Below are 72,089 nucleotides of genomic sequence, written 5' to 3'. Positions count from 1 at the left end.
AAACTTAAATTTAGTAGATGATTCTGACAACGACCTGTATGGCGGAAAGTAGACCATTGAGAGAATAATTTTCAACGGTTCATGATCAACTACACAAATCAAAGGTCAGGATAGGCCCTTTCAGAATTATTACTAGATCACAGCACGTTCAGTATGTCACCCTGAAGATGAACGGTTCCGATTACAAGACCATACCTGCATGTGGGCCCATGTGAGCGACACATGCTGGTGATCCTGAATCGCCATGTAAGCAAAACGAAATCATGCAACTAACTAATCCACTCGGATATGCACATGCAGATGCAGTAGTTATTTGGATGGAATTGGCGGATATATAATAATTACAGAAAAGGGTGAAATGGACCCCACTAGTAGGTTGAGTGGGTCCCACGTCAGCTCACTGGGCCCGACAATGGAGGACGCGGATTAGCTACTGACGGGCTGAGTAGGAGAGTCCCTACTGAAATGACGCCACTAAGTTCTTTGGGCCCCATGGTGATGTATGTTTTGTATCCACGCCGTCCATCCATTTTGGAGAGATCATTTTAGGGAAATAGCCAAAGGATGGGTGTAATCCAAATCTCCAGTGGACCACACCACAGAAAACAGTGGGGAGAGTGACGCCCACCATTAAAAACTTCTAATGCCAATAAAAGTTTTCGATCAAGCTGATACTTGTGTTTTCCCTTCTTTCATGTCTTTTTTAACTTGTGAACAGTTTGGATTTCAAATAAACAACATGGTGGACCTAGGAAGGTTTCAACGGTGGGAATCACTCTCCCCACTGTTTTCTGTGGTGGGATCTACTAAAGCTTTGGATCTATATCATTCTTTGAATCATGCTATAAAATGATATCTCCAAATGAATGGACGGTGTGGATACAACACATATATCATATTGGGGCCCACAGAACTTGGTGACGTCACTTCAGTAGCAAGTCTCGGTACTCAACCCGTCAGTATCTAATCCGCGTCCGACAATGGAGTGGACGGTCTGCGTGAGTTCTGAACCCTGCACCATACTGACACAGTATTCGAGGCCAATTTATTTATTTTTTTTAACTTTAATTTTTCACAAAATGTTTTTAAAAAGGAAAAAAGAAAAAAGTAATCAACTCGGTGAAGAAATAGAAATCAGCTGGATCCAAAAATCAAGTGGGCCACACCACGTGGACTACAGATCTCCCATTCGAGTTTTTTTATGGGGTAGATATTTTGTATATGTACGGTTCAAATAGGGGTTCTTACCTAATTTTCACGTGCCTTTGTGTTTTACGTGTAAAACAATTGTGCTGGACTACTCTGATTCATGTGATGGGATTCGTATACTCAGAATATTTGGCCTTCAATTGCTTGAAAGGCAATGGTTGATTAATTTTCTTCTTTTAAGCATATTTTAGTAGGCCATGAATTGAAAGGCTTGGGTTTTTTTAATGCAGGTTTATGCCAGACAAGCATCCACAATAACCACGGGTTATATCAGGAGGGCAAATGATTTATATGCTATGGTACGTACTAAACTCTCCACCTGTGTTGTGTTATGGTCTTTTCTTTTATTTCTTGTTTAATGAGCACTCAAACCCATGACCTTATGGTTGAAATTACTCATTTTATAATTTACTAGGGAGCCATGGGTTGAAACCCACATGACTTAGAGAGGCTATGCCGACACAACTTTACTTACATCCAAGCATTCAAGTAAAACCCTAAAAAATTCGTAATGCTTTTTTCTACCGGTGAAATAAAAAATAAATTACTGTTTATCTATTTTTATTTTTTTAAAAAGTAGAGTGCAGTATTATTGAGCGGTGGTGGTAAGCGAATGACATCCAACCCATGTAAAAGATGCATCCTACCATGATAATAGATGTCCATCCAACCCATGTAAAAGATGCATCCTACCATGATAATAGATGTCCCAAAGATGGAGATCCAATCATCTTCTAGGCCAAGTGTGAATTTAGAGGTTTTTGGATAGAATATATTGTTTTCTATTGTATGGTCACCCGAGGATCGGATTTACCTAATTTTTGGGATGTCTAATCATCATAGAGTTGAAACGCGGTGCACTTATTGGACAGTTTGGATGTCCTATATGCATTTCATAGGCCCCATGATGATACTCAATTCCAGTTTTGGACGGTGAAGGACATCTTAATTATTTCCTCAAAATTTAAAAAAAAAATAAAAAAAATCAGATTTCTTGAGGATTTTTGCAGGAGAAGTCCTTTTCCCCCCTTTTGGAGAGAAGAGGTCAATAAAAAAGATGTGGACAATGCCCCACTACTTGCCACCAAACGAGGGAACTGTCAATGTAGATCTGTTTGTGTACAACCATGCCATAATCAATGCCACCATAATTGAATGGACCTCTTAAAATCTTCTTCTTTCCTTTGGATACCCCATATGATCCCACCTAAGGGATGCTTCATGGCTATGTACACGTACATTCATGCATGCATTAATTTATAATACCTCACACACATTTATTTGCAAGCTTCCATATAAACATAACAACACATATTTTAATGCAGTCTGCCTCTAGTAGTTGGGATAAGACTTAGATGTTTATGATATTTTAATGCTTTGAAAATTATTAATAGACCCCACTCATGGTCTACAAAATGTAAATACCTCAACTTGATATTGAGTGTAGTGCACTATAACCTAGAGCGTGGTCCATCAATTGTGTATCTAATTGTGTATTTGGGTAGATAGACCATGTGTATGTTCAACGCCCTTTAGATGCTCGTTGCTAAACAAAATAGGAAAATCATTATTAGGCTATGGATGGCCAAATGTGTTGAAGTTTTTCTACAAATGATTTTTATATATATATATATATATATATATATATATATATATATATATATATATATATATATATATATATATATATATATATAATTTTAATAGTGGAATAAATGGATCGTTTATGTATCAATAGTGGAGATTTCAAATTGTAATCTTAAACATATAGTTATATGGGAAGATATTCGAAGCCGCAAAGTCGTGGAGAGGATGTTCGATCTTCTACACCCTATGCTCTTATAAAAACTGACGCAACGGAGGACGTGAGGTCGAGCACCGTCTTCCTCAAGAGGATAACTATTCCGAATTCACGGAATTTCTCTGGACTACTCACAGAGACTTCTCGAATCCACGAGGAAAGAAAGCAGAAAATAGAAATAAATTTTAATAAATTCGAAATTAACTAATGAATGAATAAAAATGAATTCACAACCCTTTAAATAGGGGTATCAACCAATGGGAAAGAAATCAGAATCAAACTACAACTAAAACTCCTAGAATTCGCGACTTACTATAAATAGTAAACTTACTATTTATAGACGGTCGTGATGTTTACTAGTGCGCAAGGTTTTTGGCCAAAAATAGTAAGTATCTTATTTGGCTTCACGAAAACGTTCTCCTAATTATTCTAAGCTCTTTTCACGTTGGGCGCAACGCCTAAAGCCCGACGGATGAAGAGTTATAATCAAATTAAAACTTATTATTTATAGTAAAAATGAAATTAAAACAGGAAAACGACCGTTAATCCAGGGGTTTTTCGCAATTTCGGGCTGCGCAACCCTGCGTGGCTGGGTTGGTTGGCTAAAGTAGCTCGTTCTACCCCAAAATCATATATTTTATATCAGATAACTCATTCCAGATTGCGAGATACGCCCGATCTAAGGTCCGATGGTCCGAATCACTTCTGTCGTCGACCGGGCCTTTTCTGATCCATCTTGGCCATGAAACTGTCCGTGACCCGCTCTACATCAAAAACCTTCAATAGGATTATGATTTTCTATTTGTATTGATGAGGTATTAATTAGACATTATTGTTATTTTTTTTTTTTTTTAAAAGGCAAAAGAAAATTACCTATTACACTTCTATCCTTTAGAGTCTCCATACCGTAGATTTTTATATCTATTTTAATAGCCTTATATAAGAACTAAGTTCCAAGCGTCTTGCTCCTAACTTATATGTATCGTTCATAATTGTATTGTAGGGCCTACCTGATCACTCAATCTAAATAATCTAATGGCCAGATCAAAACTAATGATCATATGTGACCCACCTAATAAGAGTCTTATATTTTGCACTCATCATGGCCCCCTTATACCATCTCTCCTTTCCTGACCGTTTAGATATCCGCTGCACACTTGGAAAAAATGGTATTGTTCAACCACAACATCGATTCTCATGCCTCTTTGTTGGGAGAAGATAATGATGGTTTCAATAAGGTGAGATGCCACATGGCCACTTGGATGAAATCTGCTGGAGTGGGAGACACTAGCTCCCAAGGTTTGTTTTTTTTTTTTCTCCCTTTTCAATGGAATATGGACTATTGTTGTATTTTTCTGACCATTCACCTGTAAGTTACAAATTAAAAGATTAGGATTGTCCCATCAAAAATATTTTGGGTCATTGTCCATCGGCATCAGTTAATAGAAGATGAACCCCACTTGTTGAAACAAATCTAATGTACGAAGTGTTGGATTGAGAATCTTATAATTCCTGGGGGAACACATGCATGTCTGGGGAACACATGCATGTCCCATGGTTGACATGATGATTCGAGAGACATGGCAGCTCCCTGAGAAGTACCATTTATTATCATAAATGCATTTGAATTATATATAATAATAAATAAAAAAAACACATTCCTCCCCTAATAATTTTAGTGAAAATCTGTACTATTCTAAGGTTAGATCATATCAGAATGCACTGTGATAAATTCACATGGCTATGTAACACTTCCAAACAATATTTTGAATTTTGAACACAAGTGATTGTAGACCATACTAATTGGCATGGCGCATCTAATTACCATTCTTGCTGGTATGTGAATTAGTATGGTCATGTGGAAATATTTTTATAGATCATGCCAATTGGACTGTTGGATGGATTTTTGGAGATCGCCCGACTCAAATTGACATAGAGTCAAGGGTCATTGATACCTTTACTGTCCATGATTTGGTTCTTCCGTGTGTAATGTCATTCAACCTTCCATCCAAGATCACAATGTGCCACCCCATTCTGCCCATCCTATGTGGGAAATGATCTCAGCCACAGGAATTTTTAGCTATGGATACAAGCAACACATGTAGAGAAATGTTTATGTAATGTCCGCGTTACCGTAGCTTACATAAGGTCAAGCTCTGTAGAGCCACTCTAATTTGTGTCAGACATCTTTGTCAGCCCCCTAAGTTTTGGGATTGCATGAAATTTTGTGTGATCTCTCATCTATTTGCGACACACACAATGAATGGATAGGATTAACCGAATTTCAGCAAGTCCACAATAAGGTTTTAATGGGTGGGTGTCCACCATCAACTATTTCCCACAATTTGGCCCACCTAAGTAATAGATTTGGTTAGATTTTAGGCTTTGGGTCTGTGAATGTTGGAAAATTGGGGCCACGCTTTGGCGTTGGAAAAATGTGTTATGTTCTTTTGATTTTGTTTGCGTGTGGGGGTGACTTGATCGATGTAAGTTTGGAGTTACCACTAGCCACTTGATCTTAAAATCTCGCAGTCGGTTATAACTTGCAGATTACGTAAAGCTAGAGAATTTGAGGACTCTTTTGCTTTAAGTTAATTCTTGGTCTGCGATCCGGGATTCCGAGTAAAGGACCTCGGTTACAAAGAGTAAAGGTATTATACACCCTCTCTGCTCGTACAAATGTACAGTATCTACTTTGTATTGTAAGTAATCTTAAGGGATAAATGATGTAGTCGGAGTAGAACTAGGCACACTCAGATTTTTGATGTACCAAGATCCGGAATTCCAGCAAGCCACAGAGCATACGTTCGAACAATGTCTAGAAAGGCGGATATAATGATGTTAATGTAATAATAAAGAAAAGCGGACTAGATCACTATGAGTTTCTGATGTGAAAGGATCCGATATACAGCAAGTTATAGAGCATATATTCGATAGTGTTCTAGAATAGCAAGGGGGTTGAGAAGAGAAGATGATATGATGAATGCTTTAATGGAAAATGAGATTGTCACGCTCCGAAATTCGGTGCCCGAGTTGGTCAGGCCCAAACCCGAATTCCAGGACTGTGAGTTGTACTTAAATAAAATATATATCGCACCCCACATTATTTTCATGCATTTTCAAGGCAAACAGAGCTGATAAAAAAGGGTCCAAATAATTATCATTAAATAACATTCACAAATCAATCATTTAATATTTAGTTACATTGATATAAAAAAAAATTTATAACAACATACATTGATCTTGAATTAACTTCTAAATAATTAAGAAAAAAAGGTCTTCAATCTTGCCTAACTGATTCTTCATATACAAACCCTGCAAAATAATCTATACGGGTGTGAGCGCGACAACTCATAGGGTCACATCCTTCCCAAAATTGAAAATTCTACATTAACACAAATAAAACTCAATAATACAAATATGATTAATTACGAGTATTGAATTGTCATTTTACATGACAACGATAACAATTTTTTTCATAACAACAAAATAAGACAATGCAGTCATCTAAAATCTTTTTTGGTTCAATCCAGGGCAGAGCACTGGTGTGTGTTAATCCTTTTAGGGATTGACCCTCGGCAGAGCACCAGTGTTGATCCTTTTAGGGAAGACCCTCGGCAGAGCACTTGGTGAATAAACTTTTAGGGTAAATACTCATGGCAGAGCACCCTTGTGTGTTGATCATTTTAGGGAATCGCCCAGGGCAGAGCACCCGTGCCGATCCTTTCAGGAATGGCTCTAGGTAGAGCACCCGTACCGTACCGATCCTTTCGGGAATGACCCTAGGCAGAGCATCCCATAAAAATAACATAATGGTCCTTTCAGGGTAGAGCACCCATAATATAATTAAAAGCATTTAATAATAATCAAATGAATTTATTCCATATATTAAAAATCAAATAAATGCATTCTACATCACGTAAAACTAAAATCAAATGACTTAAATCAGTAATACGAAATAAATTATTAATGAAACGAAAGTATATAATAATGTAGTCTTTTCAATCAGGAAAATCACCTACCTGGTGTGTTGAGTGGAGGTTGAATGGCATAGTCTGGACGTTGTAGATTGGAGATGGATCCAATGGACAGTCGAGATTTTTCGATTTATAGGTTGGCTCGAAAACAAAAAGAGAAATGAGGAAAAATCAGGGAGGTTTCAATCTGCGTGGATTGCATTGTGAAAGCCTTTCAAATCCCTTACTGCAACAGAAACTAGGTGGGTCCAATGAAATGTTTGTGAGAAATCCATTCCGTCCAGCTACTTTGCTGGGTCGTAATAATACATGATTCTAAAGGTAAGGTAGATTTAGAATTTAGGTGGGCCATAAGACTGGAAACAATGGGGTTGAATGTTTGCCGTTAAAAGCTTCTTGGGTTGATAGTGAGCAGTCTGGATTGTTTGGTGGGTTCCACCGATGAAGAATGGTGGAAGAAGAAAGAGGAGAGTTTGAATGGGAGAGGAAATTGGGGAGAGAGATTAGGTCGTGCGGTGACGTGCACTTGCACGTCACTGCATTATTATTATTTTTCTTTGTTTTTTTTTTGAAACGACAGTGGGCCCTGCAGAGAAGGCAATATAAATCTACTCCGTCCATTATTTTTGCTCGATCATACTAGGGCATGGGCCCAAAAACGAGGTCGATCCGAAGTTCCAGTGGGCCACATTATAAGAAACAGTGGGGAGTGAAATGACAACCATTAAAAGAAATGGGTTATCACATTCTACCCTCCTTAACAAAAATTTCGTCCTCGAAATTTACTATACTAATGCCTAAACAAAAATCGCATGGTGGGTCTGCGAATGATGTAGTTTGCATTGACATTCACGTTAGTTGTGGTGTCTCTTCAGGTGATGGTGTTATGAAATTATTAGTAGAAACATACTCTTTTTTTATAGTGCGACGACATAACCAAGGGCTGACACCAGCGTCATGAAGGTCTTTAATTTTTTTGTCATCATTGATGCGGTGGAGGTAGTTGTTGAGATTGTCGAAGTAGTCTTTGACATGGCTATAATGTGACGGGTACAATGAATGTTGTTGCTAAGATACTTGGTATGGCCATGGAAAAACATGGTGCTACAGTTGAGTCTTTAAGGGTTACAGTTGCGATTACGAATGTTGTGGCTACTAGTGCGAGGATCGGTGATATCCACTTCCTATTCACATGATCTGTTGTGGGATGGTTGGTGTGATCTCGAGATGTCTTGTGGGTGTCCTTATTGTTATGACCTCGGTTATGACCATGGTACTTTTTAAAATATGGTGAAGGTGATCTCGAGATGATGGTTTCGTTGAAAAGTGCAGTGCAGATCTTTGTTGCATGGATGGCAACCCATTCTGTGAGGTGGCCTATAGACTTGCTTAGGTGGTCCCTGATTTTACGGTTGGCAAAGAGGAAGGAGTCATGCATAGACATACAACATGGTCTTCATATCCACAGTTGTAACAGGATTTTAACAGTAGTGATGTAGAAGTGTGATCATGGTCGATATAACCAAAGCAACCTAAAAATAGTTTAGGTCCTAGCTACTCTATTTGCAAGTGATCCACTGTAAAGGCATTGGGTCAGGCGTTCATGATAGAGTGACATGACTCGAGTCATTTACAAGTACAATATTGTAACATCCCGAATTTTTCCCAACTTGGCAATGGACGTCTTTGGACGTAGAACTGCCCTAGGACCTTGTAATTAGGGCGCAATTTAGTTAAGTATTAATAGCTTGGATCACTTTCTATATAAATTACAAAGGCCCAAGTACCATCTCAGGCAAAAATCAAATAGGATCAAATCCTTTAGAAACTAAATGAGAATTAATTTAGCGTTAAACTAGATTCTCTATGCAATGGGCCCTAATCACTTTAAATACAAACTGCAAGACCCAAAACGAGTAGAATCGATACCGCTACAATACCCTAAAACTTAGGATCAATCCCTAATCCCGTTTGCTCTCGGGAGCACACTGAAACTCCGTATCGGACCTGGACTGCACGTCAAAAGTCCGGTTACTGTGAAACCATACAGTTAGGACCGTCTCACTGGACTTGACATTTGCCTCGGAAATCAAGTCCTAATGATACCCAGAAATGCACAACTTGAGTCCGGATTGAAGTGCGTGAGAAATGTGGATATCTTTAGAAATAAAATCCGAATTTAAGTAATCTGAGTCGTGTCGCTTGCGGGCCAAATATAAGAATTCAGACCGTCAGAATCTAACCCAAATACACCCTCGGATCAGGGAAAATGTCCCATACATGGCAATGCACTTGTGGCCCTGATCAAGTGCCCGTGACCGTTGAACTGAAACTGGTCCGCCACGGTCGATCTGTAAACCCGATCGGAGCGAAAACTCAGCCTGACCTAGATCCATGGTCAGGGAGCTTAAGTCCGACCGCACGTGGAAAAGGGGCCACCAGAAGTGCTCCGTTGGGCTGAAACAGACGCCCTTTGGATATAACCTAAGTATACCTTGGCCCTGGGGCCATTTCCATCAAACCTGGGCCTATATAAGGGCCTTAAGCCCTCTCTCTCTCATTCCATACGATTTTGCAACCCTAGGAGAGAGAAGAGAGCAAAGAGAGAAGGAAAGAGAGAGAAAGTGAGAGAGAAAGTGGGAGAGAGTTCCTGGTATCCGAGCCCATCGCTCCACGTGCTGAATCGACCTATCTGTATCGCTATACCGGCGATTCTGATTCTATTTTCGGGTAAGAAATCCTAATCCTAATATGTTTTAGGGATTCAGGTAGAGTAAATGGTGAAATAGCTGACATGTTTCATGCTATAGGTTGCCGTTGTGCCGTAAACAAAGACTTAGTGTTTAAACTGAGTTCGTTATGCGTTTATCAGTGAAAGATGAGGACTATAATCATTTAGGTTATGGTTTTCGAGGCCTTCAATGTCAGTAATGGTTTATGACTGACTTGATTACTGTCACATGTGATTAGATGCGATGTTTCCCGTATATTACACGTATATGTAAACTATGTTGATTTTAATGCCTTGCATGTGTTTGTTGAAATGCTTAAATGAATATGAAATTATGATTTCTACTTGCCATGATTATTGTTTGAGAATACATGCTTGTTGTATGGGTGGCAACTCCTTGGTGGAAGGATTTGCTATAATATACGTTATACCTAATTTATTTCATATATGATGGAATGTGTAGATTAAGTATTTGATGAAATATTTGAATGAGAAATGATCCAATGAATTATATATATTTAGGGCGTTGAGATAGGATTTCCCAACTACCTTACCTAGGTATATAATTTCTTCCATGTAGTCATAATTTCAACTACCTGGTTCATGTATAAAATGCACATGTATAATAACATGTTCTATGTGATTGATAAAATGTCTGAATGAGGTATTGTTCGTTGAACTGTATTTAATAAGGGTATTGAGAAAAAATTCTCAGCTACCTTATCTATATGTATAGTTTCCTATATGTAATGTTCGTTAAATGCTTATATGATTATCACATGTCTCCATATGCTTTATTTGAATATGATTGGGACTACTATGTAGTCCAGACAATCGGTAACAATTCCTATTTGAGTGGCTGCATTAGTCTCGCCATAATTGATGTGTTCGGTGAATCCGAGTCGTGCGATGATCGTCGACAATGGTACCTTGTCGATTAATTCAGCGTATGCTCGTACTAGTCGAGCTCATCAAGTAACTCGATTGACCTGATGTATGTTTACCATGTATGGACGTTACTGTTTGATTCTAAGGTACCAAACTCACCAGTGGAAAACCTTTTTAACCTTGGTACCTCGATCCGCTAAGACTCATGAGCTGGACATGGTGGTATGGGATACTGTGGTCGAGCTGTCGGCCTACGCTGGGGTGACGAGCCTCCCCGTAGTGACCAGTGAGCAACCCAAACTCGTGAGCCGAATACGGTAGTATGAGACACTGTATTCGAGCTGTCGGCCTACCCTTGCGCAGCCTGGCTGTGGTCCCCAGTCGGGTTGGTGATGAGCCTTCGAAAATAGACTGCTAGTTGGTAGGGTGTGGGTGGTAGTGACCTCGAGTGTACTCTGAGACTGCGTTGAGGTGACAAGTCTTTCTGTAGTAACCAGATTACAAACTAGGCCTGCACTGATAAGGTGACGAGCCCTTTGCAGTGACCTAGAACCGCAACATCGTATGAGAATTGTTAGGATTGACGACCCTAGAATGGATCATTGTTTGGGAATTGATATAAGGGAGGTACCTTAGCTTTCCAATCATGCTATATGAAAAGGACTAATAAGAACTTGGTAATCACGTTCATGTACCGCACTGCATGTGCCGTTTGGCGTTAGGCAGAGCACTGAGGAAGTAACTAACATGCGCGACCGTTAGATGAAGATTGCAGAGGGAGTGCAGGCGAGGGCATGCATCATTATTTCATATCATTCTTGCATTAATCATAGTACTTAGGGATGTTTGCTTGTATTACGTTATCACTATTGCTTGACTGAATTGATAATATGTTAACCTTTGCTTTATTATTTTCACTGAGTTGATCACTTACTCTCACGTTACGGGACAGTGTTGTACACACCAACCAGACCATGTTGTAGGTTCAGATGATGGCGTAGCCTACGAGGCGGAGCCAAACTTTAATGATGATGAGGAGGCATTCTCATATATTCAGTATTCTGGCGGGTTTATATAGGCCGCTCGGAACGACGGGATTACAAGAACATAAGATTAGTTGGACATCCACATTTTGTCACTTTGTACCTTTTTTGAAACATATATGTATTTATTCAGCTTAGTGATGCTATCATACTCAGTAGGTTGAGAAACACGTCTATGTACTTTATATAAATCCATCACAGTCTTCCGCTTGCATAATTTAACTGTCTCTGGAGTATGATATACTGTTTTGGTATAATCTCATTCATGTTTAAGGCACTAATACGGACAACATTAAATCATCATTATCTATGTTGCATAAGTGATGCGTTGGAACTCGGGAGTTAAGTCTACGCTCGACCCTCGATTTTCAGGGCGTTACAAATATATGAACGGTTGAAAATGTGTTTCACAAAAGATTTATTCGATTTCTAAGGAAAGATTTGGTGGCTGGAGTTGGTATACGTGATGGTTTAACAGGGACGGTGCGGAGATATATATCAAAGTTGAAGTGCAGAAATTTCTGATGTTGAAGATTTTGTTCCATTTGATGCATTGGATAGTTTCAAACACTAGATTGGTCTTATATATATATATGCTAAGGTATACAAAAAATTTTAAAATACAGACGGCGAAGGTTGTCCAGAATTAAATGATTTATGAACAGTCTGACTACAACCCAAAATTGATCCAATAAAAGTATAAAATTATAATTTCTAATGATTTTTCTATAAAAATAAACTTATCAATATACAATTTAAATTTTGAATCACCTCGATTGGAGTTGTACTTAATTAGTTATAAATTTTCGAAGTCAGCCAATTCTTGTTGTCCATTGCTATCTAGCAAAAAGTAGAGAGCTAAAACTTTATAAAATTCATATATGGTCCAGATTGAGTTCCTTACCTGATGCTAGGTCTAAATAGGGTTAGCTTTCATATTAACACAAATGAAAAGGAATCCTAAGTTTGAATTTTTAATTTTAACTTTTTTAATTTTAATTTTAATTTTTAATTTTTAATTTTTTAATTTTTTTTACAAGAGCAAAGGGGGTCCTAAGTTGGGGTCTATAATTTAATCTATATTCTAAGTCATGAGTTGATTCTAATCTAGGCTTAATCTAATCATTAGTATAACATACATCTAAGGTCCTCGTGAGAATCTAACACCTAGGCTCTGATACCAATCTGTTACGCCCCAAAATTCGGTACCCGAGTTGGTCAGGGCCAAACTCGAATTCCAGGACTGTAAGTTGTACTTAAACAAAACATACATCTCAACCCACATTATTTTCATATATTTTCAAGGCAAACAGAGCTAATAAAAAGGGTCAAAATAATTATCATTAAATAACATCCACAAATCAATCATTTAATATTTAGTTACTTGATATAAAAAAAAAATTAATAACAACATACATTGATCTTTAATTAACTTTTAAATAATTAAGGGAAAAAGGTCTTCAATCTTACCTAACTGATTCTTCATATACAAATCCTGCAAAATAATCTATATGGGTGTGAGTGCGACAGCTCGTAGGGTCACATCCTTCCCAAAATTGAAAATTCTACATTAACACAAATAAAACTCAATAATACAAATATGATTAATTATGAGTATTGAATCGTTATTTTACATGACAACAACAATAATTTTTTTTCATAACAATAAAATAAGACAACGCAGTCATCTAAAATCCTTTTTGGTTCAATCCATGGTAGAGCACCGGTGTATGTTGATCCTTTTAAGGAATGACCCTCAGCAGAGCATCGGTGTTGATCCTTTTAGGGAATGATCCTCGACAGAGCACCTGGTGAATAAACTTTTAGGGTAAATACCCAGGGCAGAGCACCCGTGTGTGTTGATCGTTTTAGTAAATCGCCCAAGGCAGATCACTCGTGGCGATCCTTTCGGGAATCGCCCAAGGCAGAGCACTCGTGGCGATCCTTTCGGGAATGACTCTGGGTAGAGCACTCGTACTATGCCGATCCTTTGGGGAATGACCTTGGGCAGAGCACCCCATATAAATAACATAATGGTCCTTTTAGGGCAGAGCACCCATAATATAATTAAAAGTATTTAATAATAATCAAATGAATTTATTCCACATATTATAAATCAAATAAATGCATTTTACATCACGTAAAACTAAAATCAAATGACTTAAATTAGCAATACAAAATAAATAATTAATGAAACGAAAGTATATAATAATGTAGTCTTTTCAATTAGAAAAATCACCTACCTGGTGTGTTAAGTGGAGGTTGAATGACATAGTCTGAATGTTGCAGATTGGAGATGGATCCAATGGACAGTCGAGATTTCCCGGTTTATAGGTTGACTCGAAAACGGAAAGAGAAAGGAGGAAAAATCGGGGAGGTTTCAATCTGCGTAGATTGCATTATGGAAGCTTTCCAAATCCCTTACTGCAATGGAAGCTAGGTGGATCCAACAAGATGTTCGTGAGAAATCCATTCCGTCCACCTACTTTGCTGGGTCGTAATAATACATAATTTTAAAGGTAAGGTAGATTTAGAATTTAGGTGGGCCATAAGACTAGAAATAGTGGGGTTGAACGTTTGCCGTTAAAATCTTCTTAGGTTGATGGTGAGCGGTCTGGATTGTTTGGTGGGTTCCGCCGATGAAGAATGGTGGAATAAGAAAGAGGAGAGTTTGCATGGGAAAGGAAATTAGGGAGAGAGATTAGGTCATGTGTTAACGTGCACTTGCACGTCACTGCATTGTTTTTTTGGTTTGTTTTTTTTTAAAATGATGGTGGACCCTGCAGAGAAGGCAATATAAATCTACTCCGTCCATTATTTTTTCTCGATCATACTAGGGCATGGGCCCAAAAATGAGGTCAATATGAAGTTCCAGTGGGCCACATCATAAGAAACAGTGGGGAGTGAAATGACAACCATTAAAAGAAATGGGTTGTCACAGAGATGATCTTTAGCTTGCTCTTGAGATGGCTAGAACATGGAATACACCTTCACCAATTCGGGCTAGACTGTGGGATCGAGATGGCTTGGAGGAGGCTAAGGGGTAGATAAAAGATCGGATCTTGGATGCTTGGAGCTCCTTCTCACCCTCACTCTCTTCCTCTCTCTCTCTCTCTCACTCTCTCCCTTAAAAAATTTAGGAATAAGATAGTTGTTTTTTATTGTTGTGTGAGATGAGGGCTATTTATAGCATTTTGTGATAGCATTTTGGTGACTGTTGGGTTTGTGAAGGGTAAAAGCTGACATGGTAACTTAAGATTGGTTGATGAGAGAGAAATGTCATGTGGCATGCTCTTATAAGCTCTTGGGATTAGGTAAAAGGGTAAATAGGGTGGACTTCAAGGGTAATTCCATATGAAAGTTAACTTTGGGACGAAGGACAACTGTGTGCTTAGAGGGGACACCTGTTGGATAAGTAGCGGCGATCCGATTACTGCCAGCGGTAGTCCGACTATCGCCTAGGCTGGGTTTCCTTTGGGCTTTGGCCGGTGGGCTTATTTCGGTGTTTTGGTTCGACCCAAAGTCTATTTTCGAAAGTTTGGCTCGAAATGGTTAGGTGCATTTTTTATAATTGTATTGATTTGCATGTAGGCACTAGCTTGAGTAATGGTCAGGGTTTAGATTAGGGTTTAGGCTAGGGTTAGGGTTAGGCTGAGGTTAGGCTAGGGTTAGGGTTCAGGCTGGGGTTAGGCTAGGGTTAGGGTTTAGGCTGGGGTTAGGTTTTAAGTTGGTTAAGCTATGATTGGGGTCAAGTTTAGGATATGAACAGGGTTTTCGGATTATCTTTGTCTTCTCAAGATGTTAGCCTGGGTAGGGTGTTTACAGATGCCCCTTTTTGGCCGAGGTTGCAAGCAACCGAGTGCCAAAGTGAGTGGACACCTCACCCTTCTAGTTTAGAAAAGGTAGTGGTTCGAATCTATTGCTTCCCATTATATCGTTGTCAGTTAACTGCTTGGAAAAGATATGGCTTGCACATATCATGAGGGTTGAGAAAAATATTATGATTGTCCCTACGCGTTCTGTGGCATTATTGGCTAGGAAATCGGCGCCCACGCTTTGGCGTTGGAAAAATGTGTTATGTTCTTTTGATTTTGTTTATGTGTGGGGGTGACTTAATCAATGTAAGTTTGGAGTCGCCAGTAGCCACTTGATCTCAAAATCCCGCAGTCGGCTAGAACCTGCAGAATATGTAAAGCTATAGAATCCAAGGACTCTCTTGCTTTAAGTTGACTCCTGGTCTGCGATCCGAGATTCCGAGTAAGGGACCTCTGTTACAAAGACGGAAGATGTTAGGCGCCCTCTCTGCCCGTACTAATCTACGGTCTCTACTTTGTGTGGTCAGTCTTCTCAAGGGATAAATGATGTAGTCAAAGTAGGATTAGGCACACTTGGATTCTTGATGTAGTAAGATTCGGGATTCCGGCAAATCAAAGAGCATATGTCCAAAGAGTGTCTAGAAAGGCAGATGTAATGATGCTAATGTAATAATAAATAAAAGCGGACTAGATCACTATGAGTTTCTGATGTGATAGGATCCGATGTACGGCAAGTCATAGAGCATACGTTTGATAGTGTTCTAGAGTAACAAGGGAGTTGAGAAGAGAGAAGATGATATGATGAATGCTTTAATGGAAAATGAGATGTTCTTTGGCTTGCTCTTAAGATGGCTAGAACATGGAATACACCATAACCAATCCGGGTAGCTAAAAGATCGGATCTTGGATGCTTGAAGCTCCTTCTCACCCTCACTCTCTTCCTCTCTCTCTCACTCTCTCCCTTAAAAAATTTAGGAATGAGATAGTTATTGTTTATTATTGTATGAGATGAGGGCTATTTATAGCCTTTTGTGATGGCATTTTTATGATTGTTGGGTTTGTAAAGGGTAAAAGCTGACATGGTAGCTTGAGATTGGTTGAGGAGAGAGAAATGTCATGTGGCATGCTCTTATAAGCTCTTGGGGTTAGGTAAAAGGGTAAATAGGGTGAACTTTAGGCGTAATTTCATATGAAAGTTAACTTTGAGACATGGGACAACTGTGTGCTCAGAGAGGACACCTATCGGATAAGGAGCGGCAATCCAATTACCGCACACCATAGTCCGACTACCGCCTGGGCTAGGTTCCCTCTGGGCTTTGGCCGGTGGGCTTATTTTGGTGTTTTGGCTCAACCCAAAGTCTATTTTTGAAAGTTTGGCTCGAAATGGTTGGTTGCATTTTTGGAAATTGTATTGATTTGCATGTAGGCACTGGCTTGGGTGATGGTCATGGTTTAGATTAGAGTTTAGGCTAGGGTTAGGGTTAGACTGAGGTTAGGCTAGGATTAGGGTTCAGGCTGGGGTTAGACTAGGGTTAGGGTTTAGGCTGGGGTTAGGTTTTAGGTTGGTTAAGCTATGATTGGGGTCAGGTTTAGGATATGATAAGGGTTTTCGGATTGTCTTTGTCTTCTCAAGATGCTAGCATGGGTAGGGTGTCTACAGGGTCTAATAGGTAGGGTCACATTTGATGGAAAGAGTGGATATCCGATACACATCATGGTGATGCCCATAGAGCTTAACCTTGTGTTACAGTCAACCTTAGAAAAACATTCTTATATATGCAAGTACACCCTATGATTGCTATAACGTTTTTAACCGAGCCTATTTCCTTCTAAGAGCTTATTTTAATTTCTGCTTATTCAAGAGATAAGTATGTGTAAGTATGTTTGGTAAATAATATGCTTATCAATCAAAGAGTTAAAAAGTATGTTTCGTTTCAACATCAAATAAGTAATTTTTAAATCTCTTATATTAATATAATTTTTTCTCATTTTCTCTTCAATTTTCTTTTTAAAATTTCTTTTAATTTGTACTTATTTATGTAGGGTCTGTCTTTAATATCAATTGCTCATCATATGAAGCCAACCTTTTATATGGATTATTCAATTTTTAAATATCTTTCATTAATTATTCTCTCTCTCTCTCTCTCTCTCTCTCTCTCTCTCTCTCTCTTTAATTTCTTCCACTAAAATCTCTTCTAATTTCTACTTAGTCATGTGGGTCCACCTTTAATATTCAATGTCATCACGTGGGGACAACCTTCAATGTGGATCGTTCATTATGTTGGCCTTCCTTGAATTCATCTTTAATCCATCGCATGTGTAACGCCCTGAAAATCGGGGGTCGAGCATAGACTCAACTCTCGAGTTCCAACGCATTACTTATGCAACATAGAAAATGATGATTTAATGAAAATCGGGGGTCGAGCATAGACTCAACTCTCGAGTTCCAACGCATTACTTATGCAACATAGAAAATGATGATTTAATGTTGTCCGTATTAGTGCATTAAACATGAGTGAGATTAAGCTAAAACAGTATGTCATACTCCAAAGGCATTTAAATAATGCAAGTGGAAGACTGTGATATGTATATAGACGTATAAGTGAGTGTAAGTTTCCAGAGTATGAACGTCACTAAATTAAGTAATTACAAGTGTATTTCCAAAATAAACAAAATAATGAAGTGTCATGTCATCTATCCATGCCCTTGTAGCCCCATCTACACAAATTCAGGCCTACATAAACCCGCTTGCCAGCTGCATATAGGAGAACGCCTCCGCATCATCCGCGAAGTCTGGCTCTGCCTCATAAGTCGAGTCATCCTCTGAACGTACAACAGAGTCTGGTGGGTGTTTAAAACACCGTTCCAGAACATGAGAGTGAGTGATTAACTCAGTGGAGCTATAAGGCAAAGTTTAACATGTTATCAATTTAATCAAGCAGTAATGATAAAGCAGTACAGCAATCAAGTCCTAAATACTCTTGTTAATGCAAGAATGGTATGCGATAATGATGCATGCCCTCGCCTACACTCCCTCAGCGTCTTCATCTCACGACGCGCATGGCAACCTCCCGAAAGTGCTCTTCCTCACCAAAGCACATGCAGTGTGGTGCATGCTCATGTTAGCCAATACTTATTTAAATTGATTCATACAGCAGTTTTGGGAAACCAAGGTACCTCCCTTGTATCATTTGCCCAAACAATGATCCATTCTAGGGTCGTCAGTCCTAGCTAGTCTCATACGATATTACGATTCCAGGTTGCTACAAAGGGCTCGTCACCTCGATGCAGGCTTAGCTTATACTCTAGTTACTATGGAAAGACTCGTCGCCCCAACGTAGGCTCAGAGTATGCTCGAGGTCACTATGAGTGACTCATCACCTAGTCGTAGGCCAACAGTTCGAATACAGTGTCCCACACCACCGTATTCGGCTCACGAGCTTAGGTTGCTCACTGGTCACTACGGGTGAGCTCGTCACCCCGGTGTAGGCTGATAGCTCGACCATGATGTCCCATACCACTATGTCCGGCTCATGAGTCTTAGAGGATCGAGGTACCAGGGTTAACGGGGCTTCTCACTGGTAAGCTTGGTACCTTAGATTCAAGCAGTAGCGTCCATACATGGTGAACATATATTGGGTCAATCGGGTTACTTGACGAGCTCGACTGGTACGAGCGCACATCGAGTTAATCGACATGAAGTGCGTAAGCACTCCGTGTGGCCTAACCACTGCCGACAACCAAAGTACGGCTCGGATTCATCGGCCACATCTCGTGTGGCGAAGCAACCTCAGCCACCAAAACAGGACCGGTTACCGATTGCCTGGACTATATCATAGTCCCAACCACGCTCAATTCCAACAAGTAATCATATGAGATAGTCAAAGCAGTAATGATCAAGTAATTCAAATCCTACAACCATTTGGGCATTGTATGAAATACAACATAAACATGAATTCACACATATGCATTCCATAAGTAAAACAGACAATATAATATAAGTTGCATGGAGGGAATCATACACACAGTTAAGGTAGTTGAGAATCTTATCTCAACACCCCTATAAAGTACAATTTACCAACTACTTGCTCGTTCGGACATTTGTACAAACACTTAGGCTATATATTCCAACATACAATAGGGCAAATACTTTCACCGAGGAGTTGTCTAATACACATCAATCATGTTCTTACATTCAATACACATGGTAGGCACAAATCATAAATCCATATTCATACAGTCATTTCAACAAACACTTAGACTACACATTATAACATACATGACGTATGTTGGCCATAACATATATTAAGACAAGTTTTTTCGCCAAGGGGTTGTCGCACGTATAACAATCCTATATCCACGACGGATAATTATGTCAAGCACAAATCCAAATTCTATACGTATGCAATCGTTTTAACTAACACATGTGATACACTATATTCAACATAGTTCATATATATATCTGTAAAGCGAAGGAAACATCGCATTTAGCATGTGAAATGGCACCCAAAACAGTTATAAATCATTAACCGACATTGAAAGCCTTGAAAATCATAACCTAAACGTTTATAGTCCGCACCTTTCGCCGGTGGACTCGTAACGAACTCAGTTCGTTCTTTAATTTGTCGTATACGACACAACGGCAACCTAAAGTATGAAATAGGTTAGCTGATTCATCATTCACTCTATTTGAAACCTTAAAACAGATTAGGGTTGGATTTTCTTACTAAAAATGGGATCGGAATCACCGAAAGAGCGATACAGGAATGGTGGATTAGCACGTGGAGTAATGGGATTGAATCCCAGGAAGAAACGCCGACTCTCTCTCTCTCACTTTCTCTCTCTTTCCTTCTCTTTTCTCTCTTCTCTCTCTTAGGGTTTTCCAAATTCGTATGGAATGAGAGAGAGAGAGGGGGTTTAAGGCCCTTATATAGGCCCAGAAGTGATGGGAATGGCCCAAGGGCCATGGTATACTTGGGTTATAGCCAAAGACGGACTGTTTCGGTCCAATGGAGCACTTCTGGAGGCCCCTACTCTGCGTGCAGTCGGACTTAAGCTCTCTGATATTGGATCTAGGTCGAGTTAAGTTTTCGGTCCGATCGGGTTTACAGATCGACCGTGGCAGACCAGTTTCAGTCCAACGGTCATCGATACTCGATCAGAGCCGTAAGTATACTGACATGTGTTGAAAATTTTTCCTGATCCGAGGATGTAATTGGGTCAGATTCTGACGGTCTGAATCCTTAGATTTGGCCTGCAAGTGAAATGACTCAATTCACTTAAGTCCCAGTTCATTTTCTAAAGATATTCACATTTTTCACACATTTTGCTTCGGGATCAAGTTATGCGTTTCTGGATATTATTAGGACTTGATTTTCGAGGAAGTTGTCAAGTCTAGGAATGTGGTCATAACTGTATATGTTCGGGGTAATCGGACTTTCGACGTGCGGTCCAGGTCCGATATGGAGTTTCATGACGCTCCTGAGAGCAACTGGGTTTAGAGATTGATCTTAGATTTCAGGGTAATGTAGCATTAATGATTTTACAAGTTTTGGGTCTTGCAGATCATATTTAAAGTGATTAGTGCTAATTTCACAGCTAATCTAGTTTAACACGTAGTTAACTTTATCTAATTTCTAAAGGATTCGGTCCTGAGTGATTTTTGCCTGAGGTGGTACTCGGATCTTTGTACGGATTTTTCCGAGACGTTACAGCATAGGGTCTACCTTTGATGTGGACCATCCACTTTGTGAGGCCTACCTTTGATGTGGGTTATCCATCATGAGGCCCCACCTTTAATGTGAATTATCCATCATGTGGAACCCAACTTTGAAGGGAGTCCTCCATCATGCGGAACTCCACCTTGGGTGTGACCATTCATCATTACGGGCCAACCTTTGATGCCAACGGTCCATTATGCACAGTCACCTTGATGTGGGTTATCCATCATGTGAGGCTCACCATCAACGTTAATTGATGGAGCTCATCTTCAATGTTTACTGCCCATCATGCGGAGCCCAACTTTAATGTGGACCATCACGTGGGCCCCACCTTCAAAGTGGACCATCGATTATGTGGGGCCCACTTTCAATATCCAATGCCCATTGAGTGGAACCTAGATTTGATGTGGATTGTCCCCATGTAGGCTCCACCTTTGAAGTGGGTTGTCCATTGTGCAAGTTCGCCTGGATGTGTGTCATTCATCATTAGTGGCCAACCTTTGATGTGGGCTATCCGTCATGTGGGTCCCATCTTAATGTGGGCCATTCATCACGTGAGTCATGTTTATTGTTTGTCATGTGAGGCCTACCTTCAATGTCCACTGCCCACTATGTGAAGCCCACCCTGATGTGAACCATCCATAGTGTGTACCCTACTTTCAAAGTAGACTATCCATCATGTGGGGCCCCAGTTGGATGTCATTCCTTCATCCTTATAGGTTGACCTTCAATGTGGATCATCCATTATGTGAGCCCACCTTGATGTGGGTCATCCATCATGTGGGGCCACCATTAATGTTAATTGTCCATCATGTAGGGCCCACTTTTAATGTTATTGCCTATCATGTGGAGCCCACCTCGGATGTGAACCATCCATCATTTAGGCCCCACGACCTTCGATGTGAGCCGTCCATCATGCAGTGCCACCTCTGATGGACCCTATATCACGGGAAGAGATGAGGAAGAGTAAAAAAAGTAAACAGAAAGAAAGTACCGAATAAAATTAACTTCTATCAAATAATTAGCTGATTTGCCACTATAAGAATAAAAAAAAAAAGGTACTCATGAAGGTGTATCCAAACAAGCCCTTGGTAAGAATGATCACATACAACCGTCTTTAATCTCACATGAGCAAGACACCTGTACGTGCAAAGGTGTGCCATGCCACGGATATTATCTCAGACGAAAACAAGTCCATCTACTCATTAGGTGGGCCAGACTCCATTGATTCCAACAATGTGGATCGCCGATTAATGAATAGACAGCCCCATTTTTTGCCAAGCTGAACCACAGTGTCTGGCTCTCCCTTTTACACTTATAGGATGTGCTACAATGGCACATTGGTGCAAAAGGCAAGGTTGTACTTTGAATGTGCACATGCTATCATTTCCATTTCTCATGCTTTACAAAAAGGCCATCCAAAAGGTCTCCCATTTGCTTTTGGCATCTTCAAAAACATATCATGAAGTAAATTACAAGGAAAATGACAGTATACATAGAAGAAAACCATGCCCTTCTTGGCATACATGTTCCTATTTGGATCACCAACCATCCTTTTCATAGCTGGTTTTGTCTAAAAGACTTTTCTAATGTAAAATAGAAACAAAAGTTACAAAGTTCTATTTTATTTTTTTTAAAATGTTAGTTGTAACCTGCATCTAGTCTCAGGTGATTATTTCTATGAACCAAATAACGTAATTTCTACAATGTGTCTATCCTTTCCTATCAGTGAGTAAGATTGGTTTTGGTACATACCTTTCTACTGTGGGGATATCAATCAAACGGTTCAGATTGCTAGATTCTTAATTACATCCAATAGTAAATTAAATATGTTTAAAATATTGTTACGGTATTACTATGGATATGGAACATGCAATGCGAGAGAGAGAGAGAGAGAGAGAGAGAGAGAGAGAGAGAGAGAGAGATTCATCAGGGAAAGGGTAGGGAGAAAAAAAAAGGACTTCACTTTCCTGACTGCCCGTAGTCATATAGAGGGTGTGATTTGGACTCAGCACTACGTGGGAGGAACATGCATCAGATCCATCTTGTCCATTAGGTCGGCCATCATGTTTTCACCGTGGATTCTAGAAATCAATTTTAACGGAGACTTAGGTAGGTCACACCATAGGTAGGGTGCAACTCAAGTGGGTTGGGTCAGTGAGGGTCAACTTGATCCTGACCGGACCTCAAGAGGACTGAACCCAAAACATAACTTGACATGAATTCCAACCCTAAGTTGCCCAACCCTAAGTTTTTATACACTAACCTGTTCGACCTTACCGGGACCAACCTGATAATTGATTGTTCCCGAATTGAGCTAACTGGACCCAAATTTTCAGGGAGAGAGAGGTTCGGTTACATGCAAATATGGGCTGCATACCAAGAGAGAGAAGGCTACGAGAATACTTCAATGGCGGTGACTCATGCCTACTTTTTTGGTGCTATGGTCCACTCAAGTTTTAATTCCAATTCAATTTTTTGTTGCCATATTTTAACATGTCTCAACACATAAGATATATAGAGTGGATTTCACACAACTATTAGACTAGTCCCACCGAGACTTTGTTGCGTAAGCTCGTTAATAAGACATCCAAGCATGCTACTCGTGAATGAATTAAAAAGATAAAAATACCCTTAGGCAATGGGCTAACCAAAACTACTCATTGACGCCCTTAGACATCCTATAATGATAGCGGCCGATGACGCTTCTGCTTCTGCTTCTTCTTCTTCTTCTTCTTCTTCCTTTTATTTATTTATTTATTTATTTTAAAATGTTATAGCCTAGTAAAGTTTTAGACCACCTTACTTTCATGCCAATGTCTTAACACGAGCTAGCACAACAAACGTGTGAATATCACATAGTTACCATAGTAGGCACCATAAAGTCTTCGGTGCATGACCTCCCTAATATTATTTTTATGTATGGCGGGCTACATAAAAAGAGAAATATAAGTGGAAGTTGACCACTCACATCATTAGTTCTCCCCACAATTAATTGTAAGAATAAGCTTAGCCAAATGTTACTTGTGTAATACCAATACAGGTGTATGGAAGTGCATAGAGCTTCTTTTTTCTTTTCTGCATTTTATATTAATATAATTCCCTCCACCAAAAGACAACATCCCCCAAAGTCGTTAGGTCATTTCCTCCTGGACTGCCCTAACTTGAGTTCCATGAACATACAAAGGGCGTATTAAGCACCATGTGGCACAGACATGCATCAGATCCTCCTTACTTATCAGGTCCACCACCATATTTTCACCCTAAAAATCAGTCAAATGCAAGGTTTGTGTGCCACACCAAGGAACGGTGTAAAATCATGCCTAAAACCTCTAAATTAATGTGATATGTGAATCATGGAATGCCTTGATTTTGGGGGCATCCCTTCATTCAGGTGTGGCATATCAGATGATTAGATTAAATGACATACATACCACGCATACTTGCATAGATGCACATGGAGTATGCTTAAGTTTATGTGAGGAGAAAGATTTTAAGTGCATGAGATCCACCCCTACATGTTTGGCGTTGATCCAAAAAATCAAGTCAGTCAACGATACAGAGGGCTATATATATATATACCTAAAGCCTATAAATTTCATGCAAGTCATGCTAACGGGTTCCTTTCGCTCTTTTATTTTTTTATTCTTGGGAAAATGATCTTCCTAAGTGGTCATGAATCACCGTGTACTTTATATTAGATATTATACATGTCTACATATGACAGTTTGATGCCATCAAAGTTTTATTCAATGTCATCGCAAAAATCTAGAATTTCCCATGATGGTTATTGGACAATTTGAGTGTCATGTTCGATGCTATCAAAAGAGGTTCGATGCCATCGAATGTTGTTTGATGACTTCGAAGCCTTGCTCAATGCGATCGTAAAAATATGAAATTTTTATCTTTAGTTGTTGGAATGTTTTGATGTTAGTTTGATTCTATTGAAGATTGTTTGATGTCATTAAAGGTGCCATTGAACTATTGTGTGGAAGTTACACAGAGTTACATATCTACGGAATTTGTTTCCGATTCTGATTGTAATTCTTCTAGAGGTTATAAATATGAGTGTTAATTGGGATTAGAGAGTATTCTAAGGCTTTTTAATTCGTTCCTAGAGTTGTAAGGGCTTGTAAGGGGAGATTTGAGGCATGTTCGAATCGGGTATTCTCTCAATCTATTGTAATTTCTTCTTTTATAGTGATATATGTCACTTGGTGCTGTGATTTTTTTCGAAAGGATTTTTCCATGTTAAATTTAGAGTATTTATGATTAGACTTGGTTGTTGCAATTGGAGTATTTTGCTTGATTCATTTATGTGTGCTTCTATGGTCCCCCAACAATTTAATACTTGGACTCACAAGGGTTCAATCAATTTAAATCGAGTATTACTTTGTCATGCCAAACACTTTTCCTAATTGTACATGTTTGACTGAATTCAGGCTATTCATAACATATAACATACATGGCCATGTGTCCAAATTAAACAACAATAATATCTATTTATCCATCCCTAGGATAATGTGTAGGTAGTAATCCATCCATGTGTTACACATGTGCAAGATCCAAGCCATCCATTAAGTTATTGGGCACCATTTATATTTCACTGATGCTGCTAACTATAGTTTATGAAATAAAAGATGGATCCTAGAACCTTGCTAAACTTTCTAAATTTGTGGCCTGTTTGATCAGGAGCCGGATCTTAATTTTGGGGCATATCCATCCACATGGCAGGAGCGACCTGATGGATGGCTTAGATCTCACACATGTGTGTCACATGAGTTGGCACATGTATTTGCTCTCCTGTACATTTACATGGACTTGGTAAACTTCCTTACTCACCAAATAGTGGTGAATTTTCAACCATACACATAACATAGCTGACCGTCTAGATTGTGGACCTAATCATGGATGGGGTATAAAGATGATAGTAACAGTGTGATTTTACTATTGGAGTTTGTGAATTTAGCCATGTTCTTCCTCCAAACAATGGCGGTCTTCCCAGTATTACATCTTAGTGTAGATGGATCCTTTTTTTATTTTTAGTTTTTTAAATTTATTTATTGTATAACAGATGCTGCATAAAAAAAAGATTCATCTACACTTATAAGATGTAATAATGGGAAGACCATCCAAGTGGGGAGTCGATTAGGTGTTTACCTAGCTGAGTGGCTGTTTCCCTGACCGTGGTATATGAATCCAAGCTATCTAATAGTATTTCCAGCTTATTTTATGCCATGATTAAAAAAATAAATAAAGCAGATTTAAATTATAAGTGGACCACACCATATGAAATGGTAGTCATTGAACTCTTGCCATTAAAAACTTCTCACGGCACATAATATTTATTTTCCAACCAGCCTGTTGATAAGGTCACACACATACCCACGAGGGAAAATACAAATATCAGCTTGATCTAAAACAGTTTTGGCCTACTGAAAGTTTTTAATGGTCAATTATCATTGTTTCGTGAGGTGTGGTCCACCGGAGATTCTGATATACAAAACATAGATCAAGGTGGGCCCCACAATTTTAGGGAAACACCCACGAAAGTGTTACCGGGTAACACCTAATCCACAGGCCACCTAATGGTTATATCAGCCTAGCTTTTCGCCGCATCCTGCGGTTCTCTTGGACAGGTTTGATGCCATACACATCAATGTGGGCCCATGCGCAACTAGTTGCACCATTTTATCATTGATAACCAGCTGCACTTAAAATCATGACTTTTTGAGTTATCTTTTGGTAATTTATAGTATGCAATTCGTACCGATGGTACAATCCTAACCCACTTATCAGTAGCATAAAAAATGGACGGTCATTATTCAACAGATAAACAAATATTGTTCCTACCAGTATCTTGAAACCTCTGCCAATGCCCCGCTGTGAATTGCTTGTGATTCCAATCTATGGCCGGAAAAATATGGATGGTTGCGATAAGATGGCCCACCTTTAAAGGAGTAGGATCATCCGGATAGTGTGAATATCTGCGCCATGCTTGTGCCCAGTAGCATGAAGATATGTACCGCCCGGATTAATGACTGGGCCATCCCACAGGCAGTTAAAATGTTACATGGACGTGGGGACTTTAGCATTTCCCATGGAGGGGAATATGACGTCGTTTCATACAAAGCCCGTGATTTGTCGGTCCTCAAGGGCTTCGGTCTCTGACCGTTGGGAGTGGTCATGAAGGGACTCTAAAGCATGTAATCCACCCATTCAAAAACTGGGGCCCACCACCCTAATAGTTCAGGGCTGTTCTTAAAACGCTGGTGAGTCATCACTCTGCATGCAGCAAATGTGTACGGTGATTTCATCCGTCCAAATTGCTGGCCTTGAATCCATGGAGCATACCCAAGTATCGCTCTGATTTAACCGTCTTAACCATCTAATTATGCTAATTGACTTTTGACTGCTGACCATTTCTCCTGATTTCATAAATAGTATTGGGTGGTTAGGATCATCTGATCAGAATTAATTTTTTTTAAAAGATAACGGTCAGGATGACCTATAAACATAGATGTGTGCGGTAAATGCGTGACCACTATTTGGTGTATTCAGCCCCAAAAACGGACCCTAGTGTCTAATTCCAATGGGCCCAGCCAACTGTATTGAGTCATTTCGTTTTAAAAAGGGAACACTTTTCAAATGCAATTGCTGCCGCTGGGACATGTAGACAGGGATGATAGAGGAAAGCACGTCGTCAACGTGCAAAAAGGCTAGCGAGGGTAAGGAACATTTCTTTTATGTATGACCATCCATTTCCATCTTATCCATCCGTCCATCCATCCATACATGTACATGTACGGTACATGAAGGCGTGCCACACATGCATGTACATGTTAGAATGTTAAATGGGCTGGTTCGGCCGGGTGTCATCAGCCCATTAATTAATTGGGCCTGAGCTAGCCCTGGTCTTTCCATTAACTGGGCCTGAACGGTACGTTTCTAGGATAATCTTAAATGTACAAATGATGTGTGGGGCCCACTATAATATTTTGATGACATCCAATCAGTCCATCACCTTAGATCTTAAAACAGAGGTGGGTGGCAACATGTAAAATAATGCCTAAGCCCAGCCCATTGCCAGCTCCAGCCACATCATTCTTTGGTGGGCCAAAGGGGCTGTGAGCCTGTGTTGCACTAGGCCGTCTGATCACGAAATGAGAGTCGATTGTACAGATTAATGTAAAAAAGTAAAAAAAAACGGTGAGTCGTCCACATGCCACCTGTGAAATCCCATTTTTGAGGTATTTAGTTACACCAGAGAACTGATTAACTACACCCGGATTTCCTGATATATGCCATTTCTTTAGCACATCTGCGCCATGTAAATGGTGGGTCTCGTCATGAAGATCATCTGGACCAAATATCAGGCCTGGAAACTAGTCAGGTGGACCACAAACCGCCGAAATCAATGCATGGCCAATTTGCAACTACCGCACACCTAATCAGTTGATCAACCCCAAAAACGACACAAGTGATCATCATGGTTGAGTTCACCTTTTGAACGGGTCGGATATCCCATCCTTGCTACTGGTTAGCGGGAAGCACGGCTAAGTCAGCATACAACCAGCTGTAGGTGAACATTGGTCTTATTCCATGCTCGGCCAGATCAATGTCTGTATGATACATTTCCGCCGTTCAGTTTGGACTGGTGGGGCCTGTCCTGGATTACAGATACCCGAAAACTATAGCTATTTTCTTAGCCGTCCATATATAAGGACTTCTCCAATCGCTGTTTGGGCCATTTATCTGAGCCCCCTGATATCCATGTTTTAATGACTGCACACACATTCATCCGGAGCATTTTATAAGGAGAATTCTCCACATCCAACTGGCTGCATGATAAGTTACGTCCGCCCAGCAGATAACTTTCAACATGTCATGTCGGTGCAACATCCGACCCGTCCAGTAGGTTGGCCCCACAATGAGAATCACCTTGTACAAAAAATCAACCCCATCCACTGATAAGTGGACCACACTTATATTTTTTTTATTTATCATCCAACTGGCTGCATGTGGTCCGTTGAGCTGGCTTTTGCATAAGATGATTTTCATGGTGAGGCCAACCTATGGGGTAGATGTCACACTCACATGATAGGTAAGAAATTACCCGCTGGTGGACGGTAACTAATCGTCCAACCAGTTGGATGTGAGCATTTGTCTTTAAGAAGATTTGGTAGGTTTGATCATGGATCCAGGGCGTACAATGTATACGGTGGAGATGCTCCTGACCATGCCATGGTTCCAATCCATGCATGCAAGGGTGGAATGAGTATGGATGCAGCAATCCTTGGGATTGGAGTTTCTGTTGCCTTCTTGGACCTCCTTTTCCTCCTCCCCTTTTGGGTGTTAGCATCACCTCTCCCTTCTCTTTATATCCAATACATCGAATGAGATTGGTGGCGGTGTCTTCTCCCGTGCGTCTACCACCGTCGGTTCACCAGTGCCCAAAATAACCGCACACGTGTCATCAGTCCTCAATCTATGCCGTGTGATTGATGGGCTTCTGAAGGTGGATGGTGTAATTAAAACACGCTGATCAGAAAATCACTAATTGAATTTGGAGCCACGACAGCTTTATTTCTAGCCATCCGTTTAATGGTCCAGGAATAGTATATCTTAGGATCTTAGGACCCCAGATCAATCTGGGCTCAAAGTTTGAACGGTGTAGATTTACGTACAGATACACAGCGGGAGCACACCATAGACAGCCCCTGAAATATAAAATAACATAAAAAGATCTCAAAAGAATAAAAACACTCATTTCTCAGGCCTTTTTCCGAAGTTTTTATCCTTTCCCCCCTTCTCTCTCATCAAGCAATCCCTCTCTCTCTCTCTCTCTTTCTCTGCATAAATCCCATCAGACTCGGTCAGACTCTCTTTCTACGACTCTTGTTCCGCTACGAGCGCCCGTTGTATCGCTTTTCCCTTTCTGGGCACTGAAAATTCTTCGGTTTTGCAAATTGGGTCGATCTCATTTTCCTCAAAACCCTTTCGATCTCTCTCTATTTCTCTCTAATAATCCATTTTAGCGCTTCTCTCTTTCTAGGTATCTTTCTTTCTGCAATTTTCTTTGATTTTGAAACTTGGGTCTTCTCTCCAGGCCCCTTTGATCTTCTTCACTCTCTTTAGATTTCGGTTTCTTGCTTTCTTTTCTTTCATGCCGACTTCTATAAAGAAAAATTGCTTGCCTCCCAATCTCGTCTCCAATCTGCAAGAGGTTTTGCTAAGCAGGAAAGCTGGTGGCGACGATGGAGGTGAGAGTTCAAAATCGGAGGAATCTCAAGATTCTTCTTCTTCCATTGCTGATGGGACCAGTTCAGCGGAGGTCAATCCAGAGAATGACAGTTCGAAGCCCGTCGTTCTTGTGACGAACGGGGAAGGAATTGAGGCGCCCGGACTCATCGTCCTGGTTGATGCGCTGGTCCGCGGGGGGCAATGTAGCGTTCACGTCTGCGCGCCCCAATCGTGGGTTTTCTTTCTTTTCTTCATCTTTCTTGGATTTGGGTTTCTTTGGGCATTTTTGTTGATGGGTTCTATTCTTCTTGTTTTTCCTGAAGGGATAAATCCGTTTCGGGGCACTCAGTGACGCTCTGCGAGACACTTGCTGTGAGCTCTGCAGAAATCAATGGTGCTACTGCGTTTGAAGTTTCTGGTATTATTTGTTTATTGAATTTCTGCTTATCTTTGAATTTTTGTGTTCTGTTTTTATCTTAAAATCGGATTATAAGTAAGGTATCTTTGTATTATTGATGAAATTTGAATAGTTTTAGATGGAATCTTTCTTTTTTTAAATGTGGATGATGCTATTTCTGTTATATTCTAGATGGTAATATGCTGGGAATGTTTCTTGATGGATAGGAACTCCAGCGGACTGTGTATCTTTAGCTTTGTCTGGGGCATTATTTTCTTGGTCGAAGCCTGCATTGGTATGGACTTTTTCATAATTGCGATAAGAAAACATCTACCTGAGTATCTATCGTTTCTGTTCTGATGGGGTACATTCATTTTTATTCAAATTACAGGTAATCAGTGGGATTAACAAGGGATCCAGTTGTGGCCACCAAATGTAAGTAATCATTGTCTTTTCCTGTTTTTACTTTCATGGGTATCTCTCTCTCTCTCTCTCTCTAATTTTTTTAATTTTTAATTTTTTTTAATTTTTAATTTTTAATTTTTAATTTTTAATTATTATTATTATTATTTTTATATGCTTCGTAGATGAATAGAAATCTCGTTGAAGATGATAGATTTTTCCCTTTTAATTCTGCATATACCTTGTCTTTTGCTTCTGGTTATAGTTTTGGCTATTGTATGGAATGAGTAAGGTGGTGTTGAAATGCTTGATAACCTCTATTAAAATCCCATTTCTAAATCTGATTGTATGGTCAATTACCTTATATAGCCATGAACTGTATTGGGTTACGTTTGTTTTATATGTTTTATATATTTCTCATTGTCTTATGTAAAAGTCCTACAGTTTCTACTCAGGCGCTGTTGCCGGAGCCAGAGAGGCTTTGATCTGTGGCGTACCTTCTCTATCAATTTCATTGAACTGGTGAGTGGCGACATGCAGGGTGTTGTTTGCTTGGTGTAGTGTTTTCTGTGATGTGTGTTTGTAATAGGGTTTGTTTGAATCTCTTGTTAGGAAGAAGGATGAAAGCCGTGAAAGTGATTTCAAGGATGCTGTTGATGTTTGTCTGCCATTAATTCATGCAGCCATAAGGGATATTGAGAAGGGTCTTTTCCCCAAAAGTTGCTCTCTGAATATAGAAGTTCCTACTTGTCCATCTACAAACAAGGTTTGGATTTGTCAAGTATTTGTTCTACACAACAGAAATGTTGCATTTCTTGAAAAGTCATGAGAACATCCACTTCAGTATGTTATAGATCCATGCTTTTGAGATTACAGCACTAATGTCCTTTATGCACTTAAAAGTTTATCGTGCGCTTGGCCTTTTCTAGGCAAATCTAGAAATATTTTCAGTAGTTAGAGCCAGTTGTTTGCTATGATGCTGCATACAATTTTGCCAATCTCTAATTGCGATTACAACGGAGTTTAGATCTCATCCTAATCCCTCTTGTCTGGTGTATTGATTGTGTTTAAACTTTGAACTTTGAATCAGTTCATATTCACATCTTGTTACATTTGGTCATATTTTAATGGGTTTCATATTCGATTCTAGAATTATTTCTTTTTATTTTTAAATACTTAACTAATGGAATACTTGAGGGACACTCCAAATATCATGCATGGATTCATTAACGGGCTCCTTTCTGTTTAGTTTATGTCTACCTATAGGAATCCATCTCTGACTGGGGAAGGTTGGAAATGTTTCTCAAGGGATTTTTATTACTGAGGAGACTATGAAAAACAGAACTCTTTTCTACTGTGCTGATTGCATTTTCAATTTGAACTTTAAAAAGGGTCAGTTCATGTGCATGTCTTGTTATGTTTGTTCTTATTTTCATGGGTTTTCATACTCAATAGTGGAATTATCTTTTTTATTACATTTAACCAATAGGATTCCCAAAGGACCCTCCAATAACATACATGGACTCATTAAAAATTAGTTTGTCTGCATGTAGGAATGCATCTCCAAGTGGGGAAGTTTTGAAATGTTTCTGAAAAGATTTTATCATCAAGGAGGTTAGAACAAGCAATTTTTTTGTTGTCTCCTTATAAGTGGTTTGCTGATTGAGTCATGAATGGTGAATGGGTTTTATAAAATCAGTTTAGTACTTTAGCCTGACTTGGCTAATGAACATTCTTGCGTTAAAAAAGAGAGAAGAGAATTCACCAAGTCTTCAGTCTTTATCGGTGTCTCCTTTGGGTTCTGGTTTAAGATGGGGTATTTGATGGAGGTTCGTTCATTGTTATTGCTGAAATATTTGGCTTGGAAAGAGGCCCTGGGCTTGAATTTTCCATTTTTCATTCTAGATGGGTACTGGGAATGGTAGGATTATGATGTTTAAAATATCATGTCTTATTGGGCAGTGAGATTCCTGGTTTGATAAGTACCATTTAATTAATGGACATGCAGAGAACAAATATCAAAATATTATTTTGGCCAACACTCCCATTTCTTTTCTGTTTATTATATTATAGGTCGCTCTAAAACTGGTATAACAGTCAATAATACTCTTGACTCTACTCTGCCTGACTACTACAATTGATTTGGTGGTTCTTTTTTAGACTAGTGGGTGGTATTTTAGCATTGGGCATTTTCTGGATTTTATTAATTGTCTAAAGGCCAGGGCTGGTATTTGGTGAATAAATGTCCTCTATGCTGTTGCTGTGAAGAATCTGTTGATCATACTCCCCTTCATTGCTCATTCTCGATGGAGGTCTGGTCTCACATGTTGGCAAAATTGGAAATTCCTGGGTGTTCCCAGCTTGCTCTGGATGCGATTGCTTGTTGGTCAGCACTGGCGTGGGGCCCGCTCGGTGTAGATCACCCGGGTCAAGGGTGGCCTACACCACCATGTGATCGGTGTCGATTGAAAGAAATATCAAACTTTTAGGGGTAAAATGTCTGTGCTGTCGCGAGTGTTGTCAACAAAATTCTTATTTTGGTGTGGGGTTGGGCTAAGGGCAGACTTTGGGGTATTCCTATGGCACTGCAGAATACGTTGTTGGCTGGTATTCACGATGGTGGCATCAAGCGAAAGAAAGTTGTGAGCAGCTGGAAATGTCGCCCTGCTGGATGGTGCAAAGTCAATTTTGATGGGTGTTTGTTTCGTAACCTGGGCCCTGCTGCAACTGTGAGGCATAATTAGGGATCTAAGGGGGTTTCCTGTTTAAATTCTCATTGGAATTCATGATTCCAATATCACGGAAGCCTTAGCTTTGCTTATGGTTCTTAAGTTGGTTGTGGAGCTGAATATTTGCTCGCTATTGCAGAAGATGACTCTTAAGGATGCGATCTCTTGTTTGACGGATGGTTGGTATCCTTGGAGATTTGCAGATATGATTGTGCAGGTATTGGGTCTGCAAGTGAGAAATCATCTGGAATTCTTGTATGTCCCTATGGAAGCAAATGGGGAGGCAGACTGTTTAGATAAAGAAGGGTAATGCAGGAAGACCTCAGGGGTCTGCTGTGGCTTTTCTGGGTCCCAGTTGTGTTGTTTGGAAGTCTGTTATATCTGCTTTTTGGATTGTGTTTGGGCCGAATGGCTCCTGTTATTGGAGTATTGCTGCCCTGTTGTATCCTGCTCTGTTTTGATTTTCGATAAAGGTGTTATCCTATAATTTAAAAAAAAAAAAAGTTTACCAAGAGTTGCAACATGTTGAACCATTTGGGCTGTGGTGATGAGCTAGTTGTTTGTGGTAAGAGATGCCTGTTGATCCTTCCCTATTCTGTTTGTGAGGCAGACCGTCATGTTTCAAACAATGGTGTGGAGGTTTGATCTCCCTTGGAGCAGCATCTTCTTAAAGATTTGGTTGCTAGGGATTAGGAACCTTAATTCTTATGGAGAAAATCTTTTTAGGAGGGGCCTTTCACAAAAGAAAAAAGACAAAAATAAAAATAAAAATTCAGGAGGTTTGTATGTGTGTTACTGTGGAAGTTGTGAGTTTTGGACCAACCTTATGCTAGTTTCCTAATATTTTCTGCTTGCCACGAAGATTGTAGATGATTGTCCCAAGTGAGCAGATGAACTTATTCCGGTCTTTCACTTTGCTTGCAACAATTTGGGCCATTTGACCTGAAGAAATATGAGGTGCTTTCACATGCCAAATTAGACTGATTTGTTGATTTGTGATTCCAGTGGTGGGGATATCCAATTGGCATTTTAGAGGGTCATAGTTGTATGGATCACATGGAATTTTGTCTGTATTGAAGCCTTGAAGCACATTTTTTTGGGCGATCTGGATATCGAGGGTGATTGATGGCATCCGATATTGTTTTAGTTTCAAATATCCATAGGGAAGCAAATCATGTGATGCATTGATTGAAATTTGAGGACCTGTAAATTGTCTTGCTAGATCAATAGAAATTTAAGGACAAACCAAGTTAATTGAAGGGTTCTTAAATCAAGATGATGACAAAAGAGTTTACTGACTGCTTGTCTAACTCGTATTATCTTGCGTCCTTCAAAAAAAAAAAAAAAAACATGTATTATCTTGCATTGGTCTTATTCTTTGGGCTTAAAGCCTTTGAACCCTATGGCGGAGTTCTTTTGTTATTGTTGTAGCTTTCTTAGATTTGGGGGCTGCACCATTTGTAGCCTTCTTATCTTAATTTAATAAAAATTCTTAAGTTTCATAAAATAATTCAGTCCATATTTAGTTGAAGAAATACGAGTTCTATTGTATGCTTTTCTCCTTGGGTGTAAAGAGTTGGTCCTTGACTCTTAACTTATTGAGTGATCAAGTCCATGTTTGCTTGAGACACATTTGAATTGCTTTTATTGTTTTACTGCAATGAAAAACTATTTCAACACCACAAACAGAAACTTCAATTGCAAGTTTACAGTTGCAAATCTTCATTTTAAATGTTAAGTCGATCTGTTTAAAAGTTCCTAAGTCTAGTAGCACCAATTAATTAGCATTAGGTTGTTGGGACAAGATGGAGCAGATGGATTGTCGAATGTATACGGTCGCCTTCCTTTTCTATGCTTCTAAATGGATTGCCAAAGGGTTATTTCAAAGGTAGCAGGGGTCTTAGACAAGGGGACCCTCTATCCCCTTTCTTATTCCTCCTCATCGGAGAAGCTCTCTCCCGTATGCTCCACAAAGGCCAGGCCGAAGGCATTTTAAGCGGCATTAATATTGAAGGATTGAGCAGCCCGGTTTCCCACGTTCAATTCGCAGATGATATCTTGATTTTTTCAGAGGCCTCCACCGAGAAGATGGACAACTTGCGTACAGCTATCCGCTGTTTTGAGGCGGTCTCTGGCCTTCGGGTCAATATGACAAAATCTAAGCTTTATGGGGTGAATATGGAAGAAACCGAAGTCCTCTCCTTTGCAAACCGGTTCGGTTGTCGTGCAGATTCCTTTCCAACGTCCTATGTTGGGCTTCCCCTATGTATAGGGGCTCCTCCCAAATCTGCTTGGAGCAAGGTTGTCAGCAGGTTTGACAAATTCCTCGCCAAATGGCAATGCCACTTTCTCTCCCTCGGGGGTTGTCTAACGCTTATCAAGTCCGCTCGCTCCAACCTCCCAGTCCAATGTATGTCCTTATTCAAATGCCCTTCTTTCGTGTTAGCCTCCATCGACAAGCTGCGCCTCGATTTCTTGTGGCATGGAAAAGAGGACAAGAAGAGAATTCACCTTATGGGTTGGAAGCAGGTATGCAGTCCTTTCAGTAATGGTGGAGCAGGAATTAGAGATCTCAAGTGTATGAATAAGGCTTTCCTCGGCAAGTGGGTATGGAGGCAGGGGTCGGAGGACGGTAGTCTATGGAATTCTTTGATCAAGAGTAAACATGGCTGTTTGCCAGGGGGGTGGTAGACTTGCCCATCTTCGGCTTATCTAGCTTTCAACATATGGAAAGGTATTCTTCGCATCCAAAACGAGATCCTAAATAATATTGGCTTCGAACTCGGGAGGGGAGACAGAATTAGCTTCTGGAAGGACCATTGGGCAGGCGACAGGCCTCTTAAAGACACTTTCCATTCTATTTTTTAGATAGCCTCAGACAAGGAAATCAGTGTTGCCGACAACTACTCTTATATGGGTGGGAAGACGGAGTGGTTAGTTCAGTGTAGAAGGAACTTGGAAGACTGGGAAATTCCAATCCTGGCTAACCTGTTGGAGTGCATCTACAAATGCTCCCCTAGCCTCGACGTTGATGACAGAATCAAATGGAATTTGGAAAAATCCTCTGTTTTCTCGGTTCGATCCTTCTACAGGAGGATTCTTCGCCCCCAGCCACCTGACGCACCCCATCCCTCGGCTTTGGTTTGGTCTCTTTCTACGCCCCCCAAAATAATTGCTTTCACTTGGTTGGTTGTCAACAAAAAGATCCTTACCATAGACAATCCGGAAAAAAGAGGAATGATTCTCCCCAATATTTGTCTGTGTTGTATGAAGAGTGCGGAGACGGTAGACCACCTATTAATTCACTGCCCCTTCGTCTCTCATATTTGGGCAGACTTTGCTCGTAGATTTCAGTTCAGTTGGTGCATTTCCGGTTTTGTGGACCACCTTCTGCAAGCTTGGCTCGGCATCAGATTTGGGAAGATCAAGACTCTGATCTGGAGGCTAATCCTCCCCGCTATTTGGTGGTTGGTCTGGATAGAGAGAAACAATAGATGCTTTAGAAATGTTTCTTCCTCGGCCGAGTCCGTTTCCCTCAAAGCATCGTCGATGATGGTTGAATGGGCTACCTATGCGGATTCCCTGACGGAAGAAGACTTTTGCTTTCTTGTTGCTTAAGGGTTGATGCCATCTCAGCGCCTGCCTTTGTTTTCTTTTGTTTTGTTGCTGCTTTCTGTTTTGTTCTGTTTTTCTCTTTCTTAGCTGTTGGTTTTTGCTTCTGGTTTAATGAATCTCGTTGCCTCTCAAAAAAAATAAAAAATAAAAAATAAAAATTAGTATTAGGTTGTGTACTCTTACACAATCCAAAATTCATAGTTCAGACTCAAGTAAAAAGGGGAAAATCACAGTTCTTGCTTTACACTTCAAGCTTTCAATTTCAAGTTGCAAAATTATTATAGAAATAGTTATGTGGTTCAAAAGACTGCAAAGGATGAAAGGCAAAGTGAGAAACTATGCCAGCTAAGTAGAAAATACATCATAGAAGCTATAGACAATGTTATTATGGAAATAAAATTGAAAGTCACATGTAAGAGTGAAAGATCAATACCCTTCAAGTTTAATTTATTTCGTTGTGACGTTTCTCTTATTATTATTATTGTTATTATTATTAGAATTAAGGGGAAGATTTATTAAAAGAAATAAAAAGGAAAATAAAAAGGCGCCGAGATTTCGCCCCAATTACATCCCTTGAAAATCAAAATTACAACCCGTAAGCTTAGAATCACAAGAGGCCCATTCAATAACGAGCAGCCTAGCCCTTTGGGAAACCCCCTCCACCACGTTGCTTTCATCCTTGAAACATCTCTCATTTCTTCCCAAACAGCCCACCACACAACTAGCAAGGCCATTCTCCACGTTGCCTTATCTTTCCTTAGATTCACCCCAATGCCAAGCTAACAAAAGATTGCTGACCAAAGCTAGGAAAGACCTAACAACTTGAAAACAAGTTAGGATATTGGCCAAATCGTCCCCACTAAGGTGCAATGCATGAATAAATGATTAGCTTTACACATGATACAGATAATGGGGAAAACCATAGATCGTTTCTAGAGATTATCCATAACGTAATTTTCTCTTAGTAAAATTTATATTATCCATAACAAAATGAAGATCTGACTCCTTAGTTGGCATAATTGCTTAGTCTGCAGTCTGGCATAACCACATCTCGCCATCACTGTGCTTGCGGTATTTGGTTTTCGGCCACGACTACAAATATCATGATTGCCTTCAAGAGTGATATTCTCCTTTATTTTTGTCAATTTCACTTAGGTGCCATTTGATAAACTGAAAAATAAACCCTGAAAATTAGTGCTGAATTGTAATTTTGAAAAGAAATTTTAATGCACCATCACTTTCAGCATTCAGCTTTCAGCATCAAGTGAAGGGAAGGGAGCTGGAAAAAAGATCCATATTTTCTGTGAAAATTAATTCAAGCACTTAATAATATGGATTTGCCAAACGAATCATGTAAGTGCTGAAAATAAGTGATAAGTGCTGAAAATTAATTTTATCAAGTGCCTAACTTTTCATTTGAAATTTTGTTTCTTGTCTTTTGACATTTTACTGAATTCCAGAACATTCTCTAACAAGTTTTAGTAGCTTCACATTTTTCACTATTTTCCAGAATATCATCCAGTATCCATAAAGAAAATGGCCACAACTATTATTTGGTAGTAGTTTTTACAATATGAAAAAATTACTTATTGTTTTCATGTTCACATGACCTTTATTCATGATGCCATGTGTTTCTCATTTCTGGGCATTTTGATTCCCCCATTCTCTAATCATCCCCATTTAGATAAGGCAGTGAAAGAAATGGTGATAGATTCCTCAAATCTGCATATTTGTTTCTTCCCCTAGGAGGTTGGGTCTTGTGCAATTGTGTTGGTTGACACTGCTACCGATGATTTTTCCCCCTTCCATACCTAAAACAACTGAATTGAGATGGGTTCAAGCCTGTAGGTCAGTGGTAGACAGCCTGGATTTCAATATTGAGGTCTCGGGTTTGAGCCCAACTCACCTATTAAGAAAAAAGAGTAATGAAATAGAGAAAAACAACAAATGAATGAAAATGACCTAATCTTGGGTTTCACAAGAGAAATAGTAGAGAGAATGTTTAACGGTGTGTTGCCCTTGGGGCCGTCTAACCCCATTTTATCATTGTCTTTTCACATGAGTTCACTGAAAAGGGCCTTTTGTCCTAAAGAAGCGGGGGTTGCTTCAGAATAAGGAGATTTTGAGCGAAGGCATGAGGCTCTTCTTGGGAAATGGTAGTGGGGCGTTGTTTTGAAGAATTGGATGCTGAGTTATGGAGAGCCACATCATGTGCAAGCTTCTTATTTATTGGGGATCAGGTATAGGGTGGAGATAGGTGGTAGGTTGATTTTTCTTGGAATAAGCGAAGTGGGGTGAAGACCTGTACATGAGGTTTTTAGTGCATTTTGTAGAGTGGCGTCCAATAAAAACCAAATGCAGCTGACTATTTTGATGGAACAATCCCATTTTGGGCTCAACTTCTAAAGGATGTTGAAATTCCATTCTGTTGGAGTTGCTTTTGGTTGTAGAGAAGTATTTTGATACCTTGGTAGGAGTAGGATCAAAGAGTTTGGATGCAGGAAACCATGGGTAGATCTTGAGTTTGTTCATTTTAAGATGTTTTGTTTGGAAGTTTCCTAGACAACTCTATTGTTGTGCTTCTACTGGGAAGTTTGTTGTCGTTGTCGTCATCATCGTTGTCATCTAATCCTTATCCCAATTAATTGGGGCTGGCTATGTAATCCTGTTCCACCATTTCACTATCAAGGGCCATAACTTCAGTTAGATAATAGGTCATCAAGTATTTTCTTAACTACCTCCACCCATGTCCTTTTGGGCCTTCCCCTTGCCCTTTTAGAGCTTTCAACTTGCACCAACTTACTCCTAACCAGCGCGATTCTTGGTCTCAGTCGCACATGACCAAACCATCTAAGTCTACTTTCTCTCATCTTATAACCTATTAGTGGTAATCACAAGTTCCCTTGAATGCACTCATTTCTAATTCTATCATTACTTGTCCTGCCACTCATACATCTCAACATCCTCATTTCTCACGCATGGTCATCCGATGAACATGTTGTTCCTTATTTGCCCAACACTTTGTCCCGTAAAGTGGCTGCGCTTATAGTTATCCTATAAAGTTTCCCTTTCAATTTGAGTTGTACACGAGGATCACATTAAGCTCCAGAGGCTCTCTCCATTTCTTCCACCCACCTTGAAGTCTATGGGCAACATTTTCTCATTCTCTCCACTCTCATGAATTATCAAACAAAGATGTCAGTAGTGGTCATTTTGGGAAACTTCATGGTCAGCTATCTTAACAAATTCCTTGTTTCCATTCCTGTTGTTACTGAAATTGCACTCCGAATACTCTATTTTAGTCCTATTAATTTTAAATCCTTTAGATTCTAAAGCACCCTCCCATAAGTCTATCTGTGCTTACTCCCTCTCTTGTCTTGTCAATCAAAACTATGTCATATGCAAACAACATACACTATGAGATCTCTTCGTACAAATGCCTTGCTGTTTGTAACTAATGCAAGAAGGTAATCATCAATGCCAACCCTTGGTGCAAGCCTACAATAACTGAGAACTCACTTCTTTCTCCATTGGTGGTCTTTCCAACAGCCACCAAATTAACTCTTTACTCTTCAGGGACCCTATAGCCATCTTTAAGTCAATAAAGGCCATATGGAAATCCTCATACTGTATTTTTCCATCATTTGTTTAACTAGGACAATAACTTCAATGTAGACCTCCCTAGCGTGAAACCGAACTGATTTTCTGATATATTCATCTCATGCTTTAGTCTTTTGCTCAATCACTATCTCCCAAAGCTTCATTGTGTCACAAGTTTAAACCCATGATAGTTAGTGCAGCTCTATATGCCTCCTTTATTCTTATAAAAAGGTATCACGGTACTTTTCATCTATTCGTCTGACATTTCCTTCAATCTTACGATATTTTTGAACAACTTTGTCCCAAAGCTTCTTCTACTTCAGATATCCTAATCCTATGAAAGTATCAATAGTAATGCAGGGATCTTGAATAAAATTGGAAATAGAGCAGAAGATTCAAAGGGGCAGCCTTAATGAGAGTGATTCCCAGCAAAGGATAGATATTTCCCTTTCCATCTATCAAGCTTCTTCTCAATCCTCCACAATGGGTCCTAAAACACAAATGACCTCTGGTTTCCACCAAGGGGAAGGCCCAAGGGCACAGAAGGCATACCGCTTTGCAACCAATCCTCATGGTCAGCGAGTCCACCACATCCCTACTAATAGCCACCCCTACCATGGCCATGCACGTTGTGTGGTGGACCTGAAAGCTTGACATGCTTCGAAACATCCAAGTATCCTTTCATGTTGTTCCCTTTGTCTGTAAAAAACAAATGGTATCATCTGCAAATTGAAATGTGAAATGATCTCAGAGTTCCTGACTTGAAAACCCCTCACAGTGCAGCAAGCCAAAGCCTTCTCCATTAGGAGACTCTACCCTTCTGCCATATCTGGAAACAAGACAGGAGATAAGAGGATCACTCTGACAGATCCCTCTTGAACTAATGAAGAATTCAGCAGTCAAGCCATTCATGAGCACTAGGAATGAAATTGTAGATGCACTTCTTGACCCACCCTATCCACCTTTCCTCAAAACGCATTCTGGCCAGAGAATAAGTGAGAAAATCCCAGTCAACATGATCATTTCTTCACGTCAGTTTTGCAGATAGTGCCAGCATCCCCTGCGCTGGATCTGGAATCAAAGAGCTTATTAGCCACGAACACTGGAGTGTCCTTGTCACATGGGAATAAGTCCCCTATCAGTTTATACATAGGAAAACAAAAGTAAAAAGGCGTGTGTTCATTTATGCATGTTTTTATACTCATAAGTTGAATACAATGATAGTGGCTAATCTGATTGCCAAGCAGCCAAGCAAATTTACTTGAGACACCATGTATATCTTACCCACTGTTCCTGTTCCATCTAATTCATCATATAAGCATGCATTTGACAGGGCTTCAAAATCACCAGGCGGAGTCTGTGGAGGTCCGTTCCAAGCTGGAAAGCTGTGTCGGCAAACAGGCACCCAACTGCTGGGCATTTCATGTCCAATCAGCAAAGCCTTGGTATCCAACTTGCACAACTCAGCAGAGACGCATCTGCAGCTGTAAGTACCTTATGTGCCATCTAGACTTAAAATTTTGAAAATCCACTGTTGAAGATCACAAATTTGGTGGGTCTTGCTGCCCCCTTATTGATGTGTCAATGAGGCCCTCGTCTTTTGCACAAAATATATAAGTTCTCATTTGCCAAGGAGAGATACAAAAGCCTCAAGGGCCTCACTGATGCATTGATGTGGGCCCTTCCAAATTTGAGATTTACCTTGTAAATCCAGCAGGCCAAACTTGAGCAGTTGTGCTGTCTTTCCACATAATTCCAGATGAACTTCATACTCATCCTTGAAATGATCTGTGGTTTCCAGGGTGCAGCACGCCGCCTGCAGACACAAAGGAAGAATGTGGAAATAGAATCTGTTTCAGAAGCAGGAAAACATGATCCTCAAAGAGGAACAGTGAAAAAGTACTTCCGTGCAGAGGTACAGCTAGTCACTGTTTTCATCCTTTGAAAGCACAGGGACTGAATTTTGGCAAAATCAGGTCTTGGAGATGCAAGTAACTGACTCTAGTCAATTCTAAGTCACAGATTGACCCTGCAGCCGAGTCTTAGATGACCAATTTGAGCTCAAATTGATCAAATCATATAATGGGCACATTAGGTGTCCATTCTGTTCAGTTTATCATATTTTAGCAACCAATCTGTTTTCTGGAAGGCAGGGCAAGTCTGCCTTAATGCGGAAAGCAGCACCCAAGCACCATACTTGCTAGATAAGTGTTTTAAAACCCAGACTTGACCAGACAAGACACCAACACAGGTTGGGTCACTATAATCCTGTTTGGGAAAAGAAACTGTTTGAGCCATCCTGGTCAATGATCCAAGTGTCTGCGTCAGGCAGTCTCTCTGGTCCATCTATCCCATTCAATTAGTCTTACCCTTATTCATTTTAGTCATACTGATTTCATGTTGACATCATGGGGTTGACTGCTGTTGGACTGGTTTGGATGAAACTACCAATAAAAAGGGTCATGGTGCATTGTGGATTCTAAAAAAATGTTCCAGATCATTCCATTTTAACTGGAGCATTTCTAGACCGAGGAGTGTTTTAACAATTTGATTTCACCCATTGCACTGGGATTGCTGAACATTTCAATTGACAGCCATCTCCTGAGATCATATGGTGAGTGTTATATTTGTCTATGCTCCATTAACAGTCGGGGCCCTGATTTAGACAATGTGGACTGACATCCATCCATGCCACATGTACACATGATGGGTGTTCCACTTGTAACATATAGGGGGTAAGCAGGCACCAGAGGCGGCCTTTGCATGATAAGTTACTCCTGTCCTTCGTAATATAACAGTCTGACTTGGGTGAGTTGTGATAACTTCACTCGTGGTAACTCACTCCAACTTCAAGGTAAACATTTACCTTGTTGGTTGATTGAGCACGAAACCTGCAAGAGTTGTCATGACCTTCACAGTTGAGATCCTAAGCTAACTGTGGGCAATAAGCTGAGCCGTCATGTTCAGGTCAAGCCACAATTCAGTTCAGAGATTGACCAAGCAAGATCTTAGTCTTGGTTCGCGTCTCAATTTGGGTTTTTGAACTTGGACAAAGGCCATGTATATGGAATTCTATTTGTCTTGTGATGCCTATTCTTGTCTAATTAGTAATCACTTCTATATCCTCAAAAAGATTTATTTATTTATTATTATTATTTATTTATTTATTTTTTTAAAGAAAGAAAAAGAAGGGGAGAGTGGAATTCTTTTAAGCCCACATGCACCTCGACATGCAGTACAGGTGCTGGCACCCTTGTCTATCATGCTTCAGGTGGGTCCTACTGTGTACATGACCTAGCCTAGATCGGGCCAGTCCAGTCACCAGGCTGGCTTTATTGTTGAATGTGGATGGATTTCTTTTAAACCGTCCACCAATTTCATACATGTGTAGCCCACCTGTTTAGTTGGTCAGAATGATTTTTGGTGGAGAGTCTACATGCTAGTGCCACCTGAATTTGCTCCAATGTCTCGTCGTTTGGAATTGTGAGGGTTTCACAAATTTCAAGAGATTTCTTGTTTAATGGGAAGGCACTAGATATATGCTGTATCATTGTACATCACCCTTTCTTTCTCATGGCACATTTCACTCATCAGAGGAGTGTTCTTTGGTTAATTAATTCATACATGCTTTGGCTTAATTGCAGTTTGTGGAGAAGGAACAAGAAGACACCGATGAGGATCTTGATTTCAGGGCACTTGAAAACGGATTCGTGAGTTGAATGTCTCTTTTTGTTTTTCTTCCTGAGTTTTTGTTCTTCAAATAGCAATTCTTACAGTTTTATTTTTCTTCTTTTGTTAAATTTTGCAGGTTGCAGTAACTCCAATATGTTTACCTTTGCACAGTGAGTCAGAAATGCAAATGTCTGCATCAGACTGGCTCTCTGCTTCTCTTACTGGAGGAAATGAATAAGCTTCTGCAGGTCGACATGATCGGTGAATTGTATACAACATTAGGAGGTGGGTCCCTTTTATTTCTGATCCAAAACACATATGAACTCCGATCTGTGCTGTTTGTTTGTTTCTTCCGTCCCTCAACGTTTGTTCCCTTTTTTTCTTCTCTATTACTTGTATTCTAAGAAGCGCATGTATCACCTATGGAAGGAACTCTCAGCAATGCTGTAAAATGTGTCATTGTTCTGCATGTGTTTTGGTCCATCCACCTGTGGTTTTAGATTGCAAAACAAATTGGATTTTCTCTCTTCTTTTTCAGTTATTCCGTTCTTCATTTTTCTCTCTTTTTTTTTGGAGGGTTGGTGGTGTCTTTTGTAGGAGTTGATTTGTATGTATGTAACTGAATATAGCAGTCGGTAATGATTCGTTCCTGTGAAGTTTCATGTTTGGCCTTCGTTCAATGTGAATGGCTGTTAACTGCCTATTGCTGGCCCCCGATTGAAAGTTCAGGCAATTTTTTTAATTATCATTTTTTTTTTTTTTAAGGGGGATTTTTGGTGCACAGGCAATTCCCTCGGTGGGGCCTGTAATAGCAATGTTTTCAATATTTATTTATTTATTTTTGACAAATAACAAAATGATTTCATTAAAAGAAGGAAAAAGAGAGGAAAGAGGCCCGCTGAGATGGTGGCCGCCTTACCCTCCCAAAGGAAACAGATTACTGTTCTCTACGTTAACCACAAAACGCCCATTATATGATATAATGGTATAACTCTTTTGACTATGGAATCTACTGACTTAGAAATGCCTTTAAAACATCTCCCATTTCTTTCTTCGCACACTGCCCACCGAACTGCCAAAAGGGCCAATCTCCATGCTGTGGATCGAATTTTGTCCAGGGAAACACCGTGCCAGGCTGAAATCAGATGATCCGTAGAATTTAGGAAGGCCCAATAAACGTGAAAAGAGGATAAAATTGCTGACTAGACCTGATGGAATAATGCGCAATGAATGAAAAGATGATCTACCGTTTCTTCGTGGGCCATGCAACATAGGCAAATGTTGGTAATTATCATTCTTCTTTTTCTCAGTTTGTCCCGTGTTAGAACCTTTCTTTTGCCCACCAGCCATCTGAACACTACAATATTTGGGGGAACGTTATATTTCCAGATTTATCTGTCATGGTCTCTTCTTTAGCATCATCTTTCCTACTGATGCAATGATATAACGATTTCACCGAGAAGATTCCTTTCTTGTTTGGATTCCAAATGAGCGAATCTGCACAGGACTGATCTGGTTTGATGTTGCTAATATGATCGAGTAATGCAGCCAATCTTCGGTTTCCTAGTCGTAGAGGTTCCTACGACAGGGAGGATTCCACACAGTGACATTCCCGAGAGTGTAGCAGCAGTCAGCAACCGAAACAGATTTGTTCAGTGCTAGGTGATATATATCTGGAAATTTGTTTATATATCTGGAAATTTGTTTTCTAAGGCAAAGGATCCCACCCAGATATCTTTCCAAAAGCGGACCTTGTCGCCTATGCCTATAGAGTGGTGAACACACCTACGAACATCTGTCCAAGTGGAGAGCACATCTCTCCACAGAGCAGATGCTCTATAGCGAGAAGACTCCTTAGTCCATGATCCACCAGCCGATCGACCATACTTACATTTGATCGTCGTATTCCATTAGGACAAATCTTCTACTATGAGTCTCCATAGCCACTTCCCAAGCAGGGCCCCGCTCATCAATTTAAGATCTCTGATACCGCTTAACCAGGTGAAATTTCTTCTTTTCCTCCTCATGCCAAAGAAAATCTCTTCTTAATCTTTCCAAAGTCACCGGGCATTTGAATAGAGACATGAAGTATAGGGGAAGATTACAGAGCGCTGCTTTAATAAGGGTTAAATGACCCCCCACTGATAAGTATCTACATTTCCATCTGGCTAAGTAAGCTTTGAAACGATCTATGACTTTATCCCAGAGAGCCTTTGGCGGCTTGCCCACACATAAAGGCAGGCCCACAAGCATGGTTGGAAGACTTCCAAGGAACAGTTAAAAAAGGCAGCAAAATTACGACTTCTCCCTCATCCATGTTAACACCAAACATCTTTGACTTCTTCAAGTTCACTTTAAGGCCTGAAACTACTTCAAAACAACGAATAGTAGTAAATATGTTGCTGACTTTTTCCAGGTCTGCATCATCAAAAAGGAGGGTATCGTAGGGAATATGAGAAATAGGGGATTCCATGCAATTGTTTCAATTGCAGAGCCACACATAGAAAACCTGCATATTACTGTATGCCATCCTCTGTAAACAGAACTGCCCATTGGAGTCAACTACAATGGAAGCGGCAGGACTTATGATGAGGAATGCCTGCGTTTAAGGGGTTGTAAGGTTCAAACGGGCGTATTGGATATCACATCTGTTACCACTTATGATACCATGTGGTGGTCCATCCATACCAGGTACATTGAATACCACAGGAATGTCACACAATTGTGAGGGGCTGGTGAGTTTATATATATATATATATATATATATATATATATATATATATATATATATATATATATATCTCACACTCCACACACAACCACGGAATCACACCGCAATGGGTACTTGAACCGATGACCTCATGTTGACACTCTTGTGAGTCTACCACCTAGGCATGAGTAAGGACCCAAGGGGCTGGTGAGGCTTGAAAAAAAAAATACCAGTGGGATTCAACTGCTCTACACTTTGGGGCATTGCGGGAAAGAAAGGAAAGGCTTGAAATTTTGTTTTTTAAGGATATCTATAAGGCTAGCCATACTTTATGGGATTGAATGTTGGGCAGTTAAAAACATCCATATGATGAGCTTTAGCTAAAACGAAGATGTTGAGATGAATGAGTGGCAAGATGAGGAAGAATATAACTAGAAATGAATGCAATCCAGGAAAACAGGTAATAAATAAGATGAGATAAGGTATAGTTAACATGTGCAACAGAGACCAGGAGTTGCACCCTTGATTCATGGGTTCAAGTTGAAAACTTTAAAAAGGTAAGTAGATTGGCCCAAAGGAACATGGGGGATCTGGCCAGAAGACGTTGGCCACCCAAGGTTTAATTGAGGATCTGGCCAGAAGATGTTGGCCACCCAAGGTTTAATTGATAATATGGTTCGTGCTTGTGTCGACCCAAACCGACCCCTTCTCATGCCTGATTAATCAAGTTTTCTTTGTAAAACACCGGCCTGATGGTGTTGGGTCTCTTCTACGATATGCATGGCATCGCCATATGCCAATCCAGCCACCCAAATTGGTGTGGGCCCATTGAAGTATAACCCTAAAAGGACACTAAGCATATGCAAACCATCTTGTTGTATTTTGGACAATTCACTTTTCTACATTTAACCAACCATCCATTTGATAGCCACCAATGGAATGGTTAGGATTACCGATGGCAATGGGCCTTGCGTTGGGCCCTTAAGCTGTTCCGAGTGCTGGGCCATGCTTGAAATCTAGGCCCAGAGATTAGGCCAGGACGGCCTGGGCCAATGTTGAATGGCTCAGTTCAAACATCAAGTGGGCCAACGTTATAAATACGAATTGATGTTTTAAAGACATTTGTGAGTGGTTTCCAATCATCATGTGGAGTTTAAAGACGTGTTGGATTTCAATGATCCAAACCATTTACATGATGAGACACTCATCGTAGATGGAGGATACCGAAATTTCTTAGATTAGAGTATTTCATACATTTGATCATTTAAATCCTTCTGTTACAGGGGCCTGTAGGTCAGGGCCTTTCCAGCCTGATTAGCGCCAGGACCAGCAAGCCTCAGCCCAGCCCATTGCCACTTCTAGATAGAATTGCTCAATCAATGTGATTTTCAAGTTGTCCCCCATCCATGACGTGCCCCACAATTTTGATGGTCTAGATATAGTCACTAACATTTGGAAAATTGGTTAACTACACAGGAATCTTGTCCATAGAATACAGTTGCTTTCCAATAGGGTATGACGGACGGTTGTCCGATGAAAAGCTGGCAGTGGGCAAGTCAAGAAAGACCCAATATTAATTGGGCCTAAAAATCAGCCCAGAGACCAGCCTATTTAGAAGTGAGGCCTTGGCTCCGGTGCACCCGTTAACGTCATAGACGGGCAACTTACAGGCCCAATCAGTTCTAAATGAAGCCCAGCCCATTTTTTAATTGGGCTTCAAAATTTGATCTATACCCAATTAGGGACCTCCATATAAGGGTTCAAGCCTGACCAGACCCCTGATGCCTGCGGGACCAGCCCTAGTTCTTAGAGCTGTACATCAAGCTAAGTCGTCAAGCGAGCTTTGCCCTGCTTGGCTCGGCTCATTCCCATGACTACATCAACTAGGGCTTGGCTCCACCTTCGAGCTCAAAGCGCTAGCTACCTAGGTTCGAGTCGAGCCGAGCTGTCTATTTTTATTTTTTTTTTTGTCATTTATACCCAATTGACCCAATCCAACCCAGACCCTACCCAACCCCCAAATCTTTCAAGAGGATAAACCTGATTCTAATATGCTGGAACCATATTATAGTTGGAAGTTGAAAAAATGGCAAGAAGATAATGAACTATGTAAAAATCGCATCTTTAATTGTATGACCATCCTGATGTTTGATCTTTATTGTAATATCAAATCTTCTAAAGATCGCTGAAAAACCTTAACTAAAAGATACCACATTGAAGAAGTTGGATCTAAGAAATATGCGGTTAGTCGTTTTAATCGCTACATAATGACAAATAGAAAATTTGTTGCATCTCAAACCGAAGAAGTCGAAGTCCTCTTCAATGAGGTAATGGAAGAAGATATTAAAGTGGATGAACAATATTTAGTAGCCTTTGTCATTGACAAGTTACCACCTACGTGGAAGGAATTTCAAAAAAACCTTAGACAGAACACTAATAAACTCACTATGGATTAGCTAATTATGGACACTCATATTGAATAAGAGGCACGACTGTAACATCAAAAAGAAGACAGTCGTATTAAGATTCACAATGTTGAGACTAATAACTCTTATTATAAGAAAATATCCCAACATAATCGAAAGCCCACAACAAACCATGACTTGAAAAAACCACACAAAAAATTCAAGAAAACAAAAGCTAAATCTAGATGTTTTGTATGTGGTATTTCTGGTCATTTCACCCGAAATTGCAGACTTTGTAAAAGAAGAAATCAGGTCAATGTTGCAAAGGTTGACAAAACTAAGGAGGATAAACAATTGGTGGCAAAGATCAGAAAGACTCATGCAGTCGAAGTAAATGATGGCCGGTGGCTCGACTCAGGTGTGACGAGGCACATTGGGTTGAACCGGAGTTGGCTCAAGTCATACGAACCATTCCAGCATCACCAAGTTATTTACTTTGTTAGTTCAGCAAGTGCAAAGGTACGTGGATGAAAAATGGGTAGTTATTCTTAAGTTCACGTCTGGACAAGAACTGGCTTTGAAAGATGTTCTGCACGTCCCAGATCTTAGGAAAAATATTTTTTCATATCACTTGCTTCATGAAGCTAGCATTAAGGTTGTAACTAAATGTAGACAAGTTACATTTTTTAATAATAGAAAATTTGTAGGGAAGGCTTATGAAGTAGATTAGATGTATAAACTTACTGTAAAATGTAATGAAGCTTCTTCTTGTGTTGCTTATATCATTACTATTAGTGATGAGGATGTTTGGCATGGTAGGTTACATCATATTAATACCAAATATGTGAAATGCATGAGTTCCTTTAAACTCATTCTTAAATTAAATGACAAAGGTCTGCCAGCCAAGTCTGTGCACTGTAGCATAACTAAGATTGTCAGAAAACCTTTTAAATCGGTTGAAAGGGATTCTGAACTATTAGGATTGGTATATACTCTTATCTCTTACCTGAAAGACTGGAGGTGGGAAGAGGTATTTAATTACCTTTATGAATGATTATTATAGATTTTTTCATGATTAGATCCAAAGACGATGGCCTTAACATGTTCGAAGTCTATAGGGCTGAAGTAAAAAACACTTAGTCATAAAATTAAAATTCTTAGAAGCGATAGGGGAAGAGAGTATAATTCTCAAGCTTTCAATTATTATTGTGAATACCAGGTGATTATACACTAGTATACTGCTCCCTATACTTCTCAGCAAAACAAAGTTGTTAAGAGAAAAAATAGGACCCTAATAGACCTAGTAAATTCCATGCTTGGCTCCTCATATTTACCTCATAATTTATAGCGTGAGGATATTCTAACAACAACCTATGGTTTGATCCACTTGAGCTTTGGATATGATTCAATTCTGTATCATATATAAAATGATATGTAAAAACAAATGGATGACGTGGATAATACATATACATGATGATGGCACACAAAGTTTACTCAGTCCGCAAAAGCGGGATTCGAATTGGTTGGTGACCTTAACACCCGCCATGTGGTTGGCGTCAAAGCTTTATGGCCCCCACCATGATATATGTGTTTTATCTAGCCATCCGTCAAAATTTTCATCTCATTTTGCAAAATGAGACTAAAAATAAGGAAGATCCAAACCTTCGGTGGACCACAACACAGGATCCAAACTTATTCGGAGAGAAGTTTCGGGTCAATGCTGTTTTCCTGTGGTGGGGGCCCACTTCAATGTATGTGATGCATATCCACACTGCCCATCCATTTTTCCAGCTCATTTTATGGCATATGCCAAGATGCAAAGTAGATCCAAATATCAGCTGGGCCATACCACATGAAACATTGATAATTGAATGACTGCCATTGAAATCATCATAATGTCAATATCAGCTTGGTCCAGAACTTTTATAGCCCCACACAATATTTCATGGTCAATCACCTTTATTCATGTTTGTGTGACATTATCAGCAGCTTAGATGGTGAGTAAACGTCACGATGGATCCTAGGAAAGTTATAATGGTGACTGTTTAGTGATCACTATTTTCTGACCTCTGTTCAAACTTTGCTCGGTTCCACCAAACTCATGCTTATATAATATGGACTAAACCAAGCTTTAACAATGGGGATAGGCTTGATGTGTAAAACTTGAATAGAGGTATTAAATAAACCAGCTAAACCAAACTTAGGTCAAACTCAGTCAAGCTTGGATAATGTACAACTCTACAAGATATCCTTACATGTTTATTACTCATTTTAAGCAATGTGCTAAAAAATTGAAGTATATCGAAAGCTCATAGGTTGAAAAATTCTCAAAGGCCATCAAAGTTTTGAATGAAGCTGATATTTGTGTTTTTCCTTCCTTAAAATTGGTGTGACTTTATAAATAGGTTGTATGTCAAATAAACATCACCATATGCCTTGAGAAGGTTTCAACCATGGATGTCATTGTCTCCATTGTTTTCTTTTCTGTGACGTGATCAACTCTAATTTTGGATATCCTTCAGTCTTGGGCTCATGATCTAAAGTACAGTGCCGAAATGATTGACCCGCATGGATAAAACACATATATCACGGCGAGTCCACAAAATCCTTCCACAAAGGTTAGTGGTGGCACCAAACCACGTCTTATATGATACTCAGGCAACTTATGACATTTAATGCGCAGACACTTGGTATTTGTACACGTGGCATATCTTAGCTAATTTGTCACTAAGTTACAATCCCAAAATTGAATAAGTTAGACAATCCTAACTGTTGATACTTATTTATTGAGTGGTACTAAATAATGTTTTTTCATTTTTAACAGTCCACTCCAATTTCAAATGATTTATAAAAACTGTAACTGTGTCTCATAATCTGGACACTTGCACGCCAGTTATTTAAGTAATATGTGAGTCCCTGCGTATCATGCATCACGCTCCGCCAGAGTATCAATCTTTTTTCCCCTTTACAATATAGTAACTACATGGATAAACCCATCACAATCACTTTACAAGTAGAGGCCCACCACCTTCTCAGAGATAAGGCAGTCAGTACATCTGAAAGAAATAGGTCGATGATCATCGTACTTAAAGGATGCTATTAATAGGCGCACATGCATGCTCCTGATAAACTGGGCCACTTGCCGACGTGGGACGCATGCACAGGAAAACGGACGGCCTGCCCACCTGTAGAACTAGCACACGTGTAACACGTATCAAGATCCAAACCATTGATCAAATAGCATCCAGACAAACATGACTTGGCCCATACGCCAGGATTGTGGACTCATGACGAAGGTCCCGCCTTTTATTGCCTAAATGGACGGATAGGAAGAAATCGACCGGCGGTCTATGCTCAGTGTATTTCTCTGGCCGAAATGACTCGTCCTTTTAGCCACCGACTGATCGAGTTCAGCCCCACCTGGTGAACGTTGCGGATCTTTCACACGGGTGCCATGTTGGAAAGTATTTCGCGATGCTTTCCTTCCATCTGTCCTTGCGCATATGGCGTTTCGCATCCATCCTGCTCTTATCAACTGCAAATCAGGGTCCACGTCGGTTGACGGAAAGGACACGGGATCTTAGCCGTCGGTGGTACTTCCATTATCCGAAACGCACCTCCTTTTGTCGTATTACCTACCTTGCTAGACAATGAATAGTACACGTGTCTCGAGATCCGCATCCCCACGTGAGATGTAAGAAATGGACGGAGACGATACAAAGGAGTCCGGAAAGAAACGTAACGATGGACAGATCAAGAGAAGGATACAAATGGGAGCAGGCAAAGATTCAGACTGATGGCGTCAGATGATGCCTCATCCCACACGACTTGTCGACTCCCGTCAAAAAGTTGTCGGATGCCATGTCATCTCAACCGTCGACAATACATATATGGTCCACCAGAGCATGACCATCAGAAATCATGCGCAATCAGACTGTACACGTGGAAGATCCGTACATCGATCTGAATTGTCTAAATTGTGATATTATTACTGATGGTTCACATGCTCAAAATACCATTAATTGGACTGTACCATCAGGATATTAATGGTAATTTACATATATAATCTTTAGCCGTTCATTTCCCTGCCATAGATCGAATGGTTATCCTCATCAGTCACGTGATTTCTGACGTTGGTTATCGACGAAAGACCCTGACACCTTGATTGCTTGGAGACTGTATATGACAAGTGTGTATATATGGCCTACGTGCATAGAAGTGGCTGTGGTAGGGCAGCGCATGAAATAAATCCTGGACGTAGATGAGGGGAACGAACACGGGATAAGTAAGTGGGGTTTTGATCAAAGCAAAACCGCCCGAAAGTTGTAAAATATTCCCTCTATGACCTTGAGTACATTTGTAAAATTTTGAAGGACAATGTACATGTGAAAGAAGTGCCGCACCCGTACGTCGAAAAATGGATACATAGGGGATGCGGATTTCTTTGGGAAGGGGCATTGCGTTGTGAATCTAAGTGGGGCCCACCCTGATATTTGTTATAAAATTATCCTGTCTATTTTCTGAGCACATTTTACAACATGCAATGAAAAATTGATCCGGATTCAATATTCAAATGTGCCATACCATGGGAAAACTGGGGAGAGAAATGCCTACAGTTGAAATTGGAAAAAAGCAGGCCCACTTTAGTATTAGATTCGGGTAATTAACTTTTTATCTCGTATCTTAAAATAAGATTGTAAAACTGATGAATACGGTAAATTTATTACAAACATCACGATGGGCCCACCTAAGTTGCTAGTGGTAGGACACGAATCACTTCCGTCAACCCGGAGGGAAGGGGACCGGATTTAGTGGGGAGCAGATTAGGTATTACACAGGTAAGTAGGTGTTACCCCTACTATAGGGCCCACCTTGATGATATTTTGTATATCCATTTCGGCCATCCATTTCTCCAACTAAGCTGTTACTCAAGTAAACTTAATGATATTTCGTATATCATGCTGTTTATTTATTTTGCAAGGTTATTCTAAGATATGCGATAAAAAATGAAATGGATCCAAGACTTATAAAACCCAACAAATGATAACGGTAGCTATTCACTGTCAACTATTTCCTTGTAGTGTGATGCATATGGTTGGTGGTTGTGGCTCAATATTTATATCATTGACTTCTATGAAATTTCAATGAGAATAGACATAGTGGATTAATTTGACAAATACTACAAGGTGGGCCACATAGATGGTGTCCAAAGCCCCACAACCTTTAACACATGACAATCTCACCCCAGAAAACCCCGTCGCTTAACATATAACAACCTTAACTTTAGCAGAGGATAATCTATACTTGACAACCTAGACCTTTAACACATGAGAACCTCGACTCATAAAACATAAACCCTTAACAATCTTAATTCTTAACACATGACAATCGTGACCTTGACCCTTATCACTGACAGGACACCGTTTGTTACAGTCACCGTCGAGTATCTAGTAAGGGTCGAAGTTGTCAAGTGTTAAGGACTTGAGTTGTGGTTGTTATCTATTAAGGGTCTAGGTTGTCATGTGTTTAGGGTCATGGGTCCCATCGAGAGATATATATCAAATCTAATCTATCAATTAGCTTCAGAATTTAATTTAATATTATAAGCCAAAGAATAACTTACATTAAAAAAATTTGTAACACCAAGAAGTTTTCAATGGTAGGTTTTCAATCTCTATACTTTCTATAGTGTGGTCCACTTGAGCCTTTGATATACTTTATTTTTCAGCTTGTCTTAAAATAAATTTTCAAAATGGATGGACAGTGTAGATAAAATGTATGACAGGTTCTACTATTGATGGTACCCAATTTGCATTACCTCCCATCAATGGATGAAGATTTCCGGCTAATATACCCTTGGAAGGAAGTTCATGCCATTGGAAGTTATGTAGGGCCCACCATGATGTTTGTGAGAAATCCATTCCATCCAACAATCTTTTTAGATCACATTAAGACGTGAGACAAAAATTCAGATAAATTTGAAATTCAAGTGGACCATACGACAGGAAATAGTGGAAATGCATTGCCTGCTGTTTAAACCTTAATGAGCTCTACCGTGATATGTATATGCAATCCAAACCATTCTTAAAGTTGTCTAAATATTTATAATGTTATTCCTATTAATATAAAGTAAAAGAATAAAAATATTAGCCTAATCTAAAGCTACCGTGACCCCATAAATATTTCAACTATCAGTGTATGATATCTATCAATTTTTTTTGTTGTGGACAGTGGATTTCTCACAAACACCGTAGTGAGTTCCCACATGCTTTCACGGTACACTAAATTTAAAAAGGCAGTCAATGTCGTGGACGAAATATTTTAGAAACCTTAACTTTTTGTGCATTCGGCAACACCACAGGGCTACTTCGGTCAAAATTTATAACTTAGACACTGCCCACATCTTCAGGGTCGATCTACACGTGCCTAGCACGCACGGATACTGTTGCTTGTCGTTTTCCGTTTTGGTCAACGAGAAAGTCGTAGGTGACGCTGCAAGACGACAAAATAAAAATAATTAAAAAAGAAGAAGATATTAATGAGTCACAAAAAAATTAGCGGATTTGATCTTTGCACCCATCCCGTGGATCGGATCCAGTGCCTGTGGAGGCATCTGAGGTAACATGGCACCCTGTACTCATTGCTTCACGCAAGGCATACGTGGACTTGATCGAAACCGTTCATTTGATAGGTGAATAATTGAACGGGCCATAATCCAAAATCTATACTTTTTAGACTATCCTAACCCTTTGATCGGGTGATTACATATAAAAACTATAAGAAGAAATGCCCGATGGCTAAAGAAAAAAATGGCCCGTTAGATAGATGAATAGGAATCGAGAGTGGATTAGATGAGAACCCGGATCCACCCAGGTGGGTGGGACTCCTAACTGTGGGACCCACTGTAATATATGTGATCACATCCACGCCGGGCATCCTTAGTGTTGAAAGCTCATTTTACCGCATGATAAACAAAAATAATAATAATGAAAAATGAACCATGCTCAAATCTCAGATGAGCTGGTGACTGACCATACCAAAAAATTATTACAGGCTACAAAAGCTTTAAATCAAGTTCATATTTGTACGGTCTTTTTATTCTGGTGTTTGTGACTTTATGAACGGGTTGGATGACAAATAAATATTTTGGTGGAATCCATGAAAATTTTAATGGTGGGAATTCAATCAGGGCTGTTTCCTGTGGTGTGGTTCACTTAAGATTTGAGTTAGCTTCAATTCTGAGATCATGCCTAAAATGAGCTTTCAAAATGGTTGGACGGTGTGGATTTAAGGCACATACATCACTGTGAGCCTCACAGTCAGGGGTCCCACCCACCTCGGTGGATCCGGGGTCTTACATAATCCGCTCCAATAGTAATCGAAACATATTCTTTTAGGGGGAAAATCAACGGTTTGATCGGCAGGAGTTCTGTTTCGGATCATCACATGCATGTGCACCGTCCGTGGTGCAGAATCTCGCGTGAGGCATGTAATTGCTTTGCTTCCTGTTGCAGTAGATCCACGTCGGATCCCACACGCGTCTAGAGCCGTGCCATCCACGTAAATAGCACGTGCCAATACGGTACACATGTGAAGTAGACAAGATTTATGTCACGTGCGCCAGTATAGAAAACACCGTTACTAGTCATTTTCGGGCGCGGCTTCGGTGGATCCGCAGATCCACCCCGGTGCGTAGGACCCCTGACTGTGGGGCCCACCTTGATGTATATGACTACATCCACGCCGTCCATCTGTATTGAAAACTCATTTTGTGGGATGATCAAAGAAATGAAGCAGATCCAAATCTCAGATGGACCATAGTACAGGAAACAGTTGTAATTGACCATTAAAAACTTCTTGTGAGTACCAAAAGCTTTAGATTAGTGTACTGGTCTCTTCATCTAGGTCTCTGTGACCTTATCAACAGGCTGGATGGAAAATAAACATTTCAGTGAACCTCGTGAAGTTTTTAATGGTGGGGATTCAATCACTACTTTTTCCCGCTGTGTGGCTCACCTAAGATTTGGTCACGCTTCATTTTCGAGATAGTGCCTTAAATGAGCTTTGAAAATGGTTGGACGGTGGGGATTTAAGGCAAATAAATCCCCGTGAGCCCCACAATCAGGGGCCCACCCACTTTGTTGGATCCAGGGTCTCATCTAATCCGTTCCCATTTTCTACACTGCGACCAAACTTGCACGTGGATGGCTAACCTTGCCGCATTAATGAATTCTAGTCATGTTGGCACGTGTGTTTGTGTGTGATGCTCTGCAGACCATATTTCAGGTTTTCATTTCTGACAACGACAATCGGATCCGAAATGTTCGTAATCTGGACCATTCATTTGATCCGGCACACCAATATGGATGGACCATTCTCCACCAGAGGACGAAATAGATCAACGGTCCTGACTGCTGGACCGTATACTCCATTTGTCACAAGACGACAATAATATAATTCACAAATATTTACATTCTTACGACCAATATTATGTATTATGAGTTTTGAGAAGCCCACATGGCGCGTACATGCCTGTTCTGCCTGCACCCCACCACGTGTGCATCCAAACCGTCGATCAGATGGTTCTGATTCTGTAGATATTCTAACAAAAAAAAATCAAGCTGGTCCACTCATCCCGGGGAACCTTGTTACAGACGGTTTTGATGTCGTATCTGTAAGCTGTGTCATCCAAGCCAAATTTTCCAGATCTAAAGTCTCAAGTAGGGATCGAAAGCTTACCGTTGAAAACATTTGAAGAGCCACTGTAGTTTTGGATCAAGCTGGTATTTGTGTTTTCTCTTCATCCAAGTCTAATGGTGAATGTTTAATCAACACTGTTTTCCTGTAGTGTGGTCCATCTGTGATTTGGATCTGCTATTTTTGGGTCATGCACTAAAATAAGCTTAAAAAATGGATTGATAAAATACACACAACATGGTGTAGCCCACGGAGCACCGACCAGACCAGTAGCCACCTGCTTAGTGGCAGCCGTCACTAGCCAAACGGCGTCCAGATGCTGGAGCATGTAAAATCAATTCCGTGTTGTTTCTTGATTTTATTAAAGACCTGCACATGCAACACGTGAGCGGTCGAAATGGTTAAGTTTTACATGATCAATACTATAATCTATATTGCCTATAACATAGGGTGTTTTCGGGCATTTGGATTGAGTGCGGATCGTATGTGTTCAAGACCAGGAAATCGCATTACCGTATCTTCTCATTGGTGGACGTCATTTTTCCGACAAGATACGCCGTATTTCTCTCCTAAATAGATTGTTAGCTACACAAGACAGCTTTTAATGCGTTGAACTTTTTCAGGTCCTACCATGACCTTTTTTGTTAGATCCACACTGTCAATTAAAATTTTCAGATAATTTTAATACCATAAACCCAAAAAAGATGTATATCCAAGCTTAAGTGGATCACACCACATAAAGCAGTGGGGATCGAATAAACTACTCTGAAACTTTCCTAAGGTCATCCGTGAGGCTCTTTTTTCTTTTTCTTTTTTTCATCTTACATGTTCATAAGATCACACGTACATGGATGAAGTTAAAATAAAAATATCAACTTGATGGGAGTCTTTTGTGGCCCCAAGAAGTTTTCAATAATAGCATCAATTACTACTGTTTCGAGTGGTGTGGTTGTATTCTTTTGGGCTAGTATCCTAGAATGATTTGATTTGAAAATATGGATGGACAATGTAGATCTAAGAAAATGGACAATGTGGATCTAAGAAATACATCATTGTGGGCACCTAAATTTCACACATTAAGACTTTTGTTGCTTGTGAGGCAGAGCGGATTAGGTGATACCTTGGCCTCATTCAAGACAGTGCAACCCTTACCATGTGGCCCACTTTGATGTCTGTATTCTGTAAACACTCTGTCCATCTGTTATTTCATATCATTTTAGAATATGGTCCCAAAATTAAGAAAATCCAATTATGAAGAGGGCACTTCTCACCCGGCGTGACCAACTTATCCTGTATTGATATAAAACCATACAGATATGATCGAGGATGAGCCATTGGCTCAAAATAGGAGGACATTGTTGAGGCAAGAAAGGATCAACATGACACGTGGCCCTACCTTACAACAGAAGAAGTTGCTCCTTTGGACCAGCGATGATTATTATTTCTTGTTCCATTTGATGTTTTAAAATGTAATTTGTCTATTCAAATTATATATGTTGACCATGATTTATTTTGTTGATCGAATTGAGTTTTTAACTTTTAGTCTTTAAGACCCCAAATGGGAGGGTCTTTAGCTAAGTTAATAACAAAAGATTAGAACAAATGATTAATTATGAAGATATGAAATGTAGTTGTATATATGAATAAAGCCTATATTTTATGTAAGTACTACTAGTTGGGTAATTTTATTTAAACATATTAATTAATTTATGTATCCTTAGCATATAAGTTGTGATGAATATCTCAAGTTTCAAATACATCTTAGGTACTTGAAATATGAGTCATGACATCTAATGTGCACTATCTATTATGTAGGGCCCACCTTTGACGTTGGTCATCCATCACGTGGGGCCCACCATCAATGTTATTGTCCTAAATGTGGGGCCCACCTTCAATATCCACCACCCATCATGTGGAGCCCACCTTTTATGTGAACCATCCATCATGTGAGCCCCACCTTCGATGTAGGTTGTCCATCATATGAGGCCTGCCTTAGATATGGGCCACTCATAATTAAGAGTGACCTTTGATATGGACCATACATCTTGTGGGGGCCCACCTTGATGTGGATAATCCATTCTATAGGGCCCACCATTATTAATTGCCCACGGTGTGGAGCGCACCTTTATAGTATAATGTACATCATGTGGGCCCCACCTTCAATGTGGGCTGTCTATCATGTGGGCCTCGACTTGGATATAGGCTATTTATCATTAGAGGCTGACCTTTGATGTGGATTGTCCATCATGTGGAGTTACTTTGATGTGGGCCATCTATCATATGGGGTCCAATTCAATGTCCATTGACATCATGTGGAGCTCACATTTGATGTACACCATCTATCATGTGGGCCCCACCTTTGATGTGAGTCATCTATTATATCCGCCTATTTTGGATGTGGGCTATTTATCATTTGGAGTCAACCTATGATATTGACCATTCATTATGTGAGCCTACATTAATATGGGTGATCCATCAAGCGGGGCCTACCTTTGATGTGGACCGTCCATTGTGTGGGCTTGACCTTCAATAAGGACAGTCCATGTGGCCTCTTTGATGTGGACTGTGAGAGAGAGTAAGTGACTAAGAGAGAATTAAAAAGGTAAAAAGTAATTATAAAACTTTTTTTAAAAAAAGTCATGGGATAGCTTTGAGCGTGTAAGTTACTTTTATAATCATGTTTACCAAACTAACTTACTTAAATAGAAAAAGTATCTAAATGACTTGACATAAGTTAGAGTAACTTATTTGGTAGTATCCAAACCAGCCATAAAAATTATTCACAATATTAGAAGTATTAGATTGACTTAACAATCCTAACCGCCCGTTCTTGGACAATTGTATATGGAAATTAGTCTAATGGGATTAATTTTTAATTTTTAATTTTTATTAATTTTAATTTTTTATACCTCCCAATAAATGTCCACCAATCCAATGGTCAGGCATTAAAATAAGCTTAATTTTTGGTTCATTTCACATCTATGTTGGGATTGTAATTTGGGCAGTTTAATTTGACTACTTCATGTCACCTGTGGAGTGCCTAACTAATTTTTTAGTGTCTACATATCATGAATTACACTCTTCAAGGGTATCAAAGTTTTTCTCACAAGTAATATGAGTGCCTGCATTTACTTCAAATTCAATTCATTTATTATTTCTAATTTTATTATAAAGAGGCACAGTTCCGTCAGGTTGGTTCATTTATAATTGGTGTAGATGAGAATCCTAGGCTACTATAGCTGTGTATAAGTCGTACTTTGGTGCGTGAATGCAGCCAACTTGATCCCTAGGATTGCCACAGCATGAAAATGAGACGCTTAAATTGATAATCTTTTGTAAGTTAGTCTTAATCTACATTGGTTGTTGAGGTGCGCTCATATGGTACTAAGTACTTAATGCCCTCATCAACTGTACATTGAATCTGCCCTGTACATTTGTTGTTTCCTTCAATGTGCTAGGCCATGGGGCTAAAAATCAGCTTTAATATAAACTCTGGTGAGTCACCCAAAAGTAAGAAATGAGAGGATAGACAGAACTTAATAAAACCTTTTCCACTGTTTGTGGGGCTTAACTTATTGTGTATATGCGATCTAATCTATTCATCAAAAGCGCCCCCACTGGGATGAAAGGGTAAACCAAAATTAGGACTTTTCAAAAACCTAGTTGGGCCACACCAAGTGAATTTAGAAGTCTTAAGCATGATTTACATTGTTCCATGTATTGTGGCCACCTAAGTTTTGGTTTCTACGGTGAAGACTAGAAAGAGAACATATAAATGGGGCCGGCGGATCAGATGCATGGTTGAGATGGCCCCATAGCTACCAGATACTGGGTAACATATGACTGTAAGCTTAACGCCGGACTGGGTGACGTCAACCTCCCATCCCCATGCAGGGGACTGCCTCACATAGAAACGGATCAGCTACTCACCCTGCCATAGCCAATGGCTATTGGTCGGTGCTCTGTGGGCCCCACCATGATATATGTGTTTCATCCATGCCGTACACCCATTCTTCTAGATCATTTTATGGTATGAGCCCAAAACTGAGGTTGATCAAAATCTCAAGTAGACTGCATGGTGTTTATTGAACGCCCACCAATAAAAACTTCTTGGGGACCACAAAAGTTTTGGATCAAGCTGATATATATATTTTTCCCTTCATCCAAGTCTGCATGACCTAATCCACCAGTTAGATGTCAAATAGCCATTACAGTGGGCCCTAGGAGGTTTTTAATGGTGGACATTCATTCACTAATGTTTTCCCATGGTGTGGTCCACCTGAGATTTAGATCCACCTCATTTTGAGATCAAGCCCTTAATTTATCTTTCAAAATGGATATCTTTCAAAATGGATGGACGGCACGGATAAAACATATATATCATGGTAGGGTCCACATAGCACCGACCACTAGCCACCTGGCTGATGGCAGCGTCACTAGCCAAACCCCGCCCTCCTCACAGATGTTATTAACTGTTTTAATAATAATAATAATAATATTATTCAATATTAGATCTTACTAGGTGCGTGAACAAGAACAAGTGATGCATATTCTGATTTTTTGGTATATCCCATCCATGACATGGCCCAACTATGGTGCGGTCTGGATTCGATATAAGCGTGCATTTGCTTTGGTATCTTATCTCACGGACATCATTTTCTCTTTCACAGGACTGATCCTAAATTCATGACTCTAAAGATTCTCTTCATGGCAGACAGAGCTTTATCTTTAAAGTAATTTCCACTCGAAGATTATGATTATCATGGTGGTGGGCCGGAGGAGAAGATCATATCGCTCAGCCAAGCTAATGATGCCACGTGTCACGCGACTTCCGCACCGTCATCCGGAACCGTTGGCGGTACGCAATATTGGTGGTTGGAAAAGAGGGTGGACTACACGTGGCGGGCCGTCTTTGGCTGCGATAAATCCACCGAAAGCAGCGGACTGTATCCTGCGAGGTCGTCTCTCCATCTCCCCTAGAAAATAAGAAATTTCGAAGGCGAGGGAGGCGCCACGTGTACACGAAAAAGACGCTGCTGCCCATGATGCTAACGTGGAGCGGAGGGTGACGTCATAGCATACTCCGTTGCCAGGCGGCTAGGGAGTAGGGACCGTAACGCAACAGATCCGCGCCGTGTGGGCTGACGCAAAAACCCTATTTTCGTTTCGTGCTCTGGCTTTTAATCCGAAGCGGATTACGTCCGTACCCGGTCGGACAGTATGCCGTCCGACCAGAGATCCTGTCGATCTAGCCGTTATGTATCTGTTTATCCACGTCGTCCATCTATTTTCTAAAATCATTTTAAGATATCCGCCCAAAAATGAAGCAGATCCATCCGTTAAGTGGACCACACAAGAAATGACTCCTGCATTTAAAGCTTCGCGCATTAATAAGCTCACTATTTGGTGTGGTCCACTACAGAGTTGGATCTTCGTCGTTTTAGGACTTATACTTAAAATGATCGTAGAAAATAGATGGGCGGCGAGGATGATAGAAACATCACGGTACCGGGGTTCGGACGCAATCCGCTTCCCATTTATTCCCTCGACGAAAGTGACGTCAGCGCATCCGGCTTATGGTTGGATGATGTCATCACCGTCCTAACCTTCTTTGTGAGAAGCGTGTATTCTTGCTCGCGTGATATGTACGCAATGCATCGCGCATAACATGTCAATATTTCCCAAGAAAACGAGATCCAAACCATTCAAAAGGTAGGTAATGTTACGGGTATACAACGAATGTTAATAAAAATAAGAAAATATCCCATAAAAATGGACGGTTAGAAATGAATTACCAATATGAGATAATAAGTTTGAGCCCTTGATTTTTTAAAAGTGTTCCATACTTTATCAATAGCTGATTAGTTTCCTGAACAATACAGATATCTTCATGATGGTAAATATGCTGCGGTTTTCTAACTTTAATCTCAACCGTGCGAGTATCTTACTCATCATATCCGCTCTTCACTGTTCCACGAAGAGTTGTTTGATACATTGGTAGACCGTGAAAATCCATACTTATGCAAACAGATTTCCTACACATGCTATTCAAAAACATCAATCTAACCCATCTGAATCATTTTATTTAGTAGAAACAGCGCACGTTCTGTTCATTGATGTGGTAGGTAGTCCAAATCTAACCCTTCATTTTAATTTATTTTTCAAATATGTAGAATCTCTCGATTTATTTGACATCAGTCACATATAAATGTGAATTAAATTAATTTTTTAACATGGGCCCACTATTTGGACGGATTAGATTTGGTTATACATGTTCCTCATATATTTTTAGTTTGCATGGGTATGTAATCTCATAATCCACGAGAGTACCAACGTCTTTTCACACTCCCCATGTGACCGGCCGCTTCGCTACCTTTTTATAGGCTCCAGACCACCCTCTCTAGAATCCATCTCGCCCTCGCTCTCTCTCTCTCTCTCTCTCTCTCTCTGTCTGACGGAATCCATTAAGTTCGGACATGCAACGCGTACGGTGCCGGCCTTTTAATGACGGTGCCTGTTTGCAACTAACGGCGGGATCGGCCAAAGCGCCGTTATCGATCGACGTGGCTGAAACGACAGAGAAGAGGATCCAACGACTGGTGGCGGAGAATCCGGTAATCATCTTCAGCCGACCGTCGTGCTGCATGTGCCACGTCATGAAGCAGCTGCTGACGACGCTAGGCGTCCACCCCACCGTGATCGAATTGGACGAAGGGGAGATGGCTGCGCTCACCGCGCACGGTAGCGAGGCGGATTCCGGTCCGCCGGCGGTTTTCATAGGTGGGGACCACGTCGGGGGTCTGGAGAGCCTCATGGCCCTCCATCTCAGCGGCCGCCTCGTGCCCAAGATCCGAGAAGTTGGCGCGGCCTGGCTATGACCGTTATTGTAATTACCACCTCTAACCGAGGGTAATATTGTAATTCGGTAGAGCCATCTCTTCTCCTTGCACTTGGTAGGTATTCCTGCGAAATCTGGACCGTTCGTCTAGTGGCTCCCCCTACGGATTGTAAGATATCTATAAATCACAGTCTCGGATGATCCAGACCATTCAAATCAATGGCCTTCAAATCTGGGCATCAGTAGACATTCTGCAGTAAGGCTTGCAATAAAATTAACAGACGTGATCATGATATAATCTGATTATTAAGCTTTGTATCATCCACCCACTACGGACGCTCTGGATCTCAAGCTGCCACGTGTACGGAGCAGAGATGGATATTCCGGTATATGGTGTCTTGGGTTCTCCCGTATCTTTTTGCTTGTAATGCATGATGGGGTTAGATTTTCTTCTTTTCCAGGCTGTTTTTTTACTGGATTTTAGCATTTTACTTCTATTTACTTCTGGTTGCACCAAATATTATGAAATTTCACCATATTTAATGTCTACTTTGGTTTAGGATATCATGAAATTTCATCATATTTAATGTCTACTCAGGTGCAAGATATCGTGGGATCCTTACTCTTGCTAGGGTAGTAGACTCTCAGGAGTTTCAACACCCGGTCAAGGGTTCGAGTATCCATAGGTGGTGAAATCCCACTACGGCGTGAGTGTGTGGGGGTGTGTGCGTCTGTAAAAAGGTGCAAGATATCATGAAATTTCACTATATTAGGTGCAACCAAACGCACCCTTTACTTTTTTTCACTGTTTTCTTCTCTCTGGTAATAATAGTTGAGAGATGCTCCGGTGCTACCGTAGCACAAGTGATACAGTGCTCCTACTTGCATTGGGACTATTTCAAAGGTCAATTGATTAATCCAGACCGTCCATTAGGTCTAGCACACGTTTACATGGGCTACCATGCATATATCACACTCATTTGATGATCTTAACCATCTGGTATGGCTTCCAATATGGACGGTCAAGATCCTTTGTAAAAAAAAAGTCTAGCCATCAACTTCGATGCATTATGGATCTAAAGAGTCGTTTCTATTAGTCGATCCTAACCATCCAATCAACAGGCAGGAAGAATTGTGGCTATTAAAAAACATGGCCGGATCTAGGATGGATTTAATCATCCAATCAGTCTGATTTTTGCATAGCGGACTTTGAAATGTGTTTTTCGTGTTTGGAATGAGAATTATATCAATATTCTACTCTAACTTTTGTATAGCATACTTTGAAATATAATATGCACTAAAGGCCTACTTAGATTGTGAATTATATTAATATTGTAATATAAATGATGATATGTTTGTTTATGTAATTCTAATTTTATTTGTAATTTGGCACTCAAATACTAATGTTATACAATAAAAAGTTTTAAAATTTTGTAATCATTACAAGATTATGATACCCTGCTATGAAAAAATGTTCTTTTAAACATTTGAATTTATTATTATTTTTATTAATTTAACATTTTAATAATCTAAAAATGTCATCTATGCATTTCTTATTTTACCATGCTTTATCCAAACACAAAAATTGTTGGTCAATATACTATCCGTTTTTTTTTTTTTTACTTATTAAGTATTGTAATTTATATTATTGCATTTTTTAAAATGTAATTCACAATCCAAACACACCCCAAAAGCTAAATCATTCGGTTGGGCTGTCTTAAGTTACCCAATGCAACCGGGAGGACCATATAAGTTACAGCTCCCTCATTATTGGAGCATTTTCTATTACAGTTACTATGTATCTGATGGGACCATGCACGTGAAGGTGGATGCTGATTCTACTCGATATTGTGTATTTTGAAGCTGGAGCTCGCTTCTCACGTGGGATGATTCACACGTGACTCACACGCGTGTAAACTTGGATATCAGGCAAATATGATGACCGGTGTGTACATAATGCGGGCCAGTGGTTAGTTTATTTGAACCGTTGATGTGTGGTCCACCTTATGATCTTATCTGCCTGAAATCTTGGATATGTCCACTAAAATTTTGTGGTCTTCTCACCAACGGCTGTAAATCTTATACACGTGTACGTTGACCCCACCACGGAGTTGAGTGCAATTGGCTTTGGTCGGGTGATAATGGAAGAAGGCGTCACGTCATGTCGTCGCTGTTTGAAAGGACAGCTTGCCTACGACGTTAGACCTCGATATAGGCGCTCTTTTCTCTTTTTATATATATATATATATATATATATATATATATATATATATATATATTTAAGAAGTGAAGAACTGAAGAACTGAAGATATACAACCGTGTATTTTATAGTTTTGTTTTACGCTTACGTATTTTTTGGATGACATCCGGGCCGGCCAAAAGGTGGGTCGCGTCCTAAAGAATCACATGTAATGAAAACCAGTTTTGTCCCTTTAGTATTCGGGCTACACCTTTGATATCAACGTGTATAGCCAACGGTGTAACTTAGTTTATGCGTATGGCCTACCTGATACGTGGGTTGTTTCAATTTTTACTTGATTTGATTTTCATGGCATGCTTCATCCTTTTAACGGCTCAGATTTTCAACAGAACTTACGCATAAGCCCGTGATAAAAGCCTGTTTGTTGTTAACTACCGTACACAACGTGCATGAGATCATTTTTCTATATATATATATATATTTCCTTCTTTTTCTTTATCTCCTCCGTTGCTTCCTTGGGCCACAAGCTGCAATTGGGCTTACCCACGTTAGGGAGGGCCTGGGCCATTCGTTTACTAACCCACGATTAAGATGGCCAGCATGTGTTGCCTGCTGGGCCCCACAGGCTGAATATTATGACAAATATCATGTTCGAGATTTTGAAAATCTTGTGATAATATTGAGGAATTAACCTTAAATGATAATATCGAAATATTTTATAATTATTTAACCAAACAATTATTAAAAGTTACAACAATTCAGTTTTAAAATTATTTAGTAATTTATAATAAACATTTTTAAATATTTTATTTTTAGAGAGATCTTCCACCAACAATTCAAGAAAAACATTAAAATGTGTAAATCTTCAGAGTAATTCTGGGCTTAGAAATTGCTGTGAACTAACTTGTCACTATGATGCTCATATCTAATTATTAAAGCCGTTCAATATTTCAACAATACATGATTAATATAACCTTTGGTTTAAAAGTCATCCTTCATTTGCAATCCTACCTTTTATTTCTAGACTCAAATTGCAATGGATTAAAATATTAAATTCCTCACAGGACATGTGAATGCAAGCAAAGATGTATTTCTCTGTATATTAAAAAGTTATATTTTCTATTCATTAAATTTGAAATGTGAAAAAAAATATATATAATGTAGCACAGGTGAAGAACTAAAAGATAATAAAATAAGCATTTATTAAGTACATCTACATTAGCATATACATCAACATATAATCATAACGTGCTCAGGGTCTGAAGGTCTCACGGATGAAGGTATAAATAGAAACAATTAAACATGTGGTATAATAAACACATATGATATATGTGCATAGAATATTATATTTCTAGATAGACACAACTGAAAATAAGCTTATCTCACCTTTATCTCATAATTGTAACAAAGATATACCATCCTTGCTAACCCTTGAATTATGGTGACATGTCATCATTATTTTCTTCAATTTATATATATATATATATAAATAAATTTTGTAAAAAGCTATCAGATAATATCTCTCAGAAGTGGATTGGCTAGCGTACCTCATATAGCTGTATAGTGACTGTATTTACATCAGCAAGTTTTGTGAGTTTGATCATGAGGTATGTGTTATATTCAAACTGTTCATCTATTTGGTGAGCTCGTATTAAAGTTTGAGATGAAAAATACGACATAGCTATCGTAGACTACACTGCAAAAACAAGTGGGGGATTGAACGTCTACCATTGAAATTCTTTTTGAGGTAGTAGAAGTTTTGGATCAATATGAAATTTGTTTCTTCTCTTCATTTAGGTTTTTGTGACCTTACGAATAGCTTGGATGTAAATTAAGCGTTATGGTGGGCCATAAAAATTTGTTAACGATGAAAATCATTATCTCCGCTGTTGTTTGTGGTGTAATCCAGATTATTTTTGGATATGATTCATTTTTTGGATAATACTCTTCAATGATCTCTAAATATAGATTAATCTCTGATCTCCTTTGAACTGTTCATACAACTCAAGGAGCATCAGTGCTAGTCTTCACACGACATGTAACTACAGCAGCTATATAGCTGGTGTGTGGTACACCAGCCAATCCGCTTCCATATCTCCTGCTCACAATAACCTTGCTTGCATCATCTAGCTGGTCCTACAATAATAATGACAAGAGTCATATCCCAATGTATGCTTCCTTTGATTGTTGATGCATCATTACATCTAGAACACGAATAATCATGCACATTGGACCATCTCGACATGTGTGGCCAGTGATGTGACAGCATACTAAGTTATGATGGAAACATGTAAATATCTGCATACATGCATGCACACAATCACCATCATTCATGTCATTTCCGACACCATGGGAACTGGGGGGTTGAATAGGGCGAGCCCAACAGGCCTAACCAACCGTCAGATTTTCAATACCCAAGGGATGGCCCATTAACAAACATAGTAAAGGGATTTTCAAAGGGAAATTTCCTTAATAATTTAGATTTTATTAAATAATGCCCACACTAATCAAAATTCCCATATGATACTTTTCTAGAGGTGAAATTACCAAAATGGCTTATTTTTAAATAAGTTGTAAGATGGAGGATTGTGGGGCCACGTGTAGTTGTGTATCACATCCAATCCATCCAACAGATTACTCCCACCATGATGATTAGACGAACCAAAAATTATGCTAATCCCATAGGAATTTAGGCCACACTATAAAAAGCAATGTACACCACCGGTTGACATTTTCTTAATTTCTCCCCTCAAAAATCAATGCTCTTAAATTTCGGTTGGATTAGGCATTATTTGGTAAAATTGTAAAAACCCCCCGGATAATTTGTGAAATTGTTACATCTCTATTTTGGGATTATCCAAACACGCCCCTACCTGTACACATCCATGCAAAGTAGATAGGGATGGTCCACCTGATGAGTAGACCAGCCTGATTTTTTTCTCATGAAATCTTCAGATGCAATGTACACCTGTCAAGTGTGTGGTTTGGCCATACATGCTAACACTGCACACGTGTGCATGATCCATGTATGCGGGCACACATCAAGAAATTGATATCCATTTGGGTGGCTAGGATCATTTGCTAGGGTATAATTTTGAGTGTACGATCAAATGTTAGAATCAGATGATCCATGTGAGTTTTTGTTTATGTACAACTCAAGGCCCTCTGAAGAGCGGTCAGGATCTAATCAAGGGGAAGTCAACGGCAAACAAGAAGTGAAACTCCATGCGTCGGTAGTGGACTGGAGAGCATTGGATGAGCTCTTATTGGTAATATTTAAACAAAGGAAGCCGTTAACAATAATCCGAAATTTTAGGATCTTGGCCACCTTTTCAGGTCCATGTCTTAATAGAATATACCTGAGTATTATTCTACTCGCTATATCAGAATGCGGGCCCGGTACGCCTCACGTGTAGTCAATCTAGGCCATTCATCAGGTAATGCACGCTGTAAACGTGAATTTCATACAGCAGCTGTTGCCGGGGACTCACGCAATAAATTGATCTCTCGGGCCCACCATGATACAGTCATTTACTATGCCCATCATTTGTGCCCGGCCTGCTCATGATAGGACATAAGCCCAGAAATATGGACGGCCTATATCTCAAGTGGGGGTGCAGACGCCCTAAGAAGTTTTGGATGAGGCTTGTACATGGTTTTTCCCTTCAACCCATGAAACTTTACCTCATGAATTGGTTGAATGGCATATATCCATGGGAACTGGATTCGGTGAGGCCGGGGAATCTCTTGAGATTGGTGAAGCCTTGCTGTGGTGAGATTTGATTGAGCCACGTTTGCTATCACACGTGGGTTTAGACCAATCATATCTTGCCATGTCAAGGCCCCCTTCAACTCAGTGTTTCCCCTACTTCATCATTGAATCCGGTTTCATATGCATCATTGTGACCCCACAAAAGTTTCAATGGTATATGTTTATGCCTAGTCGATTATGGGTAAATTAAATGATTCAAAAGGTGTTATGCAACAGTTGTGTAGATGAACTTTAAAGAGAGTAGTTAGATTGTGTGGATGAACTTTAAAGAAAGTAGTTAGATACATACAATGTGAGAGTGTTACATACTAGAGTTCTATGAAAAATAAGATTCAGTGAATCAAATTTCATAAAAAAATAAACTTCCATCAAGTATTAGTTGTTAGGTTGAAATAGCAATAAACATACGTGATCTATTGTACATGTTGCTTCGTACAATGGGTTATGCTTACACGGAAATTAAGGAGATTTATATGACCGATTAACCAAATCTCGCTCAATGTGGAATCTTATGCAAGCCAACTATCTCTCAAAAGTCTATAAAAGCAGAAGTTGATGGAGAGCTTTGAGACCTTGCCACATACAATTAATCTCTCTACAATGTAATGTTACTTATCCTTATTTT

General features: G+C 39.8%; 2 protein-coding genes and 1 long non-coding RNA gene across 3 annotated transcripts; all 3 read left to right on the top strand.

Annotated features, from left to right (window-relative positions):
- Window positions 1-29,950: 29,950 nt before the first annotated feature.
- Window positions 29,951-45,508, top strand: LOC131222778 (uncharacterized). The gene is made up of 11 exons (XM_058217974.1): window positions 29,951-30,157; window positions 30,294-30,658; window positions 30,751-30,845; window positions 31,052-31,119; window positions 31,216-31,259; window positions 31,671-31,748; window positions 31,839-31,992; window positions 42,504-42,656; window positions 42,972-43,085; window positions 44,815-44,880; window positions 44,979-45,508. The coding sequence occupies exons 2-11, from the start codon at window positions 30,351-30,353 to the stop codon at window positions 45,078-45,080; spliced, it is 1,182 nt and encodes a 393-aa protein (XP_058073957.1). The 5' UTR covers window positions 29,951-30,157; window positions 30,294-30,350; the 3' UTR covers window positions 45,081-45,508.
- Window positions 32,009-42,497, top strand: LOC131222779 (uncharacterized). Its single transcript, XR_009160184.1, has 3 exons — window positions 32,009-34,734; window positions 34,767-35,746; window positions 37,739-42,497. It is a non-coding gene; the product is annotated as an uncharacterized LOC131222779 (long non-coding RNA).
- A 19,529-nt stretch (window positions 45,509-65,037) lies between the features above and the next one.
- LOC131222777 (glutaredoxin-C6-like) lies at window positions 65,038-65,960 on the top strand. Its single transcript, XM_058217973.1, has one exon. It carries the CDS (start codon window positions 65,131-65,133, stop codon window positions 65,530-65,532), a length of 402 nt encoding a protein of 133 aa, XP_058073956.1. The 5' UTR covers window positions 65,038-65,130; the 3' UTR covers window positions 65,533-65,960.
- Window positions 65,961-72,089: the final 6,129 nt, after the last annotated feature.

Source organism: Magnolia sinica, chromosome 13 (genome assembly GCF_029962835.1).
Source record: "Magnolia sinica isolate HGM2019 chromosome 13, MsV1, whole genome shotgun sequence".
In the NCBI taxonomy this organism is placed as follows: Eukaryota; Viridiplantae; Streptophyta; class Magnoliopsida; order Magnoliales; family Magnoliaceae; genus Magnolia; species Magnolia sinica.
This window is presented reverse-complemented; position numbering and strand designations above follow the sequence as displayed.

Excerpts from the sequence above, each read along its gene's own strand:
- LOC131222778 (XM_058217974.1), top strand. The coding sequence starts at position 30,351 with ATGCCGACTTCTATAAAGAAAAATTGCTTGCCTCCCAATCTCGTCTCC. Across the intron at positions 31,120-31,215 it reads CTTGGTCGAAGCCTGCATTG|GTAATCAGTGGGATTAACAA; the intron begins GTATGGACTTTT and ends TTCAAATTACAG. Across the intron at positions 31,749-31,838 it reads CTATCAATTTCATTGAACTG|GAAGAAGGATGAAAGCCGTG; the intron begins GTGAGTGGCGAC and ends ATCTCTTGTTAG.
- LOC131222777 (XM_058217973.1), top strand. The coding sequence starts at position 65,131 with ATGCAACGCGTACGGTGCCGGCCTTTTAATGACGGTGCCTGTTTGCAA.